At 38.9% G+C, this 66,356-nt stretch overlaps 7 protein-coding genes across 9 annotated transcripts; 2 read left to right on the forward strand and 5 right to left on the reverse strand.

The window, feature by feature from the left end:
* Positions 1 to 14,926: 14,926 nt before the first annotated feature.
* LOC148912655 (uncharacterized) lies at positions 14,927 to 15,469 on the reverse strand. Its single transcript, XM_089026790.1, has one exon. It carries the CDS (start codon positions 15,467 to 15,469, stop codon positions 14,927 to 14,929), a length of 543 nt encoding a protein of 180 aa, XP_088882916.1.
* A 4,073-nt stretch (positions 15,470 to 19,542) lies between these two features.
* On the reverse strand, positions 19,543 to 21,626 carry LOC148912656 (uncharacterized). The gene is made up of 2 exons (XM_089026791.1): positions 21,511 to 21,626; positions 19,543 to 20,368 (listed from the first exon to the last, which is right to left on the reverse strand). The coding sequence occupies exons 1-2, from the start codon at positions 21,624 to 21,626 to the stop codon at positions 19,543 to 19,545; spliced, it is 942 nt and encodes a 313-aa protein (XP_088882917.1).
* A 4,146-nt stretch (positions 21,627 to 25,772) lies between these two features.
* LOC148912657 (uncharacterized) lies at positions 25,773 to 29,974 on the forward strand. The gene is made up of 3 exons (XM_089026795.1): positions 25,773 to 26,615; positions 26,819 to 26,944; positions 28,622 to 29,974. The coding sequence occupies exons 1-3, from the start codon at positions 25,773 to 25,775 to the stop codon at positions 29,816 to 29,818; spliced, it is 2,166 nt and encodes a 721-aa protein (XP_088882921.1). The 3' UTR covers positions 29,819 to 29,974.
* Positions 29,975 to 39,655: 9,681 nt separating this feature from the next.
* Positions 39,656 to 40,873, reverse strand: LOC148912658 (uncharacterized). Its single transcript, XM_089026245.1, has one exon. The coding sequence runs from the start codon at positions 40,814 to 40,816 to the stop codon at positions 39,902 to 39,904; it is 915 nt and encodes a 304-aa protein (XP_088882371.1). The 5' UTR covers positions 40,817 to 40,873; the 3' UTR covers positions 39,656 to 39,901.
* Positions 40,874 to 44,016: 3,143 nt separating this feature from the next.
* LOC148912659 (calumenin-like) lies at positions 44,017 to 54,115 on the reverse strand. 3 transcript variants are annotated; one of them, XR_016119106.1, is made up of 7 exons: positions 53,836 to 54,115; positions 52,921 to 53,174; positions 52,280 to 52,510; positions 51,633 to 51,751; positions 51,062 to 51,163; positions 49,602 to 49,688; positions 44,355 to 44,393 (listed from the first exon to the last, which is right to left on the reverse strand). XR_016119106.1 is itself a non-coding variant. In XM_089026277.1 (6 exons), the coding sequence occupies exons 1-6, from the start codon at positions 54,063 to 54,065 to the stop codon at positions 44,289 to 44,291; spliced, it is 1,026 nt and encodes a 341-aa protein (XP_088882403.1). In that variant the 5' UTR covers positions 54,066 to 54,114; the 3' UTR covers positions 44,017 to 44,288. The 3 variants fall into 3 exon arrangements, 2 of the variants coding, with proteins under 2 accessions (XP_088882403.1, XP_088882404.1); XM_089026277.1 differs by lacking the exon at positions 51,062 to 51,163 and having other exon boundaries at positions 44,017 to 44,393; positions 53,836 to 54,114; XM_089026278.1 differs by lacking the exon at positions 51,062 to 51,163 and having other exon boundaries at positions 44,017 to 44,393; positions 52,307 to 52,510; positions 53,836 to 54,111.
* LOC116309045 (uncharacterized) lies at positions 47,596 to 49,219 on the reverse strand. Its single transcript, XM_031719576.2, has one exon. The coding sequence runs from the start codon at positions 49,140 to 49,142 to the stop codon at positions 47,604 to 47,606; it is 1,539 nt and encodes a 512-aa protein (XP_031575436.2). The 5' UTR covers positions 49,143 to 49,219; the 3' UTR covers positions 47,596 to 47,603.
* A 500-nt stretch (positions 54,116 to 54,615) lies between the features above and the next one.
* Positions 54,616 to 60,412, forward strand: LOC116295849 (elongator complex protein 4). The gene is made up of 10 exons (XM_031703805.2): positions 54,616 to 54,748; positions 55,051 to 55,086; positions 55,604 to 55,725; positions 56,301 to 56,405; positions 56,537 to 56,670; positions 57,724 to 57,808; positions 58,574 to 58,762; positions 59,199 to 59,307; positions 59,747 to 59,853; positions 60,255 to 60,412. Exons 1-10 carry the CDS (start codon positions 54,622 to 54,624, stop codon positions 60,375 to 60,377), a joined length of 1,137 nt encoding a protein of 378 aa, XP_031559665.1. The 5' UTR covers positions 54,616 to 54,621; the 3' UTR covers positions 60,378 to 60,412.
* Positions 60,413 to 66,356: the final 5,944 nt, after the last annotated feature.

The following is a 66,356-nucleotide window of genomic DNA, read 5'->3' on the forward strand; positions in this document are numbered from 1 at the left end:
CTTTGGAATAGCTTATGGGCGACTTAACAAAGATTTAACCTTATTGTAAACATTCTAAGACACTTTTTAAATAGCATATACTTAACAAAGATTTAACCTAAACGTCGACATTCTACAGGGGATGTCGCATAAAGTCCTTAACGCTTTCTTTAGCCCACGTTGCCATCGTTATCAGCGCGCCAAACCGTTCTGCACGCTTCAGACCGCACATTTCATCGTACAATTCCTGCAGGCGCTCTTTCAGCCGATCGATCTCCTCCCTTTGCATTTCTATGGTGTCTCTTTTATCTTTTGCGTCGGCGACAATTCTTTGCACTGCTTCCACTGGCTCCATCTATATATCTAGTGAAAATCCCTGTGATTTTCTAAAATATAAATGGATCCGAACCATATTCCCTGCAATGCCCTGATAGTAGGACCCACCGGCTGCGGCAAAACGCAGTTCGTCGTGGAGCAGCTATTAGGACCCTTTAGATACCGCTTCGACTACATAGTGCTATTATGCCCCACCTACGTGAATAACCGCACCTGGACGGGCATAGGAGTGAAAGACGACGACTTCTTTGTAGATATCTTAGATCCTAACGAGTTATCCGGCCATCTTAAGTTTTGGCACAAACAATTCCCCAAGAATACACAAACCCTCCTTATACTGGATGACATTGCCTGCGGGGACGACGTAAAAAAGCGCACCTCCGAGCTCGTTAAACTCGCCTTCAGCGGTAGACACGACAATATCAGCGTTTGGTTGCTCTCGCAGCAGCTTACCAGCGTCTCTAAGCCTTTTAGGGAAAACATAGGTTCACTTGTCGTATTTTATACTCCGAGCAAGTCTGACCTGGAAACCATCTTAAGCGACTACGGCGGTGAGATATCCAAGGAACAGTTACACGAATACATGCGGCATTTAAAAACGCACCAACATTCCAAAATGATCTTCTCTTTGAGGTTTCCGTATTCCATTAACATATATGGACATTGAGCAGCTCTTAGATGAAGTCCCCGCGCAGTTAGACGAAAGTAACCTCAAGGAACAACTTAACATCCTCGTGTCTTCTGGGAAGTGTAAAGAAATGATAGGCAAGGAACTTACCCATGAACAGGTTAATAAGTTGTCGGAAGAGGAGGTTAAGAAGTTCCATAAGAGGTACGAGGCTGCCCTTGCAAGTAAGACCACGGACGCCGTAGCAGACTCCGCTATCCGACTTGCGACTAAATTGCTTGGACTTGCACTGCCTATAGACGACGTGGAGCAACTGCGGAAGGACATTAGCGAGGACTATGTCATCGCCCAAGAACTTAAGATAACCTGCGGGTGGTTGTCTTTGAAGTGCGGTAAGTTAATGGCAGTCGCCTCTGCGGCACTTCACGTAGCTCAGCATGTCGACTTGAAGGAACTTGCGGGCACCTTTGGTGCCTCTTGGAAGGACTTCAAGAAGGACAGAGAAGTCGAAAAGGTCTTCCAGGCGGCACTTGCTGAGGTACCTGATCAAGTCGCCTCAAGTACTTAGTCAAGTCGTTGTCAAGTCACCTCAAGTACTTAGTCAAGTCGTTGTTAAGTCACCTCAAGTACTTAGTCAAGTCGTTGTCAAGTCACCTCAAGTACTTAGTCAAGTCGTTGTTAAGTCACCTCAAGTACTTAGTCAAGTCGTTGTCAAGTCATTGCCAAGTCATTGTCAAGTCGTCATCAAGTTACTTGTCAAGTCCTTCAAGTCCCTTAATATAAGATGAGTGGCACCGAAGAACAACCACCCGTAGAAGATACCAAGATTACCAAGGCTAAATCTCCAGGCAGAGTCGCTGCCGGAAAGAAGCTCGCGGAGATGAATAAAAAGAACAAGGCAAAAAAGGAGGAAAAGGTGGAGGAAAAAGAAGAGGAATCCTTTATTAATCCGGGATACGTCATTGGCGCGTTAGGAGTCGCTATAGCAGCAGGCAGCCTTTACTTACAATGGCGGGCAGCAAAGCCAAAAGTAAAGTTGGAGCCAGCGCATTACACGCCTACGGAGCCGCCCGTTAGAAAAAGTAAGATCCCTGAAATGGAGTAATAACCTTCTCGCTTTGTAATATAATGTCAACCGCGTTATTGAAAACTGTTGAAGAAGCAGCTATCATTACTTCCATCGTTGCGGGTATTGGTTGGGTAGGTAAGAAAGTGCTCAAAGAAGACTTTACTGAAGACCCAAGCAAGAGCTTCGCTAATTTTGCTAAGATGACCGCTGCCGTTGGCGGGGCTATCATGGTAAAGGATTACCTACGGAAGGAAAAGTACCTGCCTACGGTGTAATATATAATGGCTAGCGTGGTCGCAGGTGGAGTTATTGCAGCCTTAGCATTCACTGGAGCTAATTATGGTGGTCAATATTTGGATAGATTAGTTAGAGGTGATCGCAGCGGAGATTTGGCCGCCGAAAGGAAGAGACACGACTTAGCGCTGGAGAAATATCAGCGAGACGTGGCAGCTTGGAATGAAAAAAGACAAGCTTACAGGGATTGGTTGGATAAGAACTACCAAGAAAAGATGCAGGCGGATAAGAACTTCGAAAACACAGACTACGCCTTTAAGCTTTATGCGCAAGCACACCCCGCGGCATTAACGGGGTTGAAAAGGCCTCAGTTCAAGAATTACTACCAGCCTTCTAAGAAACAAAAAGACAATGAGTTGGTCTTCGTAGGAGTCGCAGGGCTGGCGGGAGGCGTAGCTTTGGCGTATCTGCTCTAACGAAGGGGACTTGTCCCCTGTAATATATGATCGTCTTTTTGGAAAGCGATAAAAATAACTTTACCACTTATTTAAATCCCCCCATTAAAGCCCATAAGGTTAGGCTGGTTAGTTGCTCTTTGTACAATTCTTGGTATAATTTAGTCAATGCCTTGGTCACTGAGCATAAAGGCGGCGGCAATTATCAAGGCGTATTGCTGCCCGATGGACATTACACACCAATCACCCTTGCTAAGGAATTAGCAAAACACGGTTATACGCTCACCACAGGATTGCCGCACGAAATGACCTTCAAACATAATATGCCAAACTATTCAGTAACTTTTGGAAAGTCTGACCCATTGGGATCTTTATTATGTGCCTCGGGCAAGACAATTACCGACACAGCCATACTTGTGAAATGGAAAGTCGCATCCTCTTACGAAGTCTATTGCGACTTGGTCCCTAGTTACAACAATGGAGAAAAGTCTTCTCTTATGTCCAAGTTTCTGCCCAAAGGTAATCCATTTGACCCAGTAGAATACACTCCCATTTCTTTGAGCTATGACTTGTCTAATTTGGTAGAAAGCATAAACATCACCATCAAAGTGGACGGAAAGACGGTGGATTTTAACGGACGTAAGATCAATCTTGTCCTATCCTTCGCTTGAATCAAATTTATATAATGGGCCGCGTAGAGGACAAACTTAAAAGGATTTACTATGGGCCTGAAGGCTATTGGAAAGGAGCGTCGGCCATCAAGAAACTCGCGACCGCGGCCAGGGTATCAGATGAAACGGCTAAGAACTGGCTAAGAAAACAAACCCTCTGGCAGGTTTATCTTCCCGTGCCTAAGTACATTCCCAGGCCCAGCTTTACCGTAAATACCCCTAATGAAGTTCATCAGGCGGACTTGCTTTTCTTACCGCACGACAAGGTGAGAAAAAAGACCTATAGGTACGCTTTGACCGTAGTTGATATCGCAAGCAGATACAAGGACGCCGAACCCATAACCAGCAAGGATTCTGGGGAAGTCGCAGAAGCCCTAGGTAGGATTTATAAGCGCGTCTTGAAATGGCCTAAGCTGCTGCAAGTGGATGCGGGGACGGAGTTCATGGGCGTGGTTACCAAAACCCTGAAAGACCACAGCACTAAAATTAGGAGAGCCGAGGCAGAGTACCACAGGGGTCAGAGCATCGTCGAAAGATTCAATAAGACCCTGGCCGAGCGTCTCTTTGGGTACCAGTATTGGAAAGAGCTGGAAGATCCCTCCAAGCGCAACAGGGAATGGACACAGCGGCTCCCCCAGGTCGTCGCGGCTTTGAACAACGAGGCGGCCAGGGCTACGGGAATGAAACCCAAGGATGCTATGAAGAAGAAACACGTGGAACACAAGTCCTACGTCAGAAGTTCGAGGGCGGTCTTCCCCCATGAAAAAAAATTAGGTAATGTCACAGTCCGATATCTCTACGGACCGGGTGAATTAGAAGGAGGATCCAAAAGAGCTACGGATCCTAATTGGTCTTTGGAAACTTACCAGATCCGAAGCGTAATAGCTAAGAAGGGTCAGCCCATCTTGTATTATCTTCACGATGGCCCCACACGTGGGTTCGTCATGGAAGAACTGCTTATCGTGTGATGTCCGAATGCTATCGTATGCACTCCGTCATCACACATCCATCGCTTACCGTCAAATGCAGACAGTGACACCTTCTCCTGCGTGACGTTATGTATCTGATGACCATAGCTGCGCAGGCTGTTCATCTTATGCCGCTGTTCCTTGCGTGTTTGTAATACGTTGAGGTAGGACTCGTGCGTAATGTCCTTCTTAACCACGTACTTTTTTACGCGTTTAGCTTTCTTTTCTACGCCGTCTAACTTTAGCACGCTGTACATCTTTGGTTTCAGACCCACGTACTCTACTATGGGTTTTCCTAACATTTCGTCTTTCATCTTCCCAATTACCTTCTTATTCTTCGCAGAGTAAAGGAAGTGCTCCTTCGGGTAACCGCTGGTGTCGTACTCGTCTATGTCGGGGAGGCAGTCTTTGTAAACGTCTTCCGTTTGCACTTCTAGAATTAGGGAGTCGGTGTCTGTGTACAGGAGGCGACAGCGGTCTCCGTACTTTGGCTTAAGCTTATCGTAGTAGAACTCATACATAAGCAGCTTCGATAGATCCAGCACCGTAAAGCCTGTGTAAACGGGCTTGTTTAGTAAGAGGTTTGCCCTTTTCATGTGAATCACGTAGAAGTTCAGCATTTCTACGTATCTAACGAAGCCTGGCTGTGACACGTATGCTTCTGCTTCCTCTTTGGTGCTGACTATTTTTACGCTTACGCGCTTGCGGATGTTCTCCATTGTCTTTCCGAACACGCTGTTGTTCATCAGTTTGAAGAGGTTTTTCTCGAAGTCATTTTTCGCTGCGGTACGCTTTTGCGTGTTAAAGTCAATGTAGGGGCGCATCCAGGGTTCCTGCGTGAATTTTAGGACTCTGTGGATCTTCTCTACGCGCATTCCGTGTCGCACGTAGAACTGCAGGTTGCGGTAATGTACCACATACTTCTTCTTATCCATCAGGTTCATAGTTAGTTTCCTGTACGGTTTGTAACCAGGGCACATTTGCTTTTGCAGCGGACTTAGCTGCTTAAATGGTATCTCTATCGCTTCTGGTGCTAAGGGGAACTCATTGTGTTCGTCGTGCAGGCGCTCTGGGTACTCCAGATCCACTTCTAAGACGTAACCCTTGTCTTCCTCCTTTCCTACCTGCATGTAGAAGTCTATCGGCTTCACTGGATCCCATTCGAAGTCTCTCACAGGTAGGTACTGTGACATTGCCCAACCATAAAGGTTATTCGCATCCAGGTAGTAAATGTATGTGGTTGGTTTCTCTGGGTCGTGCTCTACTAAGGGGTTGTTTGCGCGGGCATAACGTCGGCTGGGCCCGCATACGCCGCCACGAATACCGTCTTCCATAAACCGATACATGTCGTACTCCGTTAGGAGATCCAACTGCGCATTTGTCTTCTTTAACAAAGCACTCCAGCTGAGCCCAGGAGCCGTGTAGAAATTAGCGGGATCCAATCCGTAATATTCCATAGCCATCTTTCTGAAGCTTTGGAAAACATCTGCAAGCAGCACTACGTCAGACCTTAGGTAGATGTCGTGGTAGTCCCCCATGTTCTCACAGGAGTACTTTTCCCACACGTCTAACGCATGCTGGTACTCCTCATCCTTTATGCCGGACTCGTTTAGGGTGCTGTAGAAGCGATCTTTGGGTGGTAGGGACTCTTTGAATCGATCCCAGGAATCCATGTATTCGTATGGGTAGACTCCTTTCCTTTCCGCGCCATATTGACTGGAAATGGGAAAGTTGGTGTTATACTTTACGAGGTTTGCTAAGGAGTCCGCCATAAACTGCTGCGAATCTAAGAACTTTAGCTTACCCACAGTTACGGACATGTAGCGCTCTTTGTTGTTGGGTATGCATTTGACGTCGGAGCCGTCTGTTCCTTGTAGTAGCAAATGGGAGTCGTAACCGCGGAGGTTGTGAAAGAACACCGGAATCTCCATGTCTGGATTTACTTTGAAGTTTATATTGCATTTCCAATGAGCCGCTCCTCTGTATTTACCCGTGATGTGGCAGTGATCCCTAACCTTATCCACATAGAAATCCTCAACAAATGCTTTGTGGCAGTGAATGCAGTGCGTGGAGGGCTTTCCCGGCTTCTCACCTTTCTTAGCATACTTCCCGCATTTAAAATGAGCTTCTCCTAGATACTTTCCATCTTCATCCCACGCTTTCTTGGCTCGTCTTCCAAACTGAAGAAGCGTATGTTGGCAAATGTGGCATTTTTTTGCCTTGTTAAAAGCCTCCTGGTTCTCTTTGGTAAATTCCATCTTCTTTGGACGTCTTAATTGTTCTCTAATCTCCCCCTCCTCTTCTCGCAATGCTTCTAGAAACTCATTAGCTGCGTTCTTACCTCGGTAAATCACAGGAGGGTCGGCCTTACCGTCTGATCTGACTACTATGTAACCAAAGGAGCAGATCTCGTGTAATCCCACCTTATTCGTGGCACCACTTTTCTGCTCTTCCTTAGTTATCAACGCTTCAAAGTCTGCATATATCACGTAAGGCACCTGCATCTGCTTTTGATGGTCTGCGTATGAAAGCTCTTTGTTGGTGGGTATCTGGATCCGTTGCGCCACTTCTTCGACTCCGCGGCAGATCTCATCGTGTTTCTTTAGGGTATTTAAGGATGTAAATGACAGCAAGCAGCAGTCGCAGAAGTACTTTTTGCCTTTGTGCTTAGTATGTCTGTAGAATAGTCTGCTAATGTGTTTAACCCATGAGTAGTGTCCGCCGTGGTAGAATAAATGTACGCGCTCTCCTTTACTTTTTGACAGAACTAACGGTACTATCGTCTGCTCTCTGACTCCGTAAACGTTAATTGCTAGATCGTTTATTTCCTCAAATATGGGGATGTCTATCAACTGCATGGGAAATTCCACACCATCCCACTCTAAATCATCTGTGGGATACTTACTTGTCCTACAGGGATCCTTCTCTGCTGGATACAGTGCAGACCTGATTGCCCACATAAAGCATCGATTGTCTTCATTCTTCACGTTTACAATAGCCTTCTTCCTTTCTACCCACGTTGGTAGCGGTACGTAACTCCCCCCTCGTATGGGTACGTACCTGGCTATACTTATCTCTATTCCTTCAACCTCCTCTACTGTCCAACCCGATCCTTCTTTCGTGTAGTTAGACAGCGACTCCATTATTGCTTCTAAGGCTTCACTGAGTGACCTATCCAGATTCGTGGATTCTAATATCACTAACGACTTTGATCGCAACATTGCTGTCGTCATTACCTCGTCTTTTGACAAACTTACTTCTACCATTATGCTCGCTTTCAGGGCTCCTAATTCTTCTATACCTTTTCGGAGAGTCCTTTTAACCTTCCTTTCTGACTGACGCCAAAACTGTCTAACGTCAATCTCACCGTTACCGGGTATTGACACCGTGCTGAAGTTGCTTTGGGATTCCATCTATATAATAGGAAATATTTTATACCTAATACCAAGCACTTTTTAGGTCGTCGTAGTCGTACTCACAGTCCTGACAATGCCAAAACAATTTAACCTTAGTCTCAAACTTCTTACCACATCCACAATCATAACTGCTCATACACTTCGTCTTCATTTTCAAATGCTTTTTCAAATCCGCTTCTTTCTTAAAAGTTCTCTTACAATCTTCGCACTCCATATATAGACTAACATATTTAAGTGCGCTGTTGCCCTCAACCACACTTGGAGTGGGGGTCGTCCGTAGGTGGATTTTTGACGCGGGTCTTACCCCGTGTTGAGATTGCGCTGGAACCCCCATTCCCTATACTACTAAAGTAAAGAAAGCATGGCGTTTTATTGGTTGGATCTTAGGCTTCAACACTGGTGATTACAAAGCTTTCCCGCTGAGAGTGTTACGATTCGAGGGCTTTGATATATCTGTTCCAAATCAATGGGAGAAATTTTTGGGGAATGTTTATGGAAGGAATTATATGGATTTGCCTCCGAAAGAAAAACAGCGGTTTTATGAGAACCAGTTACCTGATCCAGTTCACGCTTGTTCAGAGTTCGACGAGGACGGTAACCTTCTGCATACTTCAAAAATATAGTCTACTATCCTATTGATTTGCCAGCTTTCAGTGGAAAGAGATTCAAACAAGAGAAGGAATCGGGCGTGGGTCGTTTGGAATTGTTTTTAAATGTTTACTGGAGACAGGAAATGAGGTAGTTGTTAAAAAGTTGAGTGCCGAAGGGCAAGAAGACCAACGAAGGTTTATCAAAGAAGCTCGCTTGTTGAAAGGAGTAAAAGCTCATGACATACGTACGCAATCATGCTGGAATATTGTGCCTTTGACTTTCAACCATACGGCATCGACAAGAAAGTCAATTCCCTTAATGAATTCCTTGGTTTTACAGATGCCGAAGGAAGGGTTCATAATATGGGGATCTGTCGCAGCTTGTTGTTCCTATTGCCATTCAAATATCGAGCGGCCTACAATGATGTCTTCATAGCAAAGGAATTGCCCACAGGGACCACAGGGATATCAAGTCGCAAAACATCTTAGTCGGCAATCTCCATTATTCAAGTATTTACTGACCTACCCTGCGAGCAGAGTCTCCTTTTAACTCCTCTCGCCCGTAGAGGAGTTAAAAGGAGACTCTGCTCGCAGGGTATTACTGACCCAGAAATCAAGGGTTAATTGTATGCTGAGAAGCCAATTATTGGCAAATTAAGTGATTTCGGAGAAAGCCGATCATACTGAGGAACTGGCCCTTAATTCGAAAACAAACAGAATAAATCGGGACACGAGATATTACATGGCCCCTGAATTCATCCAGAGTTCATTGAACTATGCTTCTCAACAGGACCTATTCAGAGCTGAAAGCGTGCAAAATTTAATAACTGTTTGTCACTAAATCGTAATGATTATAGAATACCACGTACATTTAGTACTACAGTGTATTTATGTTGCACAAACGTATGTGATTCTTTAAATATAACTGATAGTATGCGCTATTTTTACAAAATAAAAATACTACTGCTTTCAACAAGCGAGCTTCTTTGATAAACCTTTGTTGGTTATCTCAACAAGTAAGCTTGCCCTTCGGCACTCAACGTCTTTACGGCCACCTCATTTCCTGTCTCCAGTGAACATTTAAAAACAATTCCAAACGACCCACGCCCGATTTCTTCTTTTGTTTGAATCTCTTTCCACTGAAAGCTAGGCAAATCAATAGGATTTTTCTTTGGTTTGACTACTATACCTGCACTTTGACGGACATTTTGGTCCCGCGTTTTCATGCGGTCAGCGGTAGATGGTTGGGTTTGAATTTTTAATTTCTGTATAAATTATCGAAAACGATAATTTATTCATGATTTTTTTTTGGCGCGCAAAAAGAATATTTTTCTCTTTTCGTTTTATCGCTCTTGAAAAAAATATAGGTTTGATGTTTTTTTCCTCCCTTTACCAAGACACTGCAGAATAAAGGAGACCATGAAATATTTTGAAAGAGTTTTATTTAGAAGACGTTTTCATTTCTTAGGGCTATAATACAAGTTATATTTATCAGTGCACAGGTTTAATTTGAGAATGTTTTATTTGAGGAAAAAAAAAGTTTCTTAGTCAAAGTTTTAAAAGTTTGTATAGTCTTTGCATTCTTGCATGAACTGCAATTTGCAAGACGGTGATGTTTTCTCGGTACACTTCTTGTGGAGCAAGAGCGCTTTATGTATATCTTTTTCAGGGCTATCGAAGGTTTCCTTCGTCTCGAGGATCTTGAAATGGTACCTTGGAAACATGGAAAAATTAGTGGAGGGGAGCCTCACTACAGTACATCCATTATCAATTTCATGGATGTAACGACACCTTTGCCTGGAATATTCGAAGATTCTGTGCCATGGAACAACGTTAGGAATGTAGGTAGCAAATGTAGGATTGATGATTTGGAACGCCAAGTCGTCAGTTAGCTCATTCAAGTAGACTTTTTTGTCAACGACAATAAAAGTACGGGACTTGACTTGATTTATTTGGTGCATCAGTTCTACCATCCTTGAACTGCTGTTTTGGAAGCAGAGGTCTTGGAGATAGCATACTATCTGAGTTTTCATCCAAGCAAATGCCCCGGGTTCTTCTAGCTGTTCGCGATGTTCATACTTCATAAAGTAGTAGAATGCTTGTAATAGTGTAGACTGGGAAAGTTCACTTCGCATGCGAATCCAAGCTTTCTGGAACGTTTCTTGCCAAAAAGCTTCGTCTTCTTTCCAGTTCAACAATTCATCAAGGTAAGGTTTTCTTCCTTGCACTCTTTCGATTTCCTCTAACCTTACTTTGTTTCCCAGGTACTTGCAAGAGTGATAAAACAAGAAACTGAAAAATGTCTTTGCTTCTTTGACGGTCACCTCGAGTTTTATTTCTTTTATTGACTCCAACGTGAGGATTCGTATCTTCTTCGTGATATCCCCCATCCTTTTTACGACTGTTTTGCGTTTGAAGTGTCCCGGTACGATTATTCGTCCACTTCTCAACTTCATGGTTCTTTTCTTAAGGTCACGATAGGGAGGCTTGTGTGAGAATGATGGAGAGTTGATGGCTATACGTATATATTTTTTGTACGTGTATAACATCAGCATAAATTGGCTGTATCACGTGTACGGTACCAGATCCCTTTTCGCAAATGTATAAGGCATGTTACTATGCATTATCATTAATCAGTTCAAGCAGACGTTGAAAAAAGAAGTAGTGAAAACAAGATGGACACTGTTACGATCGTGAAGAAATTTTATGCCACCATCGTGGAAGATAATTCACGGATTTGGACCTACGAGTTGGTTGAGACTGGAGAAAGATTTGAAAGTTTTTCACACGACGCCTATACAGCCTTCTATGACCATGTGAGGCAAAGAGAGCTGGATGACATGCTTGCCAACGTTGATCCCTCAGACGTTTTTCACGAAGAGGTCTCGCCTTTGAACCTTAACATTGCAGAGTGCCCCTACGTACCTGAAGATCCTGCCCCAAAAACGGAGAGGAATGAACAGATCGAAGGTATTCTACTGAGAGCTTATGCTGATGTCCTGCAAAGAGACATATGCCACCTTGTGAACAAGAATTGTGAAGCCTGCGAAATTGATGACCCTTCACAAGACCATCACGACTGTTTAATGCTTTCGAGAGAAATCAAGGTGTATCGTTATTTTTTTGAAGCCTTGAAAGATGTCGACGACGACAAGGTGATGAAGATTTTTATGAAAAACACTGAAACTTTAAACCCTCCACTTAATGCGCTAGAGCTTTTGAAATATCAGTGTAAAGATAGCAGGGAAGATATCGTATCTAGCAGGAGGGAAGAGCTTGAAGACATTCTCATAGACGATCTTATAGAATAATCAGAATGAATGTTTGATATTGTACGATGAGGAAAATAAAGATATAAAGTCTTGTAAATTCTTGTGTTCTTTTTATTTCGTTACTGCTTTGAACCATGACAGACATTCGAATTAAGACCTCCTCTAGTATCATGATCTCAGGTCCTTCTCAATGTGGAAAAACCGTCTTAACTTTGAAATTGTTGAAGAATTTAGATGAAAGTTTTGTAGGCGAAATATCCAAAATAATATATTGTTACGGAGCTTATCAACCTAGTTTTACGGAATTTAGGAGGCAAGTACCTGGTATTGTGTTCGTGGAAGGATTTCCTGAGAATGTGCTTGATCTGTTTGAAAACCAATCGGGTATTTTGATCGTGGACGACCTGATGGCTTCATGTTCTAATGATCAGCGTATGGCTGACCTTATGACGAAACATTCTCACCACAGAAACATCACCGTGATTTACATTCTGCAGAATCTGTTTCCACCCGGCAAGTTTTCTCGCACTATTTCCCTCAACTGCCATTACATTTTTGCTTTTAAGAATTGTCGCGACTCTTTGGGTATTTCTAACTTGATTCAGCAGGCATTTCATGGGAAGCAGGATCGTCTTTATGCATTAGAAAGTTTCCAAGATGCAACCGATAAGCTGTATGGATATTTGTTATTTGACATGCATCCAACCACGCCCGGTAGCTTTAGGCTTCGCACTAATATTTTCCCCAACGAACGGCACGTATCCTACGTAAGGCGAACTTAAAAAAGGTGAACATATTACCATTGTCTCATTTCATTTAGAATGTCGGATCGTGTAAGACGTAACCTAGATTTTCTCACGGTTTTAGCAAAGTGTAATAAGAAGCAGCGAAAGGCTTTACTTGAACATTGCGATAAGGACTTGTTGTTGACGATTTCTGAAATTGCAATCAACGTATTAAAGGGAATTGTAAAACTGTCACCGGCTCAGAAGGCGAGATTGGGGAGATTTAGGAAACAGCTCAGAACGCTCGCAGATCGTCAAGTTTCACTGAAGCATAAGAAGCGCTACATGGTACAGACTGGAGGATCATTGTTGTTGTCACTTTTGCCCCCGGTCATTTCAGTTCTAAAGGAGTTGTTTTTTCGAAAGAAATGAAGTACTCTAAACGAATGGTTTTAGTACCTGAAGAATTCATGGACATGTTGGAACGCAAAGAGAACATTCAGACTGCACCCATGACAAAATCCTTGATTCGATTAGACAAAGAAATGGATGGTATACTAGAAGATGGAAAAAAGACCACAGGCGATAAAATAGCTCAATATCATCAAGACCTTCAACGATTTCTTGACATACAAGAGAAAAAAAAGCAGTTTATTCCTACTGTTAAGATTCACCAAGAGAATACGTCTAGAACCACCCCTCAGGAAGATGAAGCAAGCAAGGACGAACCCCATCAACCAGGAGTTGTAGGAGAAAGACATTTATCAGACAACGAAATATTGGAATCTGTTCCAAAGAACTCGCGCACCTTAGCCCGATCAATGATCAACCGTTTGAAAGCTAATAGGGAACACATATCGTGGAACGAAAAAGGCGAAATTTCTATTAATGACCATCCCATACCCGGTTCAAATATCATTGACTTGGTGAACGATCAGCTGAGGTCTAGGAAAGATTTTGATCCCAAGGGTTGGGAACTGTTTACACAATCGTTGGACAAGATAAACATGCCTAAGTATCTGATGCGAAACGAGAGACGTCGAAGCCATATTGCTCAGCTTCAGGGAAAACAAACTCCAGTTTCAGCTACGACCAATGATGGTTATCAATTTCCACCCACTCCACCATCTACGCCAAGGGGGATCAAGAGTCCAGTTTTCAGACAACGCAAGACCAAGCGCTTTTCCGATAATTGGATTACGTATTAGGAGATAAATATTTGTATGCGAGTGAAATGATTGAATAAACGCGTTACACAATGATACGTCTATCGTTTTTTATTGATTCTATTTTGCATACGAGTCAACGCTAACTGATGTGTTGTTTGTTTGAATCTTGCTCCTAAGGAACTAAGATACCTACGAGTAAATTCACTTACACGATGATCGTTAATTGACGTGTTTTTACTAAACGAGTTAACAATCATAGATAATGATTTTCCACGGTTTCTGTTCATGATAAAATAAAGACAAAATTGTCCACATGTACTTGAACTAAAACTTTGTAAAGAACGATGATTATATTTCCAACTTTTGGACTGTTTATCTAGAAAAGTTTTAAAATTTTCACGATAAAAGTCTGGTGGATTTCCGTAGGAATCGAAAAATTCTCCCCTTTCCTTAGATGGAAAGTTCATTGCCAACCAGTGTGATCCTTTTTCTTCATGAGGGTCAGTATTGACGATAAGTCCACAGGGAAAGTGTTCAATGGTGATAGGTAGTGTGTCAGAGGCATACACTCCACAAAACTTATTGCGACTTTTGGGATCTTTTTCCATGACTTGTGTTAACTGTGAAGAGTTCACGATGTGTGATCGTACAGGACGTTTCGCTCTCGATCGATCTCGACAATGTTATCGAATTCCCCAGTGCAAAACAAATTTATGGCTTCTGCCAAAGCCCGACTGAAGATGATCTCTAGTGAGAGATTGCCTCTTTGTCTGAGGCCTTAGTATTCAGACACATCACATCCATCAGGTCGTAGATCGAATACGAAGAATCCGTATCCTTTGTGGTAATCACCACGGGTGATGTGGTTCCCTGCATCATCATGGTACTTCCCCGTCCCTGTGAACAACGTCTGGAAACTTTCTAGGTACTTTTTGTCACTCCCTGTCAAATTCAATTTGAGCGGTTTAGATGGAGTTTGTTCACCATCAACATACACGCCAATGGACGATATGGAAAATAAATCCATGTTGAAGGGATTTGTTGCGTAACTTCCGTTAGTAGCGGCAGACTTGTTCATGAATACAATGAGTCGCTTGGGGATTTGTCCGTTAAACACATTATCTTTCACGAGGGAGGGTGTATTTCCTGGTACGGTAAAGGACTTGCACATGGTTCTTGGGACGCCGTAAACAGCGGGAGCTTTACTCAAAGCTGATTCGTGAGCCATGATTACATGGTTAGCAATCTTGACTTTTCTGACCTTGAGTTTGATGGAAGTAAAACTTATCTTATATTCTTTTCCTGCTTCTGCAGACATCAGGAAATACTCAGGTTCATTTGGAACGAGTTTGATCTTCCGGTCTACGTAGCTCAAGAGATACTTTTGAATCATGAACACGTCACAGTACAGAGGTCAAATCAACTCAAACTCGGTGGACTCCTTGACGAGCGCATTTCGACTTTTGAAACCTGCATTTTTTCCTGTAGCGCCAACCCTAGCATCTTCGAATGCACCAGATGTATCCCCATACCACATGGCAGCTTGTAGTTGAGACTTTTTAGCACCCATTCCAAAGTTTAGGAGGGTCTTACTATAGCTTTCGGGACTGTAAGTGTTGGTTGAACTTGATACCAGTGTCGAACCAAAATAGACATCTACCTGCCGCCAAAGACTGTGCAAAAGGTTGTTCACGGGTCCTATTTTTTCGTCCGCATCAAGATCAGTACCATCTTTATGTTTGATGCGAGCCGACACGTAGAGTTGAGTGTAGGGGAGATGAACATAGTCTTCAGTACCAGGGATGTTAAATTCAACAGGTGAAGAACTACTAAGGGCTGAAATAGGTTGATATTCGATATCTGTCTTTTTCACTACACTATTTTGAGTTGGACTGACAGAAAATAAATCGAGTTCCTCCACCATGCATTCTTGTGAGCGAGGATGAATCAAGGCCATGTTGTGGTGACTTATCCAAAGATATCTTGAAATGTTCTCGGCTTAGTAGCTTTCGAAGTTGTGAGACTCTTTGACTTGTTCTTGCGTTTTATGCGTTTCGGCTTGTCTTTCGTTTGTATTCGCTTTTTCGGTGGGACTCGACTCCTTTCTTGCTGACCTCGCTTCCGCTTCTTACCGGTACCAGTTTGGCCACTAATTGCATTTTTTACTTGTGTTGTGACGTCACGTTTCAATTCCATTCCCGATTCTTTCAATCGATTTCGGAGAGAGTCTTGAAAGCGCTGACCCGCAGCTGTATCCGCTAGGACATTGGCACCAGTTTTTAGCGCAACCTTTCCAGCCTGTTTGGATGCGATTGCTAAGAAAGGTAAAGCTTTTCGAAACAGGCTTCCGAAAAAATTTCCAATACCTCCACCTCGTTGACCATAACCTCGTTGAAAAAGCTTTCCCGCGAAAAAGGATCCACCGCGCCCTTTCTGTTGAGCTTGGTTCAAATAGTAATTTTTGTAGAGTTCAGGGGGTGAAATGTGTTTCCGATTCATTTTCTTCTTTTTATACAAGGTATGATAGTTGCCTTTTCCTAAAATGCAAGTTCACGACTACGCGTCCTCTCTGAAACTGAATCTTGCGTCCTGATCCATCTCTTATATCGATCTTGATATCTTGAAACTCTTTAGTTCCAACCGGGTAGTAAGTTGGAACATCGAAGGATTTGTAAATGGTGTCTCCATACTTTCCTTCTACAGGAAGGACTTTGAGCAACCTTGCTTTCGTATCTCCCACGATTTGATAACTCACGATATCAGAATAGACGTACAAACACTGCATGCCTCCGCTGAGATCTCCAACAAAATCACCGTATTGGGATTGAGAGATTAATTTTTCTTCATTCCCGAAACCCAGGATTTGGGATAAATTGCTTGATAGCATCAACTTATATCTGTTTTTAATGGTCACGAATACTTTTTCTGACCGAGGTTCAAATTTCAAGTGAATATTATCGCTTACATCTGCTTGTAATTGATTGTTGATATGATCAATTAGGCTAGTTATTGTTTTATAATATCCCTTGGAAAGAATTACGGTGTCTGCTAACCCTGTTGGTAATTGGTAATATAAACGCTCCGAACTTTCTGTAATGTTGTAGAACGTTCTTGGCCAAATGATACTTTGTAAACCAACTTCATAATCACCTTCCAAGATGATAGGTTCTGGAAGATGAACGGTATAGCTAGTCAAAGTATTTTCGCTATAGAGATCAAGGGAAGCGTTAGAGGGTAAGAGCAGGAAAAACTGAGGTTCCTCCATGTTAGCGATGTAAAGAAAAATGACAACAAGTTTGAAACACAAATAATTTTATTGATCTTTTACAAGTTGAAGTTCATTACCATACACAGTACCTTCGATTTCTTCCCCGTTTAAATCTTTGATTTTGTAAACGGGGGGAGTTCTCGCGATACGCTTTGAAATGACAAAAATTTCTTTCGTAAATGTGGTAGTGTACCCTTTTTCAAAGGTTCCTTTCAGTTTAGAAAGCCGAACCTTATCTCCGACATGAAACTTAAACTTAATTGGACCATCAATGAGATCCTTATCATAGAGAATGTGCCAGATATGATCTTCGTTCTCTTGAGAGACCAGACTGGGCTTAGTCTTAATGGAAGTGTGATAAGTGTTGTTGTAGCTATGAAAAATGTCCTGCAAGACATCAGTGTACTTTAAAGTATTCTTATGAGTAAAATACTTGTACAATTTTGCTTTCACAGTTTCGATCACGCGCTCCGCGATAGCACTTTTCGTCTCGTTACCGGTAGTAAAAAAGTGAATGTCATTTTTTTCTAAGAAGTTCTGAAAGCGTTTGTTTAAGAATTCTTTTCCATGGTCAGTCTGTAGTTTTTCTGGCTTCCTTCCTTTCTTGAATATCTTTTCAAATCCTTGGACGATACATTCGCCTGTCTTCGCCTTCAGAGGTTCCCCCCATGCAAATTTCGATAGGACATCAATGGCAACTAATATGTATCTGTTCCCACCATTATATTTTTTAATTTTCTGAATATCAATAAGGTCAGCTTGCCACTGTTCATCGACTCGCCCCACAATGATTCGATTCCTTTTGAATTTCCTACGTGTTCTTCTGTGCAAGGTGTACGTTTCCTGGGAAGTTAGCCAATCATACACTTGTTTCCTCGATATTTTGTCTCCGCTTTTTTCTCTGACAGCACGATAAAAACTTTCGGGCGCAGTGAAACTTCCTGGTTGTTTTGGATCGTAGTACAGTTTCTCTAGATATTTTTGAATCCTGTTTTTCGCCATCCACGGAATTAATGATGATCGTACTTGAGCAGCATCCAAGTACGCATCTGATTTGCTTCAGAAAGTGCCTTATTTTAAAGGATGGGAACGATGAAAGGCACCCCATTCTCTCGATTTCTTACCAAGAATGAGACGGTTTGCAATAAATCTTAGCCTTTATCGTATTGATGTTGCTATGGAGACTGTCGTAATTCGAGCTGTCATACTGTTTGCAGAGTAAAGCGTCGTTTGCTCGTTATCTATTATCTATTACTTCGATAATAATCTTGCTTTAGACTTAGTATCACCGAAGAAATCTCCATCTATACCTACTGTTACCTACGTGTGTAAGGATTCAGGCTGAACACCGAGGTCGTTTTTCAGTCATGTTTATTGTTGTTCTCAATATTTCTACTCAGTGATTTATCATCTCTATCGTTACAGACTATGATTATAAAGAGAGAGTGGTTCTAATAACTCACTCTATTTTTCCCCCATATTTCTTTCTCATTTATTCTTAACTAATTCTAATACTAAAATTTGTTTCTTGGGTTAATGAAAATCACTTTATCATTATAGAATAGGATTTAACTAAGCTAATAAAATATGAAACTCTTTATTATCATGATATGAATGACAATCCTTATTATTGATGGATATTTATGATATGATTACATGAGTTGGTATATATACTATATGTAATGTGAAACTATCTGATCTAAGTATCTTACCTCTATATTTGTCTGCTGTTACTTTATGATATATTGAATAATATAGTTCACATTTGATTTTCTAGTGCTCTGTAAAAGGAAGGGCCTTCTCCTAAGGCCTCCTCTTCCTCATTATCATCAAGGAAAGCTATATCTTCAAGTGTAAGTTCATTATCACTTTCTTCTGATTCTGATGTAGCTATCAAATCAATTTCACCTTCTTCTTCGCATGCTGCCTCACTTTCGTTGCCATAAGGAAATAGTTCACCAAGAGTATCCTTAGTATTAGGAAGGTAGTGTTCAGAGTATATCTTCAAGTCAGTTGCGTGATGACTTGATTGCGTTACTTGATCTTGTTCCTCCATTATTATGTTGTTATTATCATCATGAGGGGGTTTCCAAGTGTATCCGTAAGGCAAAGTATCTTCACCCTGATTAATGATAATTCTTTTATCATGGACGAGTTGATACGATTTTTTATGACTCTCCTGGTAACAGGCTCCCTGGTAATCTTGTTCTCGCTTACTGTTATGGTCTTGTTTTCTCCCATTTTCTGGACCATTATTTTCATGCTCTTCAAGTTCAATGATTGGCTGTTCTTATAATTTAGAGAGAAACCTTTGATCGGTAACAGCGTAACTTGGGTCCAGTACTAACAAACTGCTTGATATAATGACCTGGCCCATGGTCTTTAGCTATTTCGTCCGTTAGTCCCCTTAGGTAGTCTGAGAGCTCAGGTTCATAGTCATCAACATCATTGCGAGATAAGTAAATAAGAGAATCCATGTCAAAATAAAACACTCTAGGGCCTATTATTTCTAGGATGTTGTACAATTCGAGCCGAGCGTATGCAGTCCTAAACACAGCTATGAAGATGTTTGTGACCTACATATTCTTTCCTTTTCTTGTAAACGTCTTCTAACATATCTTCGCTAATGACGCTAATGGTCTTCAATAGTGTACTCACTAGTATTACAAAGTTCAAAAAACCGCTTAGGCTCAGACACGAATTCTGACTCGTCTCTGTCTGTGATCATTCCAAATTTCCCCCAAAGCGAAAAGTTTCGAAATTTAACGAAGAGGCGGATCCTTGTCGATATCATCTAGGTTTAACTGAATACCCTCATGTTCTAAATACTCGCGAGCATACTTTTTCTTATCGATGTCAGACTGAACCCATGCCGGAAATCCGCTGCTTTGTTGTTTTAATTTGAGGAACGTGTTGACATAACCCTTAAATAAGTCACAAGACGACTTGTCAAAATGCCATATTTCTTTTGTCTCGATGATTCGATAGCCCATTTCAACAGCTTTACTTACTTCGCATGTCGTCCAAGTACCCCAGAAGCTACGCTCGCCCACAGAATGTAAACATATATCCGTCTCATCGATTGCGCATTGTTTGCACAATGGAAAAAATAATTTGTTTCTTATCTTAACCGGAAGCACAGCAAAATATAAGTTGGATGGAGGCAATATTTTGCATTTTATCAATCCAAAATACTGGCTTAACTCGCCGAAATTTTCTGTAACGAGTCTAGGGTGGTCACACGGATAAGTTTTAACCTCGTTTATATAAGGATAAAGCGAGCAAAAATCGTAGTAATGGATCTTTTCTCCGGGTTTGCACGAGTAGAATAGTTTAGTAGCATTGGTTCGACCTCCGAAAAATGCATCCCTCGGATTTAATGGTCCCGGTATTTCATGAGAATTGATGAAGGTCTTAAATTCCGTAGTCTGACTAAGAACTTTAAAGTCACATTCCCACATAAAATACACATCATATCCAAGCTCTCTAAGCCGTTTTTCTCTTTGAAGCGTACCTTGATAAATTTCTCCGTTTTTCACATTGTTCCTAACGACATTTTGCGAATCCCCATCGGTGCATCTATTGCACCTGTGTTAGATACAACCGTAAAATTCGAAAATGTCCTGAGTGTCTGCACAATATCCGTCAACGAAATACGTTTTATCCAATTCTTGGTCGTAAATTTTTTATTCCCCTTTGTTATCAGCATGTTGGATATTTTTGTTGGTTACGTAGCTCACAAACTGTAGCCACTGAATGCTACTTTAAGAGTGAATTTTTTGCAGTCCGCGGTACATGTCTTTGGGTACGATAGCAATCGTATTTGGAGTCAAAAAATTGCTTTGAAACACAGCCATGACAGCTGAAGCAATAGCAATGTACTGGAGTGGATCAACATTTGTTTGTTCGATAAATAACTCACGAAAGCGTAAGCAATTTTCCCTCAAAATCGTAACATCATTCGAACAGTAGTTCCGAATTTCGTTCTGGAAATCAAAAACATAGTTTTCCATTCTCAGTGATGCATGCCACGCAAGAAATTCGGTTCTTTGCTCCGCATTCTTACTATCAAAAGGGAGAAAAATGTGGTGGCACGAATACGAAAATGTATACATTTTTGGGAAAAAACATGAGCCCGAGGCCAAATGCAGTGCAAAATTTAAGTCAAAGTCTTGTCAGTTGACGGGTATAGTTAAACAAAGAGATAGGACTACATTATAATAGTTCTTTGTATAGTTTATTTATTTTATAGGTAGAAAAGTACTACAGTGTGCATATTGACAACTAATTAAATGAGTTACACGAGCGTATGTTTTTAAATGAATTGTCTTGCTTTTACAGTGTCTTCCAACCTAGATCGCTTAACTTTATGCACAGCACCGTCTTCAACTAAAAGCAATTTTCGTTTCTGTCCTTTATGTTCTACGGATTGGATACCAGAATCGGTAGCATATACGAATTATTTACGAATTACAAGGTCAACCACTTCTTTGCAATTATATCTTTTTTGTCTGTTAAGCTTTGCTCGTTTTTCGTAGGCAGCGTTTTTTTTCGCTTTTGTACTACAGATTTTGTGTGGTACTCTAAGGAAATTATTAAAGTTTGTTTCCATATCCTTTTGTCGCTTAATGAGTCTTTCTTAAGTTTTCTCTATACATATTTCTTTGTTATCTGCTCTAGTTTCTTCATCCTCTAAAGGCGCACATATTCCGATTTTACTCCATTTTAACCATTTGGCACGTTCGTCGGTATCCATACGGTGAACTTGATCGTGATGATTTGCTAGTCGAGCAAGATTGGTGCTTCCACATCCAAGGACAGGACAGTTTCTTCGCGTTCGACCCATATTTACTTGACTAGTCAGTGACGGAAAATGGAAGCTTTATATTGTGTTGTATGTATTTATTAGGCCCGAAGTGGCATTTTTTGGCCCCATAAGGCCCGATGGCCCGTTTGGTTGTAGATTCTTTTCCCTATATGGATACCGACGAACGTATACATTTTCGTAATCGTGTCACCCCATTTTTCTCCCTTTTGAAGTATGAGCATCGCGAACAGCTAGAAGAACCCGGGGCATTTGCTTGGATGAAAACTCACATATACATAAAGCGCTCTTGCTCCACAAGAAGTGTACCGAGAAAACATCACCGTCTTGCAAATTGCAGTTCACCCAAGAATGCAAAGACTATACAAACTTTTAAAACTTTGACTAAGAAACTTTTTTTTTCCTCAAATAAAACATTCTTAAATTAAACCTGTGCACTGATAAATATAACTTGTGTTATAGCCCTAAGAAATGAAAACGTCTTCTAAATAAAACTCTTTCAAAATATTTCATTGTCTCCTTTATTCTGCAGTGTCTTGGTAAAGGGAGGAAAAAAACATCAAACCTATATTTTTTTCAAGAGCGATAAAACGAAAAGAGAAAAATATTCTTTTTGTGCGCCAAAAAAAATCATGAATAAATTATCGTTTTCGATTAAATTAACAATTCAAACCCAACCATCTACCGCTGACCGCATGAAAACGCGGGACCAAAATGTCCGTCAAAGTGCAGGTATAGTAGTGGTTTGGCTGTGAGGCATGGAATTTTAAACGCCATGACTCCACAGTAGACTCGAAGAAAGGCAAACATATATCAGGTATCTTATTACTGTCAGAACGCATCAACCAAGTTTGAGAATGTCCAGACCAGAGTTAATCATCTTTTTTCCCAAGCACTTTGAGTCCATTTTGAGTCCATTTTGAGTCCATTTTGAGTCCATTTTGAGTCCATTTTGAGTCCAGTCCAGTCCATTTTGAGTCCAGTCCAGTTCCAGTCCAAGTTTTGCAACATGCCTTTGATCTTGCCAGGTGGGGTTTCTGAAGATTTCTAGCACGATTTGGTTTACATGTAGTACTAAGTACTGTTAGATTTGCATGTGTGTGAGGGCATGGTGGGGCATAATGTGAACAGTCTCTTTTCTTTCCTACTCCCTACGGGGGAAAAACGGGTAATGTGCATGTGTTTAGACTTCCACAGTCCCTCGTTCGGCCGCTACACACCACGCTAAGGGATTGTAATGGTAGAATGGTAGCGGATCTCTGATTGGCTGATAGATCTACTAATCTTGGCTACTTTCTCATTGGTTGATCATTCAGACATCGAAATTAATATGAGAATTCACCTTTTCGGCATTAGCCGTCACGTGATATAAATTGTGTTGGATTGTGTTACAGCCACCAAGAAGTTCGGACATTGTTCTCGGATTTCCGTACAAATGTACTGGCTTTAAATGAACTATTTACTTGGTTTGTTTAGTTAAATCTCTAAATACAAGTAAAATATCATTTTTCTAACTTGATTAAAGCTTTTCTTATAGCTGTTAAGAGATCTAACTAAAGAAATCTATCTAAATTTTCTCTTTAAACTCAGTGAATTTGTATGGGAATCGGAGAACGATGTCCGAACTTTTTGATGGCGGTAACACAATCCAACGAAGCGTTTTAGACGAGACGGCTATCGCCGAAAAGGTGAATTATATCTCGTACGAGATTGATCAGTGCATTTTATCCAGTATTTAGGAAGTTGTCGCTGATTTGTAAAAAGTTCTTTCTAGACGTTTCGATGGAGATCTTGACGACCTTCATCGGTGGAATGATGGCTAATGTAAATTGCAGTTCTAAGAGAGGTATTCTTGGTAAATAGACCCCTTTCGAATTCCAAATTACCGCTGTGTTCCTTGATTACAGACTCATTTGCACAGGGTTAGCCTCGTATCAGTGTTTAAATATTCACAAATACCAACGTTAAAGTAAAGAATGCACAACTTCAACAATACAAACAGTTTTGTAATTCGACGGACCTTGACTGGAACGCGTTAATATTCTGCACAAACTCGAGGCTAACCCTGTGCAAATGAGTCTGTAATCAAGAAACACAGCGGTAATTTGGAATTCGAAAGGGATCTATTATAATATAAACCCTGGTTATTGCAGGGTTATTGAAATCGAACTTTCCTTTGAATGTTTCGATGTTACTGTGCTACGCGCCGTACCGTGAATACTCCTACAAGTTGATTTATTTTTGACATCTTTTTGACAAGTTTGAAATAAAGTAGAAGACAAATACACAAGAGACCATTCGTGTCTTTTGTTTAATAAATGTTCTGGTTGAGTGATAGCAACTATTAGTCTTGTCACTAAATAGATACTAGTCTATTAGCTAGTATTGATTTAGTTTACTACTCTTCGCAGTGGACCGAGCTTCAACACTGGTGATTACAGAGCATTTCCGCTGAGAGTGTTACGATTCGAGGGCTTTGATATATCTGTTCCAAATCAATGGGAGAAATTTTTGGGGAATGTTTATGGAAGGAATTATATGGATTTGCCTCCGAAAGAAAAACAGCAGTTTTATGAGAACCAGTTACCTGATCCAGTTCACGCATGTTCAGAATTCGACGAAGACGGTAACCTTCTGCACACTTCAAAAATATAGTCTATTAAACACGAAAGCAAAACGCTATTTTGATCTGGCCAGGTGTGGTTTCTGAAGATTTTTTGCACGATTTGCTTACATGTAGTACTAAGTACTGTTAGATTTGCATGTGTGTGAGGCAAGGTGGGGCATAATCTCTTGACGGTCAATTTTGTCTTTCAGGCCCTTGTCAGGTATACGATGCCTGAACATTTTATCGACTAGTTTGGCTAGCTGTTTGTTTTGAAGCTTTGCCCCGACAAGGTCGTCCGACTCATACTCATTTTGTAGCTCGGAGAGCGTGTCGTCGAGTGAGTCATCTGAATCGTTATCGCCATGTGACAGTCCAGTAATTGGCTTCAAGAGCTCACTAAGGAGCTCATTTGTGTCGCTGTCATCCCCCGCAATTTCTGAGGATGATTTGTCTTCGCTCGTGGAGCGATGGCAGTCATGGCGAGATTTTTTGGCGGGAAGATTCTCTGCATCTGTAGATTGTCGTTTAGCCGGACATTTCCTTTTTCCCTTCACGGAAGGAGTCTCTTCTTTCTGTGTCATATGTTTAGTTAAGTTTAGAATGGCTGATGTTAGTAGTTTTATCTCAGAACTACTGCCCTCTGTGGTATTTTGGTGGCTGGACTCCAAGGTGGTCCTTTCTTGTATACTCGTCCGGTCTACAGGATTCTTAGGCTCGTCCCCTTCCACGTCTGATTCTAGGTCCACATCTTCTGGAGGCTTCGGAAGTGTTGATTTGGCCGTATTGTCCATCTTGTAGAGTAAAATTACGATAATTCGTAAGAAAGTCAACGTGAGTTCTCATATACCTACTGCTTGCTCGGACATCACACTCGCACTGAGCTCGGATACTCAATGCTTGCTATCTCACGTGACCTTCGATTGTATGCAAATGCGAGGTAGAATATGCTTTGTTTATTTACTTGATAGTTACGCGTGACAGAGTTACAGATCATTTACATCGGTGTAATTTGGGCTTCCTGTGTTATGCCGATCCATTTTGTGCAGCTGTTGCGTGACTGAAACAAAATGGCGGTCATATTGTGAGGAACGTTTTCCTCGTTTTCTCGATGAAAAAGCCGATGTTCTCCCAGACCTAGACCAGTTTTCCCTTGAGGTCTCTTCTACTTCATATGTGATTCTGTTTGGCGATAGACAGGTATAAGTTATGAAAATATGCTTTGTTTATTTACTCGGTTACGCGTGACAAAGTTACTTACACATCGCGATGACAATAGTGTCTACTACTTTGTAGTAGGCGCCAATTAGAAATCGGGGTATTTTTATTTTATTTTTGGCAAGTCTTTGAATGCATGCGCTCTTATACCGGAAGTCCAAGAAATCCTGGTCTCAAAAATGGATTCTACCTCGCATTTGCATACAATCGGAGGTCACGTGAGATAGCAAGCATGCGTATCCGAGCTCAGTGCGAGTTGTTGTCCGAGCATACAGTCGCGATTTGTCTTAGAGGAGTTGAAATTGCTTCTTTTCGACGAAAATTATCCCAAGATAGTTTTAAAAATGGCTGAAAACATCAGCCTAGATTCTGAAGACGAAGGAAAGGGACCGGAAAGTCATTCCAAGAAGACCGTTGACAGTGGTGAAGGAACTTCGGAGTCGGCCATGCCGCTCGATACATCAACCGACCAACTTACCCGCTTAACATCAGCGATTAATCAACTTACAGAACATCTAATTGGAAAAGAAAATCCTACAAAATTGCAAGAAGACTCTTCAAGAACCCCTTCCGTGAAGGGAAAAGGCAAAGGGCCGGCAAAACGTTCAGCGGCCCCTGAAGATCGTCCCGCCAAAAAACGGCGCCAAGATGGCCGCTCCACGAGCACGCCTGATGGCGAGGATGATCGAGACCCTGAGGAAATCATGAATGAGATCATTGGTAAAAACAATGTCTCAGATGAATCTGAACACGAACATGAATCTGGTGAGTCAGATATTGATGAAACACTAGCCGAACTCCAAAAGGAGTACGAGTCTAATGACATAACTGGGGCCAAGCTCCAACATAACCAGCTCGCTAAGCTAGTTGACAAAATGCTTCGACATCGTATGTCGGATAAAGCATTAAAAGACAAGTTAGATCGCATAGAAAGGCCGGAAAACTGTCAAAATGCAAAGCCTACTAGGGTGAATCCAGGCATCTGGCGAAGGCTCAGAGATTACACTAGAAAAAGTGATGCACAAATGTACAAAATTCAACAAGCTCTAGTGAAAGGAATGATACCAGTCATGCGCATGACTGACCTGTCCATGACAGGGCACCTGAGCGGCGACCAACTTCAGCAGATGAAGAAAAAGGGCTTAGAGGCCTTATCTCTCTTCTCACATGCAAACTATGAGATAAATGTGCAGAGAAAATTGTTTATGAAGTCAGACATAGGCAAGGATTATGCCTATCTGTGCTCTTCACAGATTCCCTTCTCTGACATGCTTTTTGGAGATGACCTCCAAAAACAATTGAAAGATATTGGTGATCAGAACAAAATTGGTGCCAGAATCCAATCCAAAGACTACCGTAGCAACAATTCATATGGTAATTCGCATGGTAGCAAATACAGGAATTCAAAAAACTCCAGAGGCCAGGACTACAAACCCTGGAAAAGGAAAGAAGGTCAGAGACAGAGCACAAAACAACGACAACAGTCAAAATAGACACAAAAAGCTCTAATGACCTGGTAAGTGCATGCACTATCAACATAAATTTTTAAAGCTGGTAATATAGCTAATTTTATAGACACCTGGAGGTTGCTAACATCCGATAGTACCATACTTGAGATCGTAACTGGCTATCGTATAGCCTTTGACTCAGAGCCTCATCAAACAGTAGCTCCCTGCATTCATTTCTCCAAAGGAGAGGAACAAATTATAGACAAAGAGATTGCTAAATTGCGAGATAAAAATGTTATTGTGGAAACTACTCACTGTGAAGATGAGTTCATATCAACCATATTCACAAGACCCAAAAAGGATGGATCACACAGGCTGATCCTAAACCTAAAAAGACTCAATGAACATGTAACCTATGAGCATTTTAAAATGGAGTCCTTACAATCAGCTGCCCAACTCGTTAAACAAGGGTCATGGATGGCAGTTCTTGATCTCAAGGATGCGTACTATTCAGTGCCTATAGCATTTGAACACAGAAAGTACCTCAGATTTAATTTTAAAAATACATTATATGAATTTACATGCTTACCTAATGGGCTATCTAGTGCCCCTAGGTCATTCACTAAGCTTATGAAACCAGTTTATGCTACCCTTAGAGTTAAGGGCAACCATTTAGTGGGATATATCGATGACATTCTTTTGTTAGCTGATACCCCTCAGGAACTTAATAATCAAACTAAAGATGCAACTAACTTGCTTAACTCATTGGGCTTTACAGTCCATGACATCAAATCAATAATTACACCATCACAGCAAGTTAAATTCCTGGGATTCATTATTAACTCGACTACTATGGATATATCTATGGTTCCTGATAAAGTTGACAAGCTAAAACAATCATGTGCAAAACTATTAAAACATCAGGGACTTGTACCTATAAGAGAAGTTGCCTCTGTAGTAGGCCTTATGGTTGCCTCATTCCCTGGAGTGTACTATGGACCCCTATTTTATAGGTCCCTAGAGAATGACAAAACAAATGCACTAAAATCACATAATTGGAATCTAGATAGTGAAATGAGCATCTCACCCGTTGCTAGGAAAGATCTAGAATGGTGGATTAGGGAATGTGACCTCTTCCCTTGCCCACTAGTCTTACAACCACCTGAGCTCACCCTAAAAACTGATAGTTCACTCTCAGGCTGGGGTGGCATAATTGAAGGAACAGACTTAATAGCACGGGGAAGATGGTCACCAGAGGAATCACTTAACCACATTAATTTTCTAGAGATGAAAGCAGTGTTTTTATGCCTTAAATCTCTATGTCATCAGTTGCATGACAAGGTTATAAAAGTGCTATGTGATAATACCACAGCAGTCGCATACCTCCAGCATATGGGAGGCACTCATTCCCCACAATGTAATGAAATTACAAGGGATATTATACTATGGTGTAAAGAAAGAAGCTTAAAACTGTCTGTCTCCCACTTGCCTGGCTGTCTTAACACTGAGGCAGATGAAGCCAGCCGGAAAAATGACAGCAATACTGAGTGGTCCCTTGACCTAGACTCTTTTCAAAACCTCACAAAATGTTGGGGAATGCCGGAGATAGACATGTTTGCTTCTAGACTTAACCATAAAGTCCAAAAATATGTAGCCTGGAAACCTGACCCAGGTGCCATAGCCATTGATGCATTTACAATTGACTGGGGAAAATATCAACTAATATACTGCTTTCCCCCTTTTAGCCTTATAGGGAAAGTTCTTCAGAAAATACAGTTAGACAAAGTAATGGCAATCTTGATAATTCCTCATTGGACAACACAGTTCTGGTATCCGAGGCTATTGCAAATGCTCCAAGCTCAACCAATAAAGATAACAAACAAACGAAAAACACTGATGCTGCCTCACAGCCCAGAGGAGGTACATCCACTTTACCCCAAACTGCAACTTCTTGGTTGTCTTGTATCAGGTTAGCTCTTACAAATCAAGGAGTAACAGGCGAACCTCTTGACATTATACTTCAATCCTGGAGGACAGGGACTCGTAAGCAATATCAGACATATGTTGCAGCATGGGTCAAGTTCTGCGAGGAGCATAATGTTCATAGTTTTCAGCCCAGCCTTCAAAATGTCCTTCAATTTTTGTGTCATTTATCTAAATCTATGGGTTACAGTGCAGTAGGAACAGCTAGAAGTGCTTTATCAAGCTTCATCAAAATTGATGGGGTGAAGATGGGCAGCCATCCTGTTGTGTCCAGATTTATGTCAGGGTTGTTTAACCTCAAACCTGCATTGCCACGATATATTGCCACATGGGATCCACAGCAAGTGCTACTTCACTTGAAGAAATTCCCTACAGCCAGAGAACTATCTCTCAAACTGCTCACGCATAAGCTAGTCATGATTATGGTACTTATATCCGCTCAAAGAACACAAACACTCCAGTTACTGTCTTTAGATAACATGAATGTACAGCCAAATGAAATCTCATTCAATATAACTTCATGCCTAAAACAGACCAGAAACACTGGGGGGAAAAACAGACACTTGACTCCCATTGTCTTCAAGCGTTACACTTTAGATGAAAAACTTTGTGTGCTTACTCTGTTGAATGTTTACATTGAAAGAACTGCTTCCCTTAGGAAGGATTCTCGTCAACTGCTTATTTGTCATGCCAAGCCTCATGGACCAGCATCCAGAGACTCTATCTCTAGGTGGATTAAACAAACCATGAAAGCAGCTGGAATTGACACTAGCGTTTTTAAAAGTCATAGTACTCGGTCAGCGTCAACTTCAGCAGCTAAAGCTGCAGACGTTCCTATTGAAGACATAATGACCACAGCTGGCTGGAGTTCAGAGTCAGTATTTGCACGATTCTATGACAGACCAGTTGTAAAGCCAAATAACTTTGCAGAAGCAGTGTTGGCTTCCTCGAACAATTAATATTCAGGCTTAGTCCTATATTGCTGTTACAAATTTATTGTTAATTGTTCTTTTACCTATGTTACAAGGTTTCATTTTGACATTATTATACATGAATCTCAGTAGAAATAAAATTCATGTAGCTATTACTGTTGTGAGGGCTAATTTTGTGAGACTTTGAGCTTTGAAATCTCACGTGACCTCCGATTGTATGCAAATGCGAGGTAGAATTGATAAATTAAACGAAACTTACCTGTAAGTTGAAGTTTGATAGAGATTCTACCGTAGCATTTGCAGAAATGAGGAGGTCACATCCCTCCCTAAAACCCATTCACCCTGGGCATTAGTGTATGCCCCCATATGTACTTTTCAAAGTCACCCAAAATTCTTTAAAGACTGAGCTCGGATACGCATGCTTGCTATCTCACGTGACCTCCTCATTTCTGCAAATGCTACGGTAGAATCTCTATCAAACTTCAACTTACAGGTAAGTTTCGTTTAATTTATCAATTATGCCAGAGCCGTCGTCTTCGCCGCAGGCCAGAAGTAACGCAGGCTCTGGGTACGAGATTGACCGCACCGTACATACCTTGAGCCCATCCCTAATGTACATGAAGAAGTGAATACTATTCACGGTGGTCACACTAGAATCACTTTGGTTCAAAGCTGGAAACACTTGTTCCAGTGCACTTTTCGTATTGTACTCGCTCCCATGACCTGGCATTCCTTGGTTAGTCATATTTCCCACCCTCCCTCCCTTGAGCTGTTTTGGTTCTTTGTAAAGCTCTGCTAGGTATACTTCATTTCTTAATCGCGGGGTGTACAGAACACTGCAGTGACCGGTGCATGTAATATATAATTCGAAGACCCACTACACCAACCTCGAAACAATCCAAGAATGTTCCGTAGTTTTCTGTTGCCTCGAAGGAGAAAAACAATCTATTGCATAGTGTTTCTGTTGTTGGTGATCGTGTTATTTATTCGTGGTCTTCATCTTCCGCTTGCTTTCCTAATTAGAGAACGTCCAACTGTTCCAAGCGTAGAATACAACTTCAATAATATACCTTACGGACAACTGAAAAATGGAAGCTGCGCTTTACAGAAGAATGGTCAATGGAACTGTCCAGATATTCGTACCGAAGAACACAACACACTTCGACAAATGCAACTGGTTATGATGCGAATGTTGTTGATGTTCGACGCCTTGGCGAAGAAATATAATCTAAGTTACTGGATTACACGGGGAACTCTTTTAGGAGCAGCAAGGCACCAAGGATTTATCCCATGGGATAGTGATTTAGATATTGAAATGCCAATTGAAGATTATTTAAGGTTTCTTCATAAAGGAGCAGAAGAGTTGCCGTCAGATACATTCCTTCAGCATCACCAGAAAGAGAAACAGTTCTTTCATTCCGACTACACAGACAGCGACATTTTGCATATTAACTCGCATCAAAAGCAAAAGCTTTTAGATATTTTAATAGTACCTTGGAATCCTCGATTCAGAGATAAAAAGAGTTGTTATAAAAACTGTCTGAAACCCAAATGTTCCTGGCATGATGGTCTTCAGATCGACATATACCCCATCGCTTTACAAGACGGGTATTATCAAGATCAGTTTATTCGATCCAAAGTAAAGAAAGCATGGCGTTTTATTGGTTGGATCTTAGGCTTCAACACTGGTGATTACAAAGCTTTCCCGCTGAGAGTGTTACGATTCGAGGGCTTTGATATATCTGTTCCAAATCAATGGGAGAAATTTTTGGGGAATGTTTATGGAAGGAATTATATGGATTTGCCTCCGAAAGAAAAACAGCGGTTTTATGAGAACCAGTTACCTGATCCAGTTCACGCATGTTCAGAGTTCGACGACAACGGTAACCTTCTGCACACTTCAAAAATATACTCTACTATCCTATTGATTTGCTAGCTTTCAGTGGAAAGATATTCAAGCAAAAGAAGAAATCGGGCATGGGTCGTTTGGAATTGTTTTTAAATGTTCACTGGAGACAGGAAAATGAGGTGGTCGTAAAGACGTTGAGTGCCGAAGGGCAAGATAACCAACGAAGGTTTATCAGGGTTTGTTTAGTTAGTTCTCTAAATACAAGTAAAATATAATTTTTCTATCTTGATTGAAGCTTTTCTTACTGCAGTTAAGAGAGCTAACTAAAGAAATCTATCTAAGTTTTCTCTTTAAACCTAGTGAATTTGTATGGGAATCCGAGAACGATGTACGAACTTTTTGGTGGCCGTAACACAATCCAACGAAGCGTTTAAAACGAGACGGCTATCGCCGAAAAGCTGAATTACATCTCGTAATAGATTGATCAGTGCATTTTATCCATCTTTTTGACAAGTTTGAAATAAAGTAGAAGACAAATGCACAAGAGACCATTAGTGTCTATTGTTTAATAAATGTTCTGGTTGAGTGATGGCAACTATTAGTCTAGTCACTAAATAGATACTATTAGTTAGTATTGATTTAGTTTACTACTCTTCCCAGTAGACCGAGGCAGTTTTTTTTTGTTTTGTTTTTTGTTTTGATTTTTTTATCGCATTCGTAGCTTCTATTATGTTATCCAGAAGTACATTCCAAATCGACCACGTGATACCAATGTTGTACCACGTGAACAAGCTTTTTACACCACGTGATCAAAATTCAGTCAAGTTTTAATCACGTGGTGTAAAAGGTAATTAGCAATTATTAACATGTTAGCAATGTAAAAAAAAAAAAAAAAAAAAAAACACCGCTGTCCCGGACTGGCCAGCCTCACACCCGTGAAAACGCATTTATGCTTCCAAGTGTACGGTTGTTTCGAGGAAATCTATACCGGCTGAATGCAGGCTACGTGGAACACAAGGTCAGCCAGCCCGCAGCAACAGCCAGCCCGGGCGCCATACTTCGATTCACTGTATTGAAACAGGCCTGGTCTGTCGAGCCACTCCTTTTATTGAACCTCGTCTTAGACGTTTATACAAGATGAGTGTCAGATCTAACTACACAAACTAGAGCGGAGTCGGGTTGACCAGAAGGACTTTCCTTAGTCGGTGTGGCTGTCAGTCGGGATTCCTTACTCGGCCACTGTCCTTACTTAGGTCTGTACCTCCCAATACAACCCGAACTACAACCTTAGCCTTGTTCACAACTAAGTACAAGATTGAATACACAGAAATATTTAAATTACACGTTCTTATATAACCAGGTAATCCAATTTGAAATTCTTTTTACATCACGTATTTCTAGACAAGTTTAACCTCGGTGGCTTGAATGTTTAGGTTAATTTGAAATAGTTTTGTAGAACAGGAAACTACGAGTAGATCTCCAAGGCAAAACAGTCTCGGTCACTAAACTAAACACGTAGACTTGCAGAATCATATACAAAAAGCATTATTCATGTGAACAAATCATTCCTAAAATTCTGTTTCATAATATACCCCCCTCCCCTCCCCCCCCTTCTTAAATCAGTGCAGCTCCTGGTGCACATCTTATCTAAAACATGTCGGGTAAAAAGAAAATGTCTAATTAAAGAATGACGTCCAAGTGTTAGTTAATGGAATTGGAAAAGGTCTATGAATTTGCTGAAAAGTGTTTGATAAGTTTTTCGATCTTTCGTTCACGTTTTTCGATTCTGTTCCAAGCGTAATCCAAATCGCTTTTAGCTCGCTATTCAGTTGCTCTGCGGTCAATTGAGCATTTCCGAGTTCTTCAGATTTTAGTTCGATGCCTCGTTCTTTTTTCATCAATAATGATTTGAAGTTTCAAAAGTCTACTATCTCTTTTCTGAATTGCTTTATTGGCCTCTCGTTTATAATTAGATTTTTTGTTTCGCAAAGCATGATGGGCCCAAAAAACTTGGACCCATAAGCCCTTTCGGCATTGTACAGTCTCTAAGCGTGGAGAGTGCCGAGTGAGAGAAGAGTCTACTGTCTGTTACATTTGTTTAAAATCTTTCTTATCGTGATTTCAGGTCACGTGAGTTATTTTGAGAAAGTATGAAGTTTCCACTGTAAAGTTAAGTGTGAAATGCGAAGTATGAAATGTGAATGTCCCTTCAAATGCTTTCCTACGCTTATGATCACCCTTCCTATACTAATTGTATTACGTGTAATTCAGTGTATATACCTAATTGAAAAATCGTTGTCGGGTTCAAAAAAAGTTTATATCATCAAAGCTAAGGCCGAAGGGGAGCATGGGAAGACAACTATTATGCTAATGTCTTGCGTATTGCAGTTATCCCTTCCTGTGCACATTTTATGCATCATGGCTTTGGTATGTTGTTTGTCTAGGTCGACCGACTTTGCTCTACTGTGCATTTTTACATGTCTATATGCAAACGTAATACACATTTCGAAGTATCCAAAATCCTTTTCAGTCTTAGCTTCGATGATATAACCTCGAACCCGACTACGTTTTTTCAATTAGATGTATATTTTTAGGAATACATTACATCGACTGACTAGGTTTTATCATTTATTTATTTCGTCTGGCATAGGGCCGGGTGTTTTATTGTTTCGACATCATTATTAGATTCCTTGGAAAGAACTTTCTTTCGTTGTATATAATCAGAATACTGATACAGAATTTGACTCACAATAAATTTAAAACCAAACCTTGTTAATACATGATTATTTGGTACGTTTAAACAAAACATTCGACAAATAATTTCGTGGAGTGAATACTAATTTGGATTTTAGTTTTTTTGATGGCGTCAAGTCAATTCTTGTGTTACATGTGATTCATTGTGTTATCATGTGCCATTCATTCCGCATGGTAGAGGCCAGACCGGTAATCGGGTATTTTTGTCGCGACATCACAATCAACCCCTAAGGAGTACTGTTATGAGAGAGAAAATTAATGTTTTTACAGACTAAGCTAGACATCAGTTTTCTAATTACTATTTCTTATCGTATGAAAGCAAGATAAAGAACGAGTAATTAGTTATTAAAAATATCGATATAAGATTTCAGTAAGGCTACCATCACGAACAAGTTTAGATAATGGTATGCTTTGAATTCACGTTCCATCGCACTCTTGAGACTTCGTTCGCCTTATTGTATGCCTGTTCGCTCTAATGACAATGCTTCTTCGCTTCAATGAATAGCCCAATCTCTTGTTCTTTGGTGTTGTAGTATTTGACTAAATGTTGTCGTTGATCGAATCATCCCTATGCGCCTAGACCGAAAAGGAAAACTGGTAATTTACCCAGAACTTGCGTCATCCAAACTGCTCGCCAGTTTAAATATTCGCCGTATGCACGATGCATGGTTTTAGCAAATTAAATGGGATCGAAAACAGCGAGCTCAAGACGTGTTATATAACATCAGTGCGGCAGCTAGTAACTGTGAATTAATTATCCCCATGATCCTTTTCTGTCTAGGAGAGTAGGGATGAAGCCGATCAAACGACAACGTTTAGTCAAAGGACTGTATGTTAATGGAAATATTTTGTAACATGTAAAATTAATACTTTTGAGAATAAAAACGACTAACTTGATAGCTTGTTGTATCTTTTGATGTTTTGCAGATTTTGAGGCCAGTTTTGTGCGTACTTTAAAAGGAGGACGAAAAATAATAATTCAGGATTTCTACTTTCGTATTGACCGAAACTGGTTATTATGGTCGTAAAAAAACGAGAGAGATGACAACTCAGTGCAAATAATTATATCTTTTGTCATAAACAGGGTCTACAAATTTGAGGTTTTTTTGTCATAAACAGGGTACCCCTTTCAGAATCCCAGAATAAATTCAAATTCTGGCGGAGTACACCCCCTTCCCCCTCTCCCAGGGGAGTCATGTTACGTAGTTTACTTTCTTACTGGAAACCTCTGGAACCCGCATTAAAAGGTTCACAAAAGAAATATTGTCAACCGTAAAAGGAGCGTATTTTCATGACCCGTATTTTACATATCATTTATTCATTTCACATTGCAGAGATTTTTATTTCGACATCATGGCACTGATCTTCCCTTTTAATTAGATGTTAAAATTCTCTAAAAGACATGCTAAGGCCATGTGATCGACACGTAAAACCTATGATCCGTGAATCAATACAAGACCCACTACACCAACCTCGAAACAATCCAAGAATGTTCCGTAGTTTTCTGTTGCCTCGAAGGAGAAAAACGATCTATTGTATAGTGTTTCTGTTGTTGGTGATCGTGTTATTTATTCGTGGTTTTCATCATCCGCGTCCTTTCCTATTTAGAGAACGTCCAACTGTTCCAAGCGTAGAATACAACTTCAATAATATACCTTACGGACAACTGAAAAATGGAAGCTGCGCTTTACAGAAGAATGGTCAATGGAACTGTCCAGATATTCGTACCGAAGAACACAACACGCTTCGACAAATGCAACTGGTTATGATGCGAATGTTGTTGATGTTCGACGCCTTGGCGAAGAAATATAATCTAAGTTACTGGATTACACGGGGAACTCTTTTAGGAGCAGCAAGGCACCAAGGATTTATCCCATGGGATAGTGATTTAGATATTGAAATGCCAATTGAAGATTATTTAAGGTTTCTTCATAAAGGAGCAGAAGAGTTGCCGTCAGATACATTCCTTCAGCATCACCAGAAAGAGAAACAGTTCTTTCATTCCGACTACACAGACAGCGACATTTTGCATATTAACTCGCATCAAAAGCAAAAGCTTTTAGATATTTTAATAGTACCTTGGAATCCTCGATTCAGAGATAAAAAGAGTTGTTATAAAAACTGTCTGAAACCCAAATGTTCCTGGCATGATGGTCTTCAGATCGACATATACCCCATCGCTTTACAAGACGGGTATTATCAAGATCAGTTTATTCGATCCAAAGTAAAGAAAGCATGGCGTTCAATTGGTTGGACCTTAGGCTTAAATACTGATGGTTACAGAGCATTCCCGCTGAGAGTGTTACGATTCGAAGGCTTTGATATATCTGTTCCAAATCAATGGGAGAAATTTTTGGGGAATGTTTATGGAAGGAATTATATGGATTTGCCTCCGAAAGAAAAACAGCAGTTTTATGAGAACCAGTTACCTGATCCAGTTCACGCATGTTCAGAATTCAACGAGGACGGTAACCTAAAGCCCACTTTAAAAAATAATTCTTGAGTGATCCAGCCAGGATTTCTGAACCTAGATTTCTGGCACAACTTGGCCTACATGTAGGAGGACTTAGTACTTATGTCAGCTTTTCATTTGTGCCTGGGAAGGCAATGTTTTTTCACCGTTTCCAATGTAAATTGTGGCCGACGTGAAAACCATCAATTACAATGGCCTTATTTCGCTAAACTAGAAGCATTTTGCTTGACCCCTGACGGTGTTAGAAAAGTCAAAAAATAATTTTTCATAAGCATTTTTCATAATCTAACAAGGGGGAACAAATCTATTGTAAGAATTTTAAGCTTACTTTACAAACTAGCATCGTCAATTTTAGGCTCAGTTACGGTATTTTTTTTACCGTAATTTGTTTTCCAATAGAACGAAACTACGAGTACAAAATACTACTACAAGTGGTACAAAGTTTTCACTTATAGTTCAGGATCAACTAAAAAGACAGTTTTCCAAGTACTGCACTGCTAGCTTTCTTCCAGTTTTGAAGATCAAGATATTTTTCAGTCTCTCGGCCCCTTGTGCATTCAAAGTGTTCATAAGCTGATTTTCTTGAGTGTTTGTACAGGTTGAATGTCCATTTAACGATCTGAACTTTGAAAACGTTTATTTGAATTTTCATTTCTTCTAGTAGTTAAATGCTTGTTTTCTTTGGCTTTTTTGCTAAAATTTACAAGCAATTCTCCTTACTTGTTGAACAAATGCGATAAACCAGTTGTGTGCCAGCCCGTACAGAGCTTCATTACCTGTCAAAACTGGACCAATCAAGATAGCCATACGGCCTACGGCCTACGACTCTTGATTTCTATAACTCTTTTCGTGCGCCCTACAGCTCCAATTATGATCTACAGCTAAAACTTCCGGCAATAAATGACACTGTTTTATGCAAACGAATTCCGGTCATGGAAACCGCAAAACCACGTATAACTATTTGGCGGTCAATACATCTTTCCAACCATGCTTCCCGCAGTTAAAGTGAAAGTTAAACAGTATTGCTCGAATTTGCTTCTAATGGCGGTACTCGAGACAATCGTGAATTTATTAGCCCAACCACAATTCTGATCAGAATCAGAAGTTGAATCGTGCATTTTTGATGTTCTAGCTTTGCATTAACATTCAATGTTGAAATAAAAACAACTCACCAGAAACTGGGCCACTAAATCGAAATATATATGTGCAATATTTACGCCTGCTATTTTCTTTTCCTAATCCTACTTAAATATATATGTCCCGGAGTAGTCAATCGATAAAAATCCATATCGATAAAATTCGATAGAAATCAGCTGATTTGCATCGATTTTTATGGGAAATCGTTTAAAATCGATAAAAAAAATTGGTGTGAGTTCGATTTTTATCGATTTAATCGATTTTTATCGATCAAGATTTGACAGCTTTAATTCAATCCAATAATGAGTACAATCATATAATCAGCTTTATTTCATGGAAAGTATTCTAAAATATCGATGATAGTGCAATAGATTTTATAATTATCAATTCACAAGTAATAATATGTAGATCAAGCAGCTAATTATCCAAGTACTTTTGCTGTCTGTTCACTGATCACTATAACAAACTCCTAGTTTGTGTCAAGCTATGGTTACGAAAGAGTAATTGCCGGTGGTGTAAATCCGTAGCCACACGACCCTCATCGATAGAAATTGTTCAAGAACATAAATCGAAAAAAATCGATATGTATATAATCAATCAATCGATAAAAATCGATAAAAAAAATTTAGTGTGAGTTCGATTTTTAACGATTGATCGATACAATCGATATCAATCAAATCAGCGGTATCGATTGTTATCGATTTATCGATTGGCAAAATCGATATCGATTTTTATCGATTGACTACTCCGGGATATGTTAAACTACAATGCGATTAACACTGAACCCCATTACTTAGCGAATATATTTCGACATATGACGGTTTTAAAATTGCTTGCTTTGAAACGTCTCGATATGCTAAATATAGTTGAAATGTTGAAATGGAAGACTTTACTTTTCTTATTCGGCTATAAATTATGTTTCGGAGCATGCGCAGATACTAGGGAACATATCGTGATCTTTCCTGTAATTTCATATGAACTAATGGTCCGCTTTTCAAACTCCAAATAACGTTGAAATATGCCATATGTGCTAAAACCAGGATTCTTGATGGACAATCGCTGGAGGAAATTAAGTTAAATTTCCGGTTCAATGTTCTTTTCTTAACGAAACAAGAAGTTTATTACCGAAATTCAAAATGGCGACATATATGTTATTATCAATGCTATCAATACTATTAACGTATGCAAACGAATAGCCCGACATTGAGGCCTTCTCGGAGAAGGACTCAAAACCGTAGGCCCCTCTCAAGGCGAACATAAAAAAGATCCACTAAGACGCTGGACCAAACCGGCGTAAAAGATGGCTCAGGGGATAATTGAATAAAAAAAACATGCTAAAAACCGATCGTGATTTTCGATTTTTATGGACTATCGATACTTATTAGCCAAATTAACAATTTTGTAGTGTTCTATCGATAAGGCCCTAACAAAATCGAAGATGAATTGCACTTTATAACTATCATATAATCACTATGACTGAAAGAAACAAACTTTTCAATCAAATAAGCAAGAACTATCATCAATTTTTTGAACTTGACGACTCAAACAAAATAAATTTTTTTAAAATAGTATTGATCCATTCATCTGCAACTCTTTTGCAGCTTTCGTATATTACTCTATAACAAAGAGAAATAACACAAATTAAGTCGCAATTAAAACGCAAATATTATTAAGTTAAATATTATATATACTATCTAGATTGTTACTGTTCTCGCACAGTTATTTTACTATAACTTTGTAAAATAATTACATTAACACTATTAGTCTATAAGTAATACCATGTAAATCTTGGGAAAACTTCAATAAATTGTATTGTATTGTATATTATGTTAGGCCCAGTCGTACAGAATCAACATTGACTGGGCCTTAGTTGCATCAACATGTAACTAGACGGCTTCTAAACTCGAGGACATGCAATGTTCGGCTCCGGTATAGTCCCGTCAGGCGGATACTGTTTTTTCTTCGAAGGCAATTTCATATATGATTCACCATAGAGAGCCTTTAAATGTTTTCTCCACTCAAACGGACCTGGTATCTTAATTCCCTCGAATTCTAATTGCACCAGAGGGTAGGCTTTATACCACATGCCGTGAGTGATGCCGAAAAAACGCCATACTCTGGAGATCAAAGCAAACTGGTCAAGATAGTACCCATCTCTAACCATGACTGGATAAATGTCTACCATTAGTCCATCATGCCATTTACATTTCTTTATAAAACAAGTCATATAACAGCTCTTTAGATCTCGTATTCTTGGATTCCAAGGGCTTAGAACAGCATAATTTAGTTTATGCAAATCTACGCCGCCAGCAGATGTTGTTTTTTTCATTTTAGATAAAGACTGCTCTTTCTCGTGTCGCTGTAGAAACATATCTGATGGCAACTCTTCTACTCCTTTATGAAGAAACCTTGAATAATCTTCAATTGGCATTTCAATATCTAAATCAATGTCCCATGGGATGAATCCTTGGTGCCTCGCTGCTCCTAAAAGAGTTCCCCGTGTAATCCAGTAACTTAGATTATATTTCTTCGCTAAGGCGTCGAACACCAACAACATTCGAGTTAATACCAGTTGTGTTTGTCGAAGTGTGTCGAGGCCTTCGCTACGAATATCTGGACAGTTCCATTGGTTATTCGTCTGTGTACATCTTCCATTTTTCAGTTGTGAGTACGGCTTGTTATTCAAGTTGAAGGTGACGTTCTTGATTTCTGTCGCGTTCTCATTGAAAAGAATATGCAGAATGAAAATAGACACAACAATCACTGTCAATAAAAGTATATACGACTTTATTTTACCTCGACGGAGAATCATAATAAGGACTTATTTACACGTTTTAGAACACGAGAAGACAAAGATAGTGTTCCCATGTAAATGCATATATTAATATATCGCTTTTAATTTCATTTTTGTCAACATTCCGAGCCAGACGCAGCCATGTGATCGGTCACGATCGCCAGATCGCTGAAATTATCGATGCGTGAATCGCTCACGATCGCTGGGTAAAGTGGCTGTCATTTCTACAAAATTTATTTACACTGTATCCAATACACCTAAAATATTACTTCACAATAAATATATACATAAAATTTCCTTTCAAAATTGCATGTCAAAAGTGTGAAATTTCACAACTAAGGTGTCAAAAAAACGCAGGCAACCCAAGGCTCTTTTTCAGTAATTTATTAATATCTCTCTATAAAAAATGTTATAGAAAATATAAAACATGACCTATGAAAATATATAACAGTAATGATGAAAAGGTAAATTATACACCGTGAAAAGACGAAAAAACTTACTGACGTTTCGGACGCTAGTCCTTCGTCGGAGTAAAAAAGAAAATATATTGTATAAAGAAAAAAAATCAGGCAGCCCGGAGCAAAATATTTTTCTGGCGAGCTATAACTACCGTGACACGGTTTTCGGTCGTAAAATTTTATCAAATTAGGTTTTGCTCCTGGCTGCCTAGTACCCAATCTTTAATGTCTTTTTAAGCTTTGTGCCAAATATAATGATAGTACGATAAATAGAAAAGAGGTTATCGAAGAACGCGTGAGGGAGAGTGGTGCTTTAATGCGCTAAAGTCGCTATAATTCTTCTATTTTGATCCAAACGAAAGAATTCGCCGCCATATTGCTTCTGACATCGAACTACGTCATTACTCACGATATTAAGTCGATTCAACCACGAAAACTATCGGAAAACGTCATTTTTATATCGCCCACGCGTCCCTTCATCCGAATGCCGTATCGCGTCCCAAACAAGTGACATCATCCATGGCAACAGCCAAAACGCATGCGCATTTTGACAATGAAACACGAAACCACGCTATAATTTTAGAGAAACTGCGACAGACTTTCTTCGAGTGTATTTTTGATATTTATTGGTATTTCTTATAGTAGTTATAGTTAGCATATGTATATTTAGCTTGTCAACGAGTGCAATAAATATGTGCACTAGAGAAAAAAGCCTGAAAGGTCATGAAGTTCGTGGTATTGGAAACGCTTCGCGTCTTACTTTCTCTAACCAAGAACTCCAAGAACGTGGTTGTCAAGTGGAAAAGTCTGGCAAGGGTTCCAGAGAGCTCCATTTGAGTTTGTTTATCCAAACGGATATTATGGTCCGTTGTAATCACGCGTTGTAGCATAGCGTTTTGACAACATGGCGGACGAAGAAAGCGTCTTTCTACAAGGAAGCGCGGTTCTTCTGCTTACTAGCCTGCGTAGCCGCTCTTGCGAGGGAGAGGGGGTTGGGGCGAGGAGCCGGCGCCTCCCAAACGTCTGCGAATGCTCTGAATCCGTATGCAAATTTGTCAAAACATAAGTAAATTTGACTTTCAAACATGCCTGATAAATTGGACTTGCTTGAAACTTAGGCTAATTCTTTCATATTGTGTTTGTTAATACAGTATCTTGGTCTGACAAAAGTATACTCTTAAACGTTTTTGTATTGTTGGAGAAAACAAACATTTATTTTCTCACTCAAACTCTTCAAAATTCTTAGAAAACGTGCTGAAGTGCACGCATGCGCAAACGTTTTTCTCTAGTGTCGGCGGTAGGTCATTTACTGTTTTAAATCAAAATGATGAAATAATGGGGGATAGAGAGGAGGATCCAGGGCTATCCCAAGAGCCTTATTATTGTTTTCTATGGTTTCCACCGGTTTATAGTCGTATCTAATGATGCCTCCGCTTCGACTTATACTAATTCTAAAAATAGCCTGCGTTCAGCCGATATAATTTCTCTCTCTCTCTCTCTCTCTTGAAATAATTATTTCAAGAGAATTATACCGGCCGGAAGCAGGCTAGGCCGAATATGGCTAAAAACAGCTCCGGGGCATATATCTATTGCTGGTTTTCACATGACGTCATCAAAACATCAAAATCTAAACTATAGATCGTATAAAGGCATTTCTCAAGTATGTTTTAGAAATTAGTGTTATAAGTCACAAGAAAAAATCTCGAGTCATTTCGATGTTTGGTTCTCGAGTTATGAATATTGAGTTTGTGTCACGCAATACCGTCACGTCTATCTAAATAGCGGTGAAAGTATTAAAATAATTTACTCTAGTTGAAAGATTTTCCCTTAGACACGTTTAAAATATCTATTTAAAGTATATTTAAGTGAAATATAGTCAAACATATTTATTATTCCATTATTTTAAGCCTTTGGAATTTTGTCCGCCATGATGGTGTACCAACTTGGAACACCAAGATGGCCGCTCCATACATTTTAACCAAAAAATGCGTCATGTTTACTCGCCTATAGTTCCGCAACGAAATGCTTTACAGCCATAAACTTTGGCCAGTTTATGTAGTTTTGACCGTTTTGCAAGAATATAAAACTTTTATTTCATTATAATGCGAATTTACGCTTTTGAAATTCATGATGACGTAGGTGAAAACCAAGAATTAACCCTGCATTGACAGTGGATTTCTTTTTTCACTGGGGCATGCAGTATGTATGTCCAGCGGGGCTACTTGACACGTTGCTCAGCAACCTCGTTCCCAGGGCCTTCTATTTGATCGAGAAGAGAAGGCATGGAAACGAGGTTGGTTGATCATCAGGTTCAAGCAAGCTTGAAGATAGCCTCCTTTTTTTCTCACGTCTTCACTACTACCCTTTTAAATTAAAAATGGCCAAGGCTGATCCGAAAAACAAATCATATACAAAGAGATTTAGAAAAAATAGTATTTTATTTCTGTGGAAATCGCAAGAAAACTAGACGAATCAGTGGCGGATCCAGGATTTTTCAAAGGGGGGTTCCGTTTCTTAAACTGTGTATAATTCTCTTTTGTTTAGTCGATGTCTGACAAAAAAATTGGCTCTAATCGCCTAATTTACTATCTAGTAACGGAACTTAAAGGTAAATTAAACATTGTAACAGCAAATATTTATCATTTCGTGTTCAACATTATCCTTGTGGATACTTTTAAGCAAAATTTATATAAGACATATTTCTATTACTTAAAAGATCAAACCTTCAAGGGGGGTTCCGTGGAACCCTTCGAACCCCCCCCCCCCCCCCCCCCCTGGATCCGCCACTGCGAATCAATGGAAAAATACTAAAATAAAGTATAATTAAAATTCAAACCACTAAAAAAAATCTTTAAAAAACTGAGTTTCCGACATCATTAAGAGCAAAATTAACATGAAATCCGTGATAAATAAAAAATTTTATGTCTGCGTTATTAAAAAAATGATCAGATTTTACAAAAGCTTAGAGTTCAAACTTTGCTTGATCAGAACTTCTTCTCTTTTAAATGCCTAGATCATTTTATCCCCTCCTTTCAAAACTCGTCGTGCCTCTTAAGACCTTTGCCATATTCAGTGGCTGAGCTTCCGACGAAAATGTTGAAGTCGGCCAACACTTCTTCTTTGGTAAGCATTCCATCCTGCGAAAACGAAATTTAAGTTATCATTTTTTTTCGGTACTGGTTTCAAAGGTTCGGTCGCTTCGGTTCATGAACGGACGAAGTCGCTGAGAGAGAGAGAGAGAGAGAGAGAGAGAGAGAGAGAGAATGAATGCACCTTTATTTGAGGACGATAGTTTCATAAGTGTCATACACTTCTTTACATGAAAGTCGTACTTCATAAGAAAGAGATTTACATATAATATGTGATATATTTAAAAATGAATTAAATAATATGAACTATATATATAGCTATTAAAATGCGTATAAATGATAAATATAAAGTGACTAGGTACTATCCGACTGCCAATTAGACAAATTCTTATTAAAAACTAACCTAGAGGATGAAGTTCGGATATGTGAAGGAATAGAATTCCATAATTTAGCTCCTCTGTAAGAGAAACTTTTTTTAAGGAATTCAGTCCTTGGAATGGTTTGAATTTCTAATTTATCTTCGATATTTCTCAATTTAGATTTATAAGCATTTGAATCCTTACTTTTTGAGAAAAGATCCTGTAAATAAGATGGAGTATTTTCATGCAAAATATCATACATCATGAGAGAAAGGCGCTTTTCGCGTCTTATAGCCAAGCGGTCCCAATTCAATTGTTGCAAAATGTCTGCTGACCTTATGTCATAGCCCTGAAAGGTTATGATTCGGGCAGCTCTGTTCTGCAACTTTTGAAGTCGGTCTGCTAGGCCTTTGTTTAAATTACTCCAAACAAGATCACAGTAATCAAATAACGGTTGAATAAGAGCCTTATACATAAGTATTAAGGTATCAAGAGGGACAAAATCTCTGGCTTGTTTTAAACCATTAATGGAAGAGCCAGTTTTCTTACATAAGTTTTCAATATGAACATCCCAAGTTAGGTTTTGATCTAAATACACACCAAGGTGTTTTGAAGAGGTTACCCTCTTTACCTCTTGATCCTTAATCATGATATGCGAAGAAATTCCCAAATTTGAAAGCTGAAAATTTGATCCAATTAACATATATTCAGATTTTACTACATTCAAACTCAGCTTATTAGCCAATAGCCAGTCACTGACACACAGTAAATCTAAATTCACTTTATCATAGAGTTCAGTAGTTGACTTTGATGCGTAACTAATTAGGGTGTCATCAGCATAAAGACGAGGCTGACTAATTTCGAGACAATGAGGCAAGTCATTAATATAAATTATAAACAGTAACGGACCTAAAATCGAGCCCTGTGGAACACCGCTCGTTACAGTTACTGGATTTGAGGTATAGGTTTCAATGGTACAGCATTGACTTCTATCAGTTAAGTAAGAACGAAAGAAATCTAATGCTACTCCACCAACCCCATAGTGCTTAAGTTTAGAAATAAGAATGTCATGTGAAACAGTATCAAAGGCTTTCGCTAAATCTAAGGAAACTACAAGGTTAGTTAAGCCACTATCCATGTTAGTATACCAATCATTTGTAGCCTCTAATAAAGCAGTAACAGTAGAATGTAAGGGTCGAAAGCCAGATTGATACTTAGTTAAGAGATTGAATTTATTAAAATAGGCATATAATTGGTCATAAGCTGCCCTCTCACAAATTTTAGATAAAATAGGGAGAATAGATATTGGCCTATAATTATTTGGATCATTACGATCCTTGGCCTTATGTAGAGGGATCACTTTAGCTCTTTTCCAAAGTGAAGGGAAAATTCCCTTAGCAAATGACGTATTTATGATATTAGCTATGATAGGAGCAATTATGGGAGCAGCTTCTTTTAAAAGCCGACAAGATATGTTGTCCAGTCCTGTGGCTTTATCTGTTGGCATATTGCTTAAAAACTTCAGAACTAAGTCACTAGAGATCTCCACAAAATTGAAATTAAATTCAACTGGTCTGAGGAAATCCTGGAAATCAATGATACCTCTCTCCATCTCTGCGACCAGTGTATTGCCAATTCTGGAAAAATGACTATTCATTAAGTCGGCAATTTCTGCTGGGTCATTAAAAGTGCAATTGTTAATTTTTAATTCAGTGATGGAATTACTTGTAGAATTGCCTCTACCAGTAAGGTTATTTATTGTTTTCCACAGTGCTTTAGGATTTCCATAATTGTCTTTAATTCTAGAGTGATAGTAAGAAACTTTAGATTTCTTAATTTCGTTAGTAACCATGTTTCTAAAGCTCTTATACTCACTCCAGGATTGTTGATCACCAGATCTAATTGCTTGTCTCTTTAAATAATTTCTATGAATAATTAGCTGTCTGATATCTCCAGTGAGCCAAGGAGAGTGGTTATTTCTAACCCTACGTGTTCTCAAGGGAGCATGAGCATTAGCAACTCGAAGAAAAACCTCTTCCCATTGCTCTACCATTTCACTAGGATCAGACAAATTGTCAATAAGAGACCAATCTATGGAACTCAGCTGAGTCCTAAACTTATTCGAATCAAAATTCTTAAAGCATCTATATGTAATATACTTATGACACTTAATATTTGAGGGAACCGCAAATTTCCTTATAGCATATATCAGGCTATGATCGCTCATGCCTAAGTGGCAAACACCAGATGCTACCATGCGGTCAGGCATATTTGTAAATATTACGTCAATTAAAGTACTGGAAGTTCGCGTTACCCTGGTGGGCTCTTTTATAATTTGAAAAAAGTGATAAACATCACAGATAAATTTGACGATTGATAAATTAGGATCAGATTTACACAAATAATTGCAATTTAAGTCACCAATCAGCATTAATTCCTTAGTTTCCTGGTCATAAGTTTGGATTATACATTCAAACGACTCGAAAAAATTTCTGTTACAATTTGGTGGTCTATAAAAAGCACATATGCCAAAAGGTTTACTATTTGGTTTTAAAATTTCAATGTTAATAATTTCATGCTGCTCATCACAATTAACTATATCATGCCTGATCCTGAATTTATTTCTAGAATGAATATACAAACCGACACCTCCACCAGATCTATTTCTGTCTTTTCTAACAAAGGTATAATTATCAATAGACAAGAAATGATCAGAAATAGAGTTGTCGAGTCTAGTTTCATTCAAGGCAAGTACATCCAGCACTTGATCTTCAAGAAGTAATTTAATTTCATCTAAATGCAGTGGCAAGCTGACAATATTCAAACTTGCAACCTTAAAACCCCTCACTTTGGGTATTAGATTATGATCAAGATTGCTGGAGGTACTATTATGTAAAATTCAATCGGAATAAAGATAATTCATAATGTTCTTAGCTAAAGCTGCATTGCCTTTTTCATTAAGATGAAGGCCGCTTTTGTTGAGTAAAGAGTTATTGATCTTACCATTATCTATAAAGCTCCAGCTGCGGTTACCTGTAAAGGCTTTTAGGATCTTGTTGGCCTCAGTTACTTTGCTTTTTAGACATTCATCGTCCGATCGTGTAACAATCCCAGATATGGTCACTCTTGCTTTAGAATTCTGGGATATATTTTCTGTTAGGTTGACAATACTTTCGGCAACTTGCCTTGGCGAGTGATTTCTCAGGTCGTTAGTGCCAATGTGTACAATTATCTCATCGGGATTTTTGTGAGCAGTTGGAATGACGTAGGACTCCATGTCCTCTACAGTTGCTCCCGGGAAGCATTTCATATGTACCTTCGTATTGCCACGAGACATCTTCCACCACTTGAGCCCCTTTAGAATAGAATCACCAACTATATACACAGACTTAGAGTTCTCTTTTGTCAAGTCCACGGTATCAGGCTGGGAATTAGCAGACTCCTTGGGGACTGTACCATTAACGTTATTAGTCATATTAGTGCTGTTCTGCTTTGGCTTTTGATTCTTTTTCTTTTTCTTTTTCTTCTTTTTATTTTTGTTTACATTTTTGGATTGGTGATCCAGTTCGGACATAGTCGTTGTTGCTTCATCATGCTGTATGAAATTATTTTCTTCTGTTGCTGCGACAATATTCGAGTCACGAAATTGATTAAACGGCATGGGACCAGGACCAAAACCTGTGGGACCAAAACCTTGTGCCGGAAAAGGAAAACATTGAGGAAAAGGTTCAGGACGTTGTAAAATCCTTAACGCTGTGACTAAACTTGATTTTTCACACTCGAGTTCCTGCACTGTTCTCCTTAAGCCAGTTATGCTTTCTCTTAATTGACCCACTTCTTCAGTAAGGCGAGAATTTTCTTCTTGTAATTTACAATTCAAATCATGAACCTCGTTGTTGTTGTTGTCATCTTCTTTATCTTTCCCGCCATTTTTTGAAAGTAAACGAATATCATCTTTAATCTTGTTTATGTCTTGTACGATTGACTCTAGGTCAGTTTTGAATTGTAAGCACTCACAGGGATTAGCAGACGAATCTATAGAAACATCTATGTTGCCATTTAATGTGTCATACGAAGAATTATCTTCGACATCTTTGGAAGCTTCTCTTTCCGCTTGACCGCCATCATTAGAAGTCGAGTCAGATTCAACTTTATCTTCTGCTTTAAGATAGTCAGAAAAAACCCTGTTGAGTCCTTGACTGCCGGATCCTTGAAGAAGGATTTTTCTTGTAGTCTGATATAGCTTTACAGTACAATCTGCTGCCTTAAAAGACTGCATTTTATGGTGTTTGTCCTCGTTGACTTCGGCTGCCAAAATCGATTCATCATCCAAAAGATCAAAAACTAATTTCTTCAAGGAATTAACATCTTTGGACCACAAAAAGTAGCTAGAATCACTATCGTAGGTTAAATACTTCTTAAAATTCGAATTATCCATAATTTGGAGTGTTATACTAACAGAAACTAGCAAATTTGCAAGAGCTTCGTGTTTTAGATGTGCACTCGTTGAGAGAGAGAGAGAGAGAGAGAGAGAGAGAGAGAGAGAGAATCAAGAGTAAGAATTACAAAACAGAACTAGAGCCACGACAATATAATTGATGGTTATCGCGGCGGCCATGTTGGAGGAACTTAACAAAAGAATTGTCAATGAATTCTTTTGTTATATCCTCCAACATGGCCGCCGTGTCTTTTGTTATTTAATTCTCTTGGGAATGGTTGAAAGCCATCAATAGAGCATTTTCACGCGACGTCACAGCCACTATATTGGTGTACCTTTTGCCTAGTGTTTCTATTGTTAGGTTCACCAATATGGCTGCCATCTCATGTTGTCAGTTTACTCTCTAGGGACTGAGTGAAAACGTGCTCTCGGCAGCCTAGCTTGAAAAATCATTCGTACCTTGTTCTTGTCTGCATGGCTTATAAGATGTTCAGCTTCTGCAGTTGAATGATCATAGGAAGGAAAAATATATTCAGCTACTTCTTCCTACAACACAAAATAACACGACATTAATCAACATACAGTAAAAAAAGCCATTTGTTATATACAGATGATTTAAAGTTGACTTGATTTGACGAGAAAAAATACATGTTTTGCAACGCTGTTTCAGAACATTTTGGGCCAATCTCCTTCTCAGGGCCCGCTCGCCAGGGGCCGGTTGCATAAATCTCTCTTAAGATAAGAGCATCCGTAAGTATTGTTCCAAAACGACAGGCCATTGTACTAAGACAAAATTTTCGAGTGTTTTTAAGCTTTTTTATCTTAAGAGAGCTTTATGCCACTGGGCCCAGGAGAGTGGGTCCTGGGAACGAGGTTGATATTATGCATGATTAGCTGGTTGCTAAGCGACGCAGCAAAAATAGATAACATTTGAGAATACTACAAGTTATATATAGAAACTGCTTAGAAATGTCTTAAATTAAAAACAAGACTTGATATGTCAGGGTTTTTTTATAAAAATTTAAAGTAATTGGCAGCTAGTCAGAAAAAGCTATCTTTGATGTGGCATGCTTGGTCTCGAAGTAAACAATCAAAAACACTGTTTTTTGGTGATAAATAGCGAATATCGATATTATAACGTTACTTAGATGGACTTCTCGTTACTTAAATTAGCCTTTTCAAGGTTGAAGAAAAAAAAATGGGTAAAGTTGGCATTGCATTGTGGGACAGTTTAAGGGGAATATTTCCAAGATGGCGCGTCTATTTTGTTCCTAGCCTGCAAAGCAGGCGTTCTTGTGGGTTTGGGCGACATTTGGGTGAAAACAGTGGTTTTAGGGGAACTCTGGAAATTTGGAACGAGCGAGAACTGAAACTGGCCCCTTAAAACAGTCCCACAATTTAAACTCGATCCAGTATTTTCCTTAACCTCGAAATGGCTGTTACATAGCTCATTTCCTCTTCCATGGCCGCCATGTTGCTTGAGCAAAAAAGACCAAATCTTTTGTTGAAGTCAACCAACATGGCGGCTTTTATGTCGTATATACACATCAAATATTTTTTAACTTGTTTCGAGGTCGCTACTAATTAGCAAAGCCGAACTTTATATGCAAAATCAAATATCCTGATATTTCAGTTTATAAATTTAGTTGATGGAGACGAAAGACCACGAAAGGTTCAAGGTCGAGAGGCTTTGGATTTAAGCCGTAAAACTGCGCCCGCGATTTTTTCACAGTTTGTTCATCGGAGGGAGGCTGGGAACCATATTCAGTCCCAGTCCCACGGCCGGAAATCAACCCAAAAATTGACAAGCGCAGCACAACAACATCTAAAATGCTACAATTTTCTTGTGTTCAATTTATAACTCTCTCGTGCCTTCGAGGCGGGTAGTCCTAGTTTGTATACAATACTCTCTAGCATACCGCTTATTGTTGTTTTGAGATTTGTTGAATTGCTAGGTGTTCACCGTAGAGAACACTCGCTTTAAGGTGGTTGGTGCACAAGCGTCTACCAATCTTTGGTTACTATGACAACAGAGTATAACAGTGACATTAAAGACGAAGGGAGAGGAGGTGTGAGTACGGTAATTGTGCTCAAAGAAACAAATTGTACGCCTCTTTACCTTGGGCGTAATGTTTATCCATTTCAGAACACGTGTCATTCTCTTTCTTTGTTTGAATTGTATCTGTGTTTATGTGTCTTCTCTTGCACAATCGTTAATAAGGAAATGATATTCTAGGGAATGACATGTGGTCTGAAATGGAAAAACTCTACGCGCAATGTAAAGAGGTTTATTAAAGGAGTGATGGTGGTGGTAGTAGTTAGGTTATCATTAGGGAGAGTTTAGTTTTGCCCAAGGTAAAAATGAGTGGATGCATTGGCCCATGTGTCCTAATTACCCCGACCCCTCCCCCCCCCCCCCCCCCCCCCCCCCCCCCGGAAAAAGACGAAACGCAACGAAATAAGCGCAAGAAAACTAAGTATTATAATGACCTTCTTAAGACGGCCATCTTTGTCCTTGTCGCGGTCGTTCACGAAGTTTTTTCGCTCGGATTTAATGAGCTCTTCTTTATCTTTGCCATCTTTGACTCGATTGTGCTTGAGAATGTCGGCTAGGGAAAGCAGCAGAGCAAAATATATTTATTTAGATATATTACTAATAATAATTTTACGCAAAATTTATCTTCATAACAGCTTTATAACAGCCTGTAGTCAAGTAGAACAGTTTTTGAAAAGCCACGGCACGGTCACGACGCAGAATAAATATGACCATTTAACCAATCACAGCGCGCGAGATCACTACCCAGCCAATTAAAATGCTCGTACACGGTAACGTCACGGTCACGGTACATCACTTGTTTCCCGGCTATTTCCCTCCCGCCCTTCCTGTGTTTTTTTCTTTCTTTCTTTTTCTTTCTAAAGCATACCAGATTATTTCTTTCTTTGTTTCTAAAACATTTCAAAGAACAACATCTTCATCTCTTACCAATGTTCTCATTCCTTTCTTCCTTCCTTTTTTCTTTCTTTCTTCTTTCTAAAACATACCATATTCTTTCTTTCTTTCTTTCTTTCTTTCTTTCTTTCTTTCTTCTTCTATCTAAAACATACCATATTCTTTCTTTCTTTGATCTAAAACATACCAAAAAACGACATCGAGAATCCCTTACCAATGTACTCATCCAGGGACACATATCCATCTTTATCAGTATCCAGTTGTTTCATAGTGTCTTCAAGTACAAGGTGCTTCATGTGTGCAAACTGATGTGGGTGGATTACAGCTCCAAACTCGTCTTTTGAGATCTTTTCGTCTTTGTCGACATCGGCGGCTTCCCAGAGCTTTTTGTCGTGGTGAAACCTTTCTTCTTCATCCGCTGTATACGTAAACAACAGGACATTAATGTTAAAAAGAGTCTGAGCATGCTGGACGATTAACACATGAAATCCTGTATTAACCTCTGGGCTGATCTATTCAGGGCGTGGCTAATTCACAGATCAGTGAAACCGTGAAACAACCTCTGGGCTGATCTAAGTCAGGGAATGGCTAACTCACGGATCAAACCCTGAAACAACCTTGGGGCTGATCTATGTCAGGGCATGACTAACTCACGGATCAAACCCTGAAACAATCTCTGGGCTGATCTAAGTCAGGGCACGGCTAACACAGATATAATTGGCATGTCGAATTTTGTACGAACAAAAAAAAAAAACATGAAAACCTGGGAGTTTGAGACCCAACAAACGATTGCCCCCAGAATTCCAGAGAGGTATTTAAAGTACTCACCTGTTACTTCTTCACCAAATACATCCAGCTTCCACACCTCCCAGCCGATTGGTGCCTCTGGGTCAGCCTGTGCGTCTGGGTTCATCTTGTCCCCCAAATACTTCAACATGTATGTTTCTCGCTTCTTCAGATGGTTCCACAAACGATCGTTGTCATCGTAGAGCCATCTCTTGCCAGCAAAGCGGATCCATTCGACCAATTCATCCCTGGAAACTTTGCCATCTTTATTTTTATCGATGCGTTCTACAATCAAGCTATCAAAAACAAGATAAAAAGATTTAGCCAATTTCCTCCAGTTTTCCGTGCAATGTCCTCTTATATACCACCATTTTCGTCATCTAGCTGTCAAAATGTCCCGGGGGGGGGGGGGGGGGGACTACCACCCCAATTTGGATAAGGGTGTGCCGCCAGGACCACAAAACCCTGACCCTATCCCAGACTAAAATGATACCCTACCCCAGACAAAATGTCAAAAAATGATACCCTACCCCAGACCCAAAAGCCGAAAAACCATACCCTATAGGGCGGCACATACCCGTATGGCAAATATAGGGGAGTACCCCCCCCCCCCCCCCTCCCCGGGCAAAATGTAGTGGATTCACGTATGTTCTCCTATTGCCCTGGCTCTAGACCAATCAGAAAGCGAGAAAATTCACAATAGTGGTAAAAAATATGTAGATAAATAGACAAATAGATAGATAGCGAAATTTGCAAATTATTGTATAAAATACCTAAAAAATCAAAAACAAAAAGTTTTCTATGCAGAATACTATCTGCACATGCACTAAAACGTTCCCCTGATTAGCATTCAAAAAAAGAATGTGAACTGTCTTAGCATTCCAGCAAAAATTTGAAAATTATTTACGGGATGAAAAATCTCGCGAAATACTTCGATATATTAGATAATGTCCTTACCCAAGTCTTCTTTTCGATTCCTTAGGAGTAAGTTTGTCGAATGTCTTCTTTTCTGAACCTAGGAAGGCATCGTGGTCGTACTCTTGATTGTGTTTTCCAGTTGACGAAGAAAAATGCTCTTTATCTGACAGCTTTCCATCGTGTACTCGACCTTCCTTGTCGTTTGGTTTCGCTAAAACTACAGTTGAACAGATAAATAAAGCAAGGAAGAGCCCTAGTAGAAGCTTCATAGTCGAGCAAGCTTAGGAGTAAGAACTAGTTACAATATATCTATTGCAAAAATTCACAAACTCGGACTAGGACTCTGTTTACCTCGCGTGCCAAATGAATAATGACAGTTGAAGTAAGATTGGAATTCGAATTTATTTATGCTTGAGCCATGTGGTATTTTTTGATTGGCTACTGTTTTATGCGATGAATCTTATTGGTGGATAAGGCCACGTAAGCTTTGTCCAGACAAAGGGGTCTTGTGTCTGTTGGCCTTATCTAAAGCCTTTGTAATATTCAGTCTCCGGACTTCGCTGGATATCAAATGTCTCTCGTCGCGATTCATTTTCTAGAATGTGCTAGAATTCTCTAGAAATTACGTTAATTGCTTCAATTTATTTAGTACCATTGCAAAAGAAAGCTATTCGTAAACTATGAATTATTTGTGCTGACATTTCTGTTTTGCCCTCCCCTCCCCTCCCAACCTTCTACCCCCTCCCCCTCCCCCTCAGGGTTTCGGGTTCAAAACAAAATCCACGTGCATCAGCGGTATTCCCTGTGAGCGACCAAGAAAACAAAATGGCGACGAGTTTCAAGAAAAAATCCTCTCGAGGAAGGTCTGTTTTTATACCCGGAACACGGCCTTCTCTACATAACAACCAACTCCTCGTATCCACTGGTATTCCCTCTATGGATGCTGTAATTGGTAAGTCCGTTTTCTCTAAATGTTATCTTGAAAAACTCGTATTTTTGAGCAAACTCGTGTCCAACTTGTAGAGATTTCGTAGTTCAAATATTTTGGCGCCAAGATAGAAGCTTCTATCAGGTATTTTTAAATTATTATGACAGAAAAAATAGTTACCAATGCTGAAGAGAGCATATTGAAATCAAATAGTGAAAACGTGCTCTTCCCAGCTATGCTAATTAAAAAATTTTCTGTACTGTTAGTTGGGGAAATATTTAGCTTGCAGGATAAAAACTCATTGAAGGCATTTTTTATCGTTTAAGGAGGAGGAGTTGCTGTTGGTACCGTAGTTATGATTGGTAGGTACACTGAAAGCTAATTTATAAAAGTTTTATCTTCATAGTATGGTCATTAGTTGATGTTGATAAAGTCAAACACCTCCCCACCCTCCCATGCCTTCCAACTCAGACATTTGAGTTTTTGAAATTTTTGACAAATTCATGAAATTGTACTACTGCTACTGGGGTCTGTAAGGGGGGTTCTGGATGCCAATTATCCCATCCCATATGTGTCCTGCGACATTTGTAAGTGGCAACTAAATTTGACATATTCAAGGCATTAATTTTAATTTTGATTTTGTTTATGAATGTTTTCAGTATTTTCTGAAAAGCAGAAAACGAAATCCAACAACCTGGACCTTGAATTCAGCAATGCTTGAGTCACAGCCTATGCCAATATCTCAAATTACATAAGATTTTTTTTAAAGTTTCTCAGATCCAGATCCCAATTCCCGTAAATTCGCTGTACCCTTCCACACCCTGTGAACTACAGTATGCCACTCTAGTTACTCATTACCTCAAACTGCTATTTCTTCAGAGGAAGACAATTATGGTTCATATGCCAGACAGATTTTAAAGTATTTCCTGGCCGAAGGTGTGGTATCTGGTCATGGTTTGTTCCTGGCATCAGCCGATATTGATCCTCAAACTATTCTAAAGGTAAATTACTTGATCTTCAAACGACCTTTATTGTTTGATAATTTACATTTTCAATATTGCTCAAATATTTAAATATTGCTAAATATTCTTTGTTGCTCAGGGTTAGCCTACCTTTTTTTTTTATACGATGTTCATAATGTTCACACGTTCCTGTGAAGATCTTTAGAAATTCACAGTATTTGAATAGACCCCTTGCATATGATGTCAAAGCAGCTCGATCTGGGGGACAAAACAAAAGAATTCTAATCTCCTGAGAATTGGAACCTATTGTTTTGTCCCCAAGATTAAGCTGCATTCCAAAGTGCTGTAAGGAGTCTGTTGAAGTTGTGCTTTCTTTACAAGTACTGTAGTTTGCTGGAGGTATTCGTTGGTTGTCTTATGGGAAAAAACATTAGTTTTATTGGACCCTGAAGTCACTTGACAGTTGCTTTTTTCCATTTCTAAAGTTCTTTCTTTTTGCACAACTACTTAGCCTAAGGGGGTGGGGCCAAGTGAATGCTTAGGGGAAGCCCCCACTTTGCGTTTACCATGTAAACTGATGTATAAATAGTGTTAACACAATCTTTTGCTTTCAGGATTTGCCACACCCATTAGATCATGGGGATGATAATACAGACTCAACAAACCAGGAAGATACCATGAAAATTGCTTGGAGATATCAGCAGAAAAGCAAAGTGCAGGTTGGTGTTATCATTTTATCTCTCACGACCTCTCACGACAGCAAGTATGATGTGTATCATGATATTGACTGGCCATTATATTAAACCCCCTCTAAAGTCTCTAAAAGCATTTCTTTATGCACGTTTTTCAGTCTAATCCCTCACACAATAGATTTGGTCATTATTATGACTTAAGCAGAGTAATGGATGAAAAGAAACTTGATACTATCCCAGTAAGGATGTTCAATGCTGCAGAAGAATGCACTTCAGATAGCCCAAAAAACAGGTAAATAAATGGCTGTTATCTACTAGGACAGTATATAGATTCCTATTTAGATTAGCATGGGTGGCATTCACAGCTAACGTGTCCTCTTTCACCACTGTGAGACCAAGGATAGGGTCTCTGGTTCAAGCTCTGCGGTCACCACATGTAAATTGAGTTTGTTTGATGTGTTGTTCTTTCCTGTGCTACTGAGGGTTTTCTCTTGGTTCTCCAGTTTCCTCCCTCTGTAAAAATCAACATGTGAGCTGAGAGTTGTGTGCATAGGAATATTAAATGTAGTGGTAGTGTGTGTGAGCGAAGAGTGTCCCCAATTGCGAAAGTGCTGGAATGACTAGACAATTAAATAAAAAGTAATTTTTTTACATTACTCTTTATTCATATTCACAACATGCCTTAGGTGTATGGCTAGCTAATCCACTCCCTGGGAATCTGCCCTTTGTAATTTATATTATATTTTGCAATGTATACTATTACTACAATAAAGATAACATACATCTAGGTAATGGGCATAATGTTTTGAATATTCAGACCATGTGTCATTCCCTAGAGTATCATTTCTTTGTTTAACAGTTATGCATGAGAAGACACATGAATATGGATACAACTCAAACAAAGAATCTTATTCTCAAGACCATGTGTCATTCCCTAGAGTATCATTTCTTCGTTGAATGGTTGTGCATGAGAAGACACATGGATATGGATACAACTCAAACAAAGAATCTTATTCTCAAGACCATGTGTCATTCCCTAGAGTATCATTTCTTTGTTTAATGGCTGCTCATGAGAAAATACATGAATATGGATACAACTCGAACAAAGAATAATTTTCTCTTGAGAAAATATGTGGTCTGAAATGCGAAAACGTTATGCCCAAGGTAAAGAGGTCTATTAGTTGTAAATTGTTTCATTCTATCATATTTTTCTAATCCAGGGACTAATACTGTCATTAATAGTACAGTACTTGAAGTGTTTGTTTCTGACTTCAATTTTTTGATTTTTCTCAGTGTACCATTAATAATTCCGTTATTATAAGTATTTTTGTATTTCTATTGGCAGTAGAAGTAATAGTCTCTATGAGAAATTACTATCAGAGGTCAATAGCACCATCACAGATGGAGGATACAGTACAACAGCTGCAAAGGTACATCAGTTTTTTTATTCTTTAGCAATTTATTACAGTAGCTTTAGCAGTTATATCACAGTGTGGAACAATCACGACAGAGCCCTTAGCACCATACCTAAAAGCCCAAAGATTGAATTAGAATTTAGAAGTTGATTTTTAAGTAGGGGAAACCAGAGAACCTGGAGAAAAACCCTTGAAGTACAGGATATAACCAACAAGTTACTCTTCTCAAAGAGCACAGGAATTGAACTTGTTTCGCATTGGTGAGAAGTGGTGCATTAGGAATGCACACCACTCGCATGCTTCAAAAATAATATTATTCTCAAATTGATTGAATCCTTTAAACTACCTTAATTTGTGTTCAATCAATCAATCAATCAATTTATTTTCTACCAGTTTTAAGTTTTACAGACTAAAATATATGATACATATTATTGAAAACAGAAAATTTTGTAGTAGCTGTAATAGCTGGGGGCTAGACAAGACAGCTTTTTATCTTATTTACAATAAATACATTAGGAGGGAATAATAAATGGAAAAAAATATGGAATAGATAAATAATAAAGAAAGAGAAATATAGAGTACAATGTGTTGATGTAAATCAGGACTTAGGAGGTCAAACCCCTGATGTGTTTGATAAGTATTCTTCTGTGGCTGGTTAGAAAAAAATCCCAAATCACTATTTGTGAAGTTTATTTCATTGATGGTTTGTCAAATTTTATATCACGAGGAAAGGGAAGGAGAAATAAATAATCTTATTTTAAAATATTTTTATTATCACAGCAGCAACAAGAACGTAGCATACTTAGGATAGCTATCCACAGCCTTGGCTCACAGCTGTGGGGTGAAGAATGTGGAGCGACCTGCGTTGACTTTAGTCCAGCATTGCCATGGTTTCTCTACTCCCTTAGAGCCACCTTAAGATCGTCATTAGTTGTCTGTATGGTCACCATACCAACACATGTTTTTCAGGTAATTTATATTTCAATTTCTTTTTTTTTTTGCTTTGTTACCAATATAGATTTTTGATTGCATTCCATTGTAATTAACAATTATTCGCTGAAGGTGAAATGATTATAGTGGACATTTAATGAGCTGCAAGTCTTTGTGCAGCAAGGTAAATATTCACCATAATCACTGAGCCTGAGGTGGATAATTGTTTTAGTATAATTTTAAATTTGAATATCAGAGAAAAGAAGAAATTCAGGTTTAAAAAAACAACTTAGTATTACTTCCTCTCCATGGCAAAATTTGGAAAATCCTCATTATTAACTGCTCGAGCAGTGATTATCATCTCATAGTCACTGGTCGGTCAAGCAATCACAGCGTGAGAAACTCTATATTCAAGTCTTAAATAATACTAATATTCATTATTTTATTTTTATTCCTTTTTAATTGGTTCTCTTAGGATTCTGGATTTACACATCGGATAGAGAGATTGTGTGATACTGTGCTAGCGCTTGAATCCTTTGCCGGCTCTGACAAAGAAACCAATCCACTTTATAGAGATTATCATGGTATGTTTGACTTGTATTTGAGATAAATATGTCCCATAAGAATGGTTATCGTTATCGAGTGTAAACATACAGCACTGACTCACAGCACCTACATGGTAAGACATGCCATAACAGAATTGGCTTCCCATAGGAATAGTAAATCATATGCCAAATTCGTAGTCATATTGTATCTATATTGTATCTATGCCGTATTGTATCTATGCCGTGCTGTGCCGTGCCGTGCCGTGCCAATATGCAATTGGATGACTAACATGTAAAGATGGGAAACCATGTTGGTGTTATTGTGATTTGGGTATGTATGTTGATGTGAGGTCATCTCATTGCTTTCTGTACGTTTAGGTACAGCTACATTAAGATAAGATACAGCTACAGTATGGTTAAAAGGTTACCATATCGTTTCCCACTCATCTGAACATTGCTGTATTTGTTGTCATAACAGGTTTATTCAACATTGTTCGTCTACCTCGTCTGAACACTTTAACAACTCACATGCCAGACAGTCTGGATCTCGCCTTCAAACTCAAAAGAAAGAAGTTCTCTATTGAGGTAAATATATTCCGACAACTTGCCTGTCAGCTGAAACAATCACTCAATCTGATGATCTGTGCCAAGAGGAAATGACCTAAGAGAAGAAATCTCCATTCCTCATCATGAGCACTCTTTGATGCTATTTTTAGAATCATTGATGCTATATTTAGAATCATTGATGCTATATTTAGAATCATTGATGCTATATTTAGAATCATTGATGCTATATTTAGAATCATTGATGCTATATTTAGAATCATTGATGCTATTTTTAGAATCATTGATGCCATTTTTAGAACTATTGATGCTATTTTTAGAATCATTGATGCTATTTTTAGGATCATTGATGCTATTTTTAGAATCATTGATGCTATCCATCATCCCCTGTACTCAATTGATTGCCTTGCTTTCTTTGCCAGACCCTGCATCTTCCTCCTGACTTGTCTGAATCAGTAAGTAGGAATCAAGAAGAAGCAATCCGTCCCAAACCAGGTGCTTTAGCGTGTCAAACCGGATCAGGAAACAGTAAACTGGACTTCTAAACCATGAGAAATATAGGCTAGTAACAACTGTAAGTACGTTGCTTTTCAATTTTTACTACTGTTTATGACGTCACTTCGACGAATATGTGATGTGACGTCACTTATACGAAGGAATATGTTTTTGTTGAAAAAATTTGGCATCATATTTTGTAGTATGATGTCATAAGTTGACATCGCCAGATACGGCATGACGTCATCATACAATATGGACGTCGACGTCGACTTATATTGTATGACGTCATCATGGCATGATTTTTTATGCAGTGACGATCTTACATGTACGTCGTCATATCAAGTTGACACATGCTTGCTATTTGTGATGATGTCACTATTATGTGTTTAAGATGACGTCATAAGACACAATTTAAAGTGCCTTTTAAGGGTACTAAAATACGTTAAAAACGTAATGTAGTGATGTCACCTGAAGACGTCACTGATATGCTCTATGACGTAATTATTACGTCACAAATTGCTATAAATAATAATCAAAAAAATATTCGAGCTAATAATGACGTAAGTGAAATTCAATTCCAAATTTTAACGAGGCAAACCAATGCCCAAGCAATTCTTTCACGATGAGGTTCTCTGCTATGTCATTCTTCGTGGCTTACAATATCTTTCTACATTACGTTTCCGAAATATAGAATTTTCATCTTTTTGCTCAAGAGAAGTTTCGCATCCTAACGTCTTGCTTTTGAGACTTTTCTTCATTCATCTTCCTTTGATAAACCTTGACTCGTATAAATTTAAATGTTCAACATAGTTGAAAGATTATTGGTGTCGAATAAGAGAGGCGTTGAATGCTTTGTTTCTTGTGGCCTGTTTCGCAAAGGTGGTCGCGTTAGAGAGGTGGTCGCATTAGAGAGGGGGTCGTATTTGCCAAGTCCTTTTTCGCATGACTGTTCAAAATTGCAATCCAAAATAATGCTCATTTTTGTATCGCAGAGGTAGTCGAAATACACAGGTGGTCGTATTACGAAGTTGCTCCTTCGAAACTATTGATATTAAGACAAAGAATGAAAAGGTCACAAAAAGTTGTCGAAACAGACATGTGCTCGTATTAAAAAGGTGCTTATTCGAAACTTAACTTGGTCAACATCAGCATCAGCACCACCATCATCATCGTCATCATCATCACCATCATAGTCATCATCATCAGCACCATCAACGTCTTTTTCAGTTTCATCATCTTCACCATCATCTTCATCATCACCATCATCATTGTCATCATCGTCATCATCATCATCACCATCATCGTCGTCATTATCAGCACCATCAACGTCTTTCAGTTTCATCAGCTTCATCATCATCTTCATCATTACCATTATCTTCCACATCAGATGTTACATTATAATCAGCATAAAACAGACGTTTCTCCGTTCTTGATGGACTTTAAATAAATCATTTACGAAGTTACCTCTTATATATTTGCGTTGGATTCAGCGCATGTGGGGCTCGGTGTAAAGGCTGGGTCTAACTAGGAAAATAAATTTTGAATGTATATATATTTTAACATCTTCATATAATTCTTGATTATTTTACCACATATTTTTATTGTTTAATAGTAATTTATAAAGCGCCATTGGACAGAAATGGGAATAGCGCTATATAAGAATAAAGTTATTATTATATATTATATATTATATATTATATATTATATATTATATATTATATATTACATATCATAACGTAAAAATTGCTTTTATTATCGAAATGTAGTACAAATTACTAATTAAGATCAAGGCTAACCGTGAGCAAGAAAATTAGACTTGGACGTTTATCGTTATTGCCTGTAGTTATTGGCGTCTATTTGGCTGGTGTAATTGAAAAATGTATTACGGATAGCCTTGATAAATTTTTTTCTTCTTCCTGTCATGGCTCCAAGTGAATTGAACCCCATGGAAAAAGGTTGATATCGAGGCATATGTTTAACACCTGTTTTGTTTTTATAAATTCTGCGACTTGGTTGATATCAAATGTCGAGGGAAAACGGTGGATTTCAGACTGTTAATCATTTTCTTGATTGAATTTTGAAGCTTAAAACAGATAGAGTAATAATTATTCCTTTCATTTTTCATACTTCCATTTTTCAGTTCTCATATTTTTTATTTTGCTTTCTATTTTACATAATAAACCTTTTTTTCCTTTCCATTCACATTTTTTTCCCTTTTTTTCGTTTTGTTACTTTCTCTTTCCTGTTAGTATTTCTTTTTATTATATAATTACCAATGAAATATCTATTTTTCTCTATTTCGAAAAATTGATATCTTCACACGTGAAAATAACATGTTATTTTCACGTGTGAAAATAACACCATTGCGATGGCTATTCAAAAATACACGGAAAGAATTGCCTGAAAAAGCCAAAACATACTTCATTGATAATTATATAATAAACAGAATATTACATGGGCGCTTGGAGATACGAAATTTATCTTCTCGTGTTGAAAATCTCTCACTCGTTCGCTGCGCTCACTTGTGAGAGATCTTTTCAACACTCGAAGATAAATTTCGTATCTCCGCGCGCCCATGTAATATCCTCTATTCATTTCATTCCCTGACCATTTGAATCGTTCTCTTTCCTTTCATCCCTTCATTTCCCATTTCTTTCGTTTCCTTTCGTTTCGTTTCCTTTCGTTTCGTTTCCTTTCGTTTCGTTTCCTTTCGTTTCGTTTCCTTTCGTTTCGTTTCCTTTCGTTTCGTTTCCTTTCGTTTCCTTTCGTTTCCTTTCCTTTCGTTTCCTTTCCTTTCGTTTCCTTTCGTTTCCTTTCGTTTCCTTTCCTTTTCTTTCCTTTCTTTTCCTTTCCTTTCCTTTCCTTTCCTTTCCTTTTATTTTCTGTGTAGACACTGAGAGTGTTCAGTCTACAAGGTGTAGACACTGAGAATAGGTCAGTTTATAATCATGCGAAAGAGATGGTTAATGATGAGGTTTAGACAATGAAAGGTGCCCAATTTACAATCATGAGAGAGAATGGTCAGTTTATAATCATGAGAAAGAGATGGTTAGCAATAAGGCGTAGGCAATGACCAGGAAGGTTGGTTAATTTACAATCATGAGAGATGTCGATAAATATATCTAGACTTAGCACGCCAATTGTTGGTTGTACAACTCTCGAATACTGATTAACAAGACGAAGCGTGAAGTAGTTTATCTTTTCTATTTCATTTTCCTAATTTTTTCCATTTCTATTCTTGCTGCTTTTGAGGTAGAAACACTCTTGAATCGACAAAGATTCCTAATAAACCCCATTCACATAAGATAAATTTTTAATTATAATTAGCGTAGATTCAGTGCCCAACATCCTTCTGACAATATTCACAGTATTGATTCTACATGGGGTAAGATTTTGAATAACCTGGAAAAAAAATTATAGTTTGAGTGCAACTTCTTGAAGTGTTAAAGGTTTTTCTATGTCATATGCAAATGCTGTGATGTATGAGGAGTAATCATTTAATATACAACACATTACGGGCACAGATAGATCATAAGTTTGGAATCCGTCGTTGTTTTTCCCATTGCTCTTATACAAATTATGGCAAGTTAGTTTTTACATAGAAGCCGGTGTTTCAAATTACAAGGAACAACAAATAACCATAAATTACTCCTCATACGTCACAGCATATGGTATGGAAAAACATTTATAACTTCAAGAAGCCGCACTGAAACTTTGGAATTTTTTCGGGTTATTCAACATTTTATCCCATGTAGAATCAATACTGTGAATATTGTCAGAAAGCACTTTAAGGGTTTGAGAGATAAAATATACCCATATCTTGTTCAATGTATCAAATCATCTTGTTGAGCACTGACATTTATAATTCATGAGGTCGTTTTTCGTAATCTCTTTAATCTTAAAATTAGTCTCGCCAATATAGTGAAAAACAAAAAACAAACAAACAAAAGTCAAAATCGAATTCATTTGAAAAAAAAGAAAGAAAAAAAGTATTTTTCTCCTAAGAGGTCGATTTGGTAGCTTTACCGTTGCTATAGCAAAGTGGCAAACTGCTTAAATTGAGAACAGACAGTTTTGCAGATGTATTATATTCATCGCTTGAGGGGATTTTTTTCTTCTCCTTTTTTTGCTCGAGGAGATTTTGCTAGGAACTTGAAAGCATCTCGTTCTGCGATTGGAGAACTAACGATACCAAATAATTTTTTTTTTCGCGAAAGAATATACTTATCAGCCTCTTGATCTCAAAAACGATTGGGCCAGAACGTTTTAGTGTTGTCTACGAAAACAAAAAACAAAAAACTATCATTGTCGTGTAATACAGTAAATATGAAAATTATCATAATTTCACGAACGTGTTCCATGTCAAATTACTGCGACTATTTACAAAACATGTCATGATTCTCTTAAATCTACCTTAAGGAATACTAAATGAAGTTATTTTGAAAGGCTGTGAAGAAAAAAGTGGGGATATTGTTTTGATGCTTCATAAAAAATGGATCAAATGAAGACACGGATCGATTGGTCTCAGTTGAGCTAAAAAAAATGCTCTTTCCGTGAAATATATATTTTCAAAAAGATTTTTCCAGAATCGTCTTATTTTACCAAATAGCAAGGTAACATGCACATTTTCATTCATTCATTTATTTGTTTATTTGTTTGGTTTGTTTATGATTATTTATTTTTATTTGTGCCCGCCCTGCTTTCATTTTTATAGTGTTTAATACAATTATTATTATGCAATATGCTTGTAAATGACTTATACGGCGACATCTTAAGCCATCGTCTTTATTGATAAGTAATCATAAAATTGTCTGCTACAACGATATTATCATCCGTTTGACCGTTCGTTTTCAAGGCGCTAAATATTGTTCTACATCTACATATCAATAGTCTTATTTCCACCCTCGTTAGAGGACTTGGGCTATTGTTTTTGTCGCTTTATATCAGATTAGAGCTTGAATAAGATATTTTGACGAGAAGGCGTAAGTCGAGACGGGAAGTTAGTCATGCAATATTTAAGTTTTACATGCAATTTGTTTCTTACTGTTGCTAAATATAGGGTTTTGTGTGCGTATGGGTTTTGCTACAAGAGAAATATTGTAATAATGGTTGGGCGTTCAGATTATATAGTCGCTCTGTGGATAATGATAGTAATGATGATAGCAGTAGCAACAACGTTGATGATGATGACGACGATTATGATGATGGTGAAGTGATTAAAATATATTAATGATCATATTTTGTAGTTACAATCAGAGTTGGAATGAGAATTGAAAAAAATAAGATTAAAAACAATGATGATGATGATGATGATTGTGATGATGGTGGTGATGATGATGACATTAATAGTGATAATAGTCATTCTTATTACTATTAGTATATGTAATAGGACTCCATGCTGTCCAATTAAGAAATAATTGGACGAGGAAAATTCCGAGGACTGACGAAATTGGATGAAACCGTAGGCCGAGTTCAATTTCGTAGTCAGAGGAATTTTTCGAGTCTAATTATTTCTTGATTGTGGAGCATGAAATCCCATTACCTATTAATTATATAGCTGCCTAATTAATCCCATATCAACAAGGACTGTCCAATTAAGAAAATAATTGGACAGTTACCTATATGGGATTAATGAGAAACTGTATAATTATAATGATAATGGAGATAGTGATACTTGCCAATCGTCATTAATGCAAGTTGGCGAAGAAGATCTAGCAGATCCTAGTAAATATATACGTGACTGATTTCGACGTTCATTCGATTTGTTGTATTGTGACTGGTTTGTCTGTCACGACCACATGTCGCTTGAGGAATCAAGGCAAGTGGGGCTCATGTTCCTCTGTAAACATAGTTTCTAATTTGTGTGTTTGATTTTCTCGTCGATTCGTTTTAACTTGCTCTCATTCTTTTCTGTTTGTCTTTTTGTTTGATCCATTCTTTTTGTTTCTTTCCTTCCTTCCTTCCTTCCTCCCTCCCCTCCCTCCTTCCCTCCCTCCTCCCTCCCCTCACCTTACCATCCACCCCCA

Source organism: Actinia tenebrosa, unplaced genomic scaffold (assembly GCF_029948245.1).
Source record: "Actinia tenebrosa isolate PJP-AT-01 unplaced genomic scaffold, QUT_ActTen_1.0 PGA_scaffold10__47_contigs__length_13832649, whole genome shotgun sequence".
Lineage (NCBI taxonomy): Eukaryota > Metazoa > Cnidaria > Anthozoa > Actiniaria > Actiniidae > Actinia > Actinia tenebrosa.

Coding starts and splice junctions, on each gene's coding strand:
- LOC148912655 (XM_089026790.1), bottom strand. CDS start 15,469: ATGGCCTTGATTCATCCTCGCTCACAAGAATGCATGGTGGAGGAACTC.
- LOC148912656 (XM_089026791.1), bottom strand. CDS start 21,626: ATGGGTCGAACGCGAAGAAACTGTCCTGTCCTTGGATGTGGAAGCACC. Junction 20,369..21,510: donor ACCGACGAACGTGCCAAATG/GTTAAAATGGAG, acceptor TATCTAACACAG/GTGCAATAGATGCACCGATG.
- LOC148912657 (XM_089026795.1), top strand. CDS start 25,773: ATGGCTGAAAACATCAGCCTAGATTCTGAAGACGAAGGAAAGGGACCG. Junction 26,616..26,818: donor ATGCAAACTATGAGATAAAT/GTGCAGAGAAAA, acceptor TTCGCATGGTAG/CAAATACAGGAATTCAAAAA. Junction 26,945..28,621: donor CAAAAAGCTCTAATGACCTG/GTAAGTGCATGC, acceptor TCCCCCTTTTAG/CCTTATAGGGAAAGTTCTTC.
- LOC148912658 (XM_089026245.1), bottom strand. CDS start 40,816: ATGATTCTCCGTCGAGGTAAAATAAAGTCGTATATACTTTTATTGACA.
- LOC116309045 (XM_031719576.2), bottom strand. CDS start 49,142: ATGGATAATTCGAATTTTAAGAAGTATTTAACCTACGATAGTGATTCT.
- LOC148912659 (XM_089026277.1), bottom strand. CDS start 54,065: ATGAAGCTTCTACTAGGGCTCTTCCTTGCTTTATTTATCTGTTCAACT. Junction 51,752..52,279: donor ATTCTCGATGTCGTTTTTTG/GTATGTTTTAGA, acceptor TGCTTTCCCTAG/CCGACATTCTCAAGCACAAT. Junction 49,689..51,632: donor AAGATGGCCGTCTTAAGAAG/GTCATTATAATA, acceptor TTTGTGTTGTAG/GAAGAAGTAGCTGAATATAT.
- LOC116295849 (XM_031703805.2), top strand. CDS start 54,622: ATGGCGACGAGTTTCAAGAAAAAATCCTCTCGAGGAAGGTCTGTTTTT. Junction 55,087..55,603: donor TGGTACCGTAGTTATGATTG/GTAGGTACACTG, acceptor CTATTTCTTCAG/AGGAAGACAATTATGGTTCA. Junction 57,809..58,573: donor ACAGTACAACAGCTGCAAAG/GTACATCAGTTT, acceptor TTATTATCACAG/CAGCAACAAGAACGTAGCAT.